Here is a 72,089-nt window from a genome sequence, read left to right on the forward strand (position 1 = left end):
CGTTTAGGATTTGGACTTGCTCCAGGCTATCAGTTGAGTGCCCCTAGAACAAGAGTGAAAATGTCCCTGCAAAGTTTGTACCTCGTGCTGAAGTAACATTGAGTCTTTCTGTTCTCTGCTTAGTCCAGTAGAAATCCAGATTCAATAACACTGAGAACACATTAGCAATATTTCCTCTTCATACTTGTTTTACCTAAATAGTAAGATCAGCAGGTTCTTATGAAAGAGTTTTCACTTTATGGCCTGTCTTGGAGAGAAGGTATATCCTGTAAGTGACACACAAATACCTAAACATATTTCTCTGATATGTTATACTGTAATATAGTATCTTGAACACTATCCACTTCTGAGTCTTTTACTTACATTGTTTTCAAAACTGCAAGTAAATTGTACCTCTACTATGATGAAAAAAATCAACCTGTATTGTCAAAAAAGGAAAAGACTATATACCACTTCAGTGCATCTATATGTCTCCATTAATTCTTTGGCTATTGTTGGCTTTCTAGGGGCACATTTGCATGCTTTCATCAAGCTCGTTGATCCCCTCAAGAAACAGCAACGGTGGGTTACTCCACTGAGGGAAGGGAGCTAGGAGATTGTACTAGTTTGAAAACAAGCCAGTGGGAGGCACCAAGTCAGAATAACAATTTAATAGGGAAATAAAAAAAAAAAAACCAAAAAAAACCAACAACCAACAAAAAAAAACCAAACCACTGGGTTAAACTGACAGAGTCAGGATACAACCTGAAACCCTGTTAGTCAGGGTGGTGGTGGCAGTCCAATAAAATGGTGGCTGCAGTCCTCCTGAAGTGATGGATGTGGTTCTCTTGAAGCAGTGGTCCTGAAGAAGGGTCTGCTCTTCCTCTGAAGGTCCAGAGGTGGCTATGTAGCTCCTGTCCTCTGGGAATCCAGTAGGAAGGTTGTCTCTGGTGCTCAGAATCTGAGATTATATCCAGGATGGAATTCTTGGTTCCTCCCTCCTCCCTCTGGGTGGAGCATCTCACAATGGGATGATGAATCATGAGGCCAGGCGTTGATGGGCTCATTAACAGAAGATAGTCTGGAGGGAGTTATCTCTGAGTCATGCAGCAGGACATTGATGGGCCATTAACAAAAAGATAGTCTGGGGGGAGGAGGCAAGGAAACACTGCCCCACCTGATTTCAACAGCTCATGAGGATAGTAATAGAATACACTGCAACCCAGGACAGAGCTGAGGGTGACAGCAGACTGGCATCTGAACAGAATCCTGCTGTCCCTAAACCAGCAGAGAGCAGAGAATATCCAGTGAGGGTAATCAGAGCTGCTGAGAGCCTAGGCATCCCCAGACAAATTTGTTGTAACCAGCTACGTCTGAGGAGAAGCCAGGAAGAAAAGCCAGTGCAATCAGGTCAGGGCCAGGACTGGATACAGGCACATCTGGATGATGGCTCAGGGAAGCATCCGGGGCAGGGACTGAGCTGGGATGAACTCCTGAGCCAAAGAGTGCCTGGGTGAGCTGCAGAGGAAGCTCCTCACAGCCCATCGTTGCAGGGCTCTTTGCACAGCTCTCCCCTTGGCTGTGCTGTCTGTCTCAGCACTCACCTGCAGCAGCTCCAGATGAACACCCAGGAGCGAGGAGACCACCTATGCAGAGTCTTGCTGCACTGTGGCCTGTGACAGATACATGGTGGTCTGTTGTGGGACTACTGTGGACTGTCCTACATGTGCTCTGCCTTGGTAGCTAGTTATCATTGAAAAAGAGAATGAATTTCCTAGTAATTCCAAGAAAAAAAACCAAAACAACAAAAAACCTCAAAACCCCACAAAGTTACTGAAAGTATTTGGAGGAAAGGTAATTAAATACGTACTTATTCCAAACATTGAGGTAGTGGTGGGTCACTGTAGCAACTGAGGCCATAATTGAGCAGATGACTATCTTGAAAAGTTGATAACACTGTTTTGCCCCATTACTTAACCTTTACCAAACAACAAGCCTCTAGAATAAATTGTTTTCAAGTACAGTGTATCCATTTAATTTTTTGGCTTCTTCTTTCAATTCGTGACTATCCCAGTATCTATCACTATCCTCTCCAGCTTCACAGCTCTGATCCTCTGTACTTGGCTGTGTCAGATGCTTTTAACCATGCTTCTGTCTCTTCTTCAATCATCCCCTAGTCCCATAACAACAATTTAACCCAGTCCATATTGAATGTGATTTCCAGCTCATTCTTCATTTGTTCTTGCTCTCTTACTGCCTCACTAAGTGATCAGAAGGATCAAAGGAAAAATCCTAGTTTTTTACAGTGGTTGGCATATTGACATGTACTTGAGAGACTCAGTTCTGAGCTAGGTGATAAAATTCATGCTCGTCCGATTCCAAATTTTTTATCAGCTGCCTTAGGAAACCTTACTTCACAAGGTAAAATGGAGAGGAGAAAATTATGCAGAGGAAGGGAACAGCTGGTGCACTCCTACACATGTGCAAGAGCCCAGATGCACAAACATTTGGACCTGTAATTATAGAAGCTTGGCAGCTTTAGTTCCTTGCAAGATTTAGCGTGAATGAGGACTGGGTGAACCACATTGTCCTCAGAAACTTGTGTGCATTGCTTGTAGCACCTTTAAAAATACTGAAGATGGGTGGACAAGGGTGTAAATATTTTCACTGAAAATAAGAACATGCATATATAGGTTAGTAAAATGACAGTAGCTCTGAACACTTGGATTTAATGATAAAGTCTTAGTCTGTATTTTGATTAACATAAGAAATAAGGAACAAGAAACATAAGGAAGCAAGAACTGGGAAATCACAGCTGCTATTTTTGATCTTATACTCAGCCACCTCTCAGAAGTATTGCAGCATTTTGGAATTACATCCAATTTCTATTGTTGTCCCTATACTTTCTAAGTTCTTGGACTTTCATAACAAGACTTATTAATGTCTTCACATGAGATGCTGAGAAATATGTATTTGTAATGGTTTAGGTGTTAAGGCTAAATAGGGATTTGCACTGTAGTATTGTGTCCTGGATCTATACTGGTATATTTGAACTGTCTTTTGGTGGTGGGAAATGAATAAATTATTATAGTGTGAATGAAAATATTCTCCTTATTACCCCTCATCTGGACTGGGTTCAGTGACTTTATGTCTTGGGGTGACCTTATGATGTGTATCCCATATCGCTGCCTATGCCCAGAAATTAATTTTTGGGCCTTTCTATGCCTCTAAACTGAGCCTGAGAGGGGGAAGGAAAAAAACCTGAGCAAAACTTTCTCAAAGCAGTTTGCAACTTGTTCAAGGACACAAACAGATAGCAGGTTTTTTTTTTCCCCAGCTGGGGAGGGGAGCAAGGAAGCACCCGGCTTGCGGCTTTCCAGTCAGCTTTTGGCCAGTTTTTTCCCAGTTTCTTGTTCTCCGGAGAGAGGCTGAGAGTTGAACTTTTCCTTCTCTGGAATTTCGGATTTTCTCCCTTTTCTACTGGACTGCTTGATTGCTGTAACATCAGAGCACATCGGGAGGACTTTCCACCGGGCACAGAGGGCCTGGCCCTGGGCCAAGCCCCAGCTCCGAGGTGACCAAAGGGAGGACTCGAACACTTTCCCAGGTTTTTCCTCTACAGCGAAAGATGTTACCATTTAACATTATTTTCCTTTCCTGTGTGTTTGTTAAATAAATAGTTTTATCTTCTTCACCTTCCTTCAAAGAAAATTTATTTTTTCCCGAACCTGGTGGGGGGAGGGGTGGTTGTGCCTTCTCTCAGAGGATATATTTCTAAATTTGGCCAAACCGGAACACTTTACAAATGTGCAGTTAAGCTAAATTACATACTACCCTCAGTTTAAACTCTTTCTTGTTCATTGTGTATGTACAGTTTAAAAGTTCTTACTTTAACCGACCTACAAAATACCATTAGGTATGAATATATCTCAAATCAGAAAGACTCTCTTGTTGCAGTTCTTTGATACCATTTACTTGAAGGATCTGGCACTTTTTAGTTCAGCTGATTTTTTTTTTCTTAATCTCATATTTCCACTTGGTATTACTTATTTTTTATTGTTTATTGTACAGGATGTGGCTTAGATGAGAATTCCAGAAACTTGAAGTTCTTAATTAGATTTATTGATTTTCAAGTTTTAACTCTCTAGAAAATATAGCTCTTTGATGGCATATACAGCATCAATGCATTAGATGCCAAAAATTGTAATTTAAAAAGTAACAATGGAGGCAGCTGCAATTTTTCTGGATACAGTATGAAAATATCAGATAGCTTTTGGATATTTTGCAAGAAATTTCTTCTACTAATTACATCTAAATGTACAACCGTTAAGGAATCTAAGAAGCCTTCTGTAATTAAGTTTCAGAAGAGTTTAAAATATACAAAAATTATATTAAAACAAAAGCATGATATTTCTTAAAACCAGTCACCACATCTGCTTTAATAATTTATTTATATGTGAATATTATATTTTCTTCCAAGGAATCTAAAAGTGTGTGAATGGTAATTTCATATAAAAAATCCTTTTTAAAGTAAGAATATTTAAAATGTAGACACTCAACATATATCCAGATTTTCTCCCTGTTTAAGTGGCCTTAATAAAGCTGGATCTTACTGTGCTAAAGCCCATTTGATTTCTTGCAGCCTTGGCACTTCTGTATATGCTGATATCATCAGCCTGTAACATACAGAAGAAGGAAGGTCCTTTTCCAACTCCAGGAAAGAGTGATCATGAATTCAATATGCCAGCAGAGAAATTCAAACACAGGTCAAGTATTCTGTATCCTATTAGTGTGTTGGATTGCTATAAGTCATCTGGGGCTTTTTTGAGTCATCTCAGTTCAACTTTAGGAGAGCTTTCAGACACATCTGGTTTTTGGTTTAAACTTTAAAAAAGACAATTTCAAAAAAAAAGATATGATTTTGTAAATCACACACAGTAAATCCAGCTTTGAGGGAAACCAGGCTAGCAAAATTCTGTCCATACAGAGATAAGATGCAAATCTCATATCTTCACAGGAGTGAAAGTTTTACCAGATAAATCCAGTACCAAAAGTTAGATTGGAACAGGACAGAACATTCCAACCTGGAAATCACTGAGAAAGTATTAGTTCAAAAATATTGAAATCAGTGGCAAAATGAATTAATCATAGTGGAATCGAGGCATCACCTTGCTCTTTACAATAGTCTTTGTTTTAAAGGAATAAGTTACATCAAATGTGAGAGGAACAGAGAATTGGAAATCATCTATATAGTCATGATATGAAATTCCCAAGGAGTTGAATGGTTTAATCTTAGTTTCTGACATTAACTACCCTATTTCTTTGTACAGCAAGTCCTCTAACGTATTGATGTAATTAACCAAAGAATCAGCATTACTGTTTAGATTCACATTGCAAAACTGTATCAATAATTTCAAATTTAAGCTAATCAGTGTACTTATTTTTTTCTGAATTAGCTGTATAGTCTATAGACTTGCTATAAAGTTGGACTGCATTGTTTAAAATGTGTTGTCTGGAGGATTGTTAAGATGGAACACAAGAGTCTTCTCTTTCTATTTAAAGCAACGATAGCATTCTTTGCGTAACCTAAAACCATCACATTAGATATAGGTTTCCTTCAGTGGATCCCTACTGAAAAAGACATTTTCTAGAAAGATTTCAACACTGAAGGAAACAGTTCACAATTTGCTTCAAATGCAATATACCTTTCTATGTTTTTTAGATACACCTTTCTTTGGAAATTTGAAGGAGAATAAGGTGGAGGCTGAATAAAATTGATTTCTGGTCTTTTCCAAATGTGTGCTGCATTTTGCTTCTAATTACATTGAGATTCCTATAAACTAATCACCCATTGGGCCCTAGATGTGATCTCACCATAACAAAAATATAGGGAAACGGAAGTAGGGGGACAACAAAGGCAAGAAACAGGCGACCTGTCCCCTGATATGTGGATTGGTTGTTGATCTTCTAATTGTGCACCCCAAACACATTTTATGCTTAGATGGAAATAAACATTATTGACAGGCCTTGCTTGATATCTGTGCTCCATATGACTATCCTTCCTGTGCTTGATAAATAGTAGAGAGCATTTTAACCTTGAAAGAGGCTGGGAGAACTTCAGAAAGATAAACCTCCATCAGTGAACAGGTTTTATTAGGTAGTCTGTACTATGGCAATGATTGATTTCCAGATGAATGACCTTGAAATTTACTTTTCAAATCTATTTGCCTGATAGAAATCTTGGTGACCTCAGAAAGGTTTGTTTTTCTTGTATATATTTACATATTATCATTTGCATCCTCTTTACTTACTGCTCAACCTATCACTTCACTTGGAGCATAATTTCAATATTTTAACCTGTAAATGCATGTAGGGCTTATGAAAAATTACTAGCATTTATGTTAAAGAAAGTTGTGTGTGCATGGTTGTAAATATGACTTGACACAATAGCCCTAGGAAAGAAATAAATTTAACTTTCATAAGGACATCAGGATATACTATTCCTCACTTAGCCCTATAGAGACCAAAATGCAGCAGCTTTACTTCAGCAAATACTGAAATAGACAAAATAATATTCTGCATTTTAAATTCTCCTCAAATCACCCCTCTTCACACTGAAATTTTACAATAGAGCTGTTTTATCTGTGAATCAAAATGAGACTATTTTAGAATATGTCATGTCTTCAAAGTAAGTTACCAATATTACTTCCCATGTTAACTGAATGTTTTCTGGGTTTCCATCAATATAGACAATAAACCACAGAAGAGAAAAAAAAGCTACACAGGCAATCCAGCAATATAATGAACTCACTCCTTGACACTGGCATCTTGAATGAATAATCAGGACTTTCCAGATAATTCATGTTTCATGCAAAAGCAGTGGATTTGATAAATTTGTCAAGTATAAAAGATACCCTTGAATCAACTTCTGCTCAAATAATTTTTTTTTCATATAGAGTCAATGAGATTTAAGAATTACAGTCAAATTGTCTCATCGGCACATGAAGTCAGTTCACACAATCTAGTATTTGAATATATTATTCCTATGCAAGGTTTTCTATTTAAATCTGTTTTCCTAGAAGAAAAGTACTACTAGTATGTAATAGAAAGCACCATCTCAAAGGTTGTACACAAGTAGGAGTTAATTATCTAACTGCCACATGAATAACCTGTCCAAATTTCAGATCCTGAAAAGCTTCTTTCAGTTACATCCAAGTCCTGAAGAAAACACTTAAGTTTTTGACACTATCTCCCTCCAGACAGCTCCAGTTCAGTTCAAGGCCTCTCAGGAAAGATAATCTTTACTGCTGTTACTGCACTGAGCAGGCCAGCATTTTGTTGTGCTTCATTGTCTGTGCTCCACACACATTGCCTGGGAAGTTGGAGCTGCTAAACCAATATTTATTAGCTTGTGAGGTCTCAGATGTGTCACTCATTACATGGAGGAGGGTGCTCTGGTGAAAGGCTGTAATGCCATCCCCCAAAATGAAGAGTTAGACATAGTTCTGATTGTGTAAAGAAAACAAATAAAGGTGACCTTGAAAACAAATGCAATGTGACACTCTGAAATTTAGCATTATTTTATTTGCTTTTAATAAAAGTTATTGTGCAAAATGTGTCTGAAATAGTCAGTAGATATCCTGGAGGGAAGGGTCAAAATTTTTCATAGCCTGCAAGTTATTGATAATGATGCTTATCCTCAGTGACAGATTTATCAGAAAGCAAATGTAAGTGCACTCATGAACTACAGTTTTGGCAGTAGACCTTGCCTTTACATAATGGGACAAAGAAAAATAAAAAGCTTAATAAAACTTAATCTTTTAATCTTAATATTATTAGAATGCCTTCATTGCCACAATGTTAACTGACACCTATCATTTAGCGTAAACATAAGCCATAAGCTTTAAAGAAACATAAACCATAGCCTTTCCTTGAAGCCAAACTAGCAGCTCCAGTGGAGTCAATGGCATTGGTGTTTTAATTTCACAAAGGCCACTGTCATGGGTTAGCAAAGCATAGTCCTGGAACTGATTTTCTTGCAAAGAGGTGCTTACAGCTTCCTCTGTGACTTGACAGAACCTATCAGCTGGCCAGTTTGAATATGGACAATTTTTTAAGCCACTTAGAATTTTGACTGCCTCTGTGATCCACACTTAAGAATAGACACACTCCAGGCAGAGCTCTCTCTCGTTTCCAGCACTGGCACAGGTGGCTGCGGGCCCCATACGGGGGCCGGCGGGCCCGGCCCAGGCTCTGCTTGGGCCAGGCCGGGCTGGGCCACGGCCATCCTGGAGCCATGGACCTGTTCCATCCATGGAACCACCCCCACAGCCCAGCTCTGTGCAGACGTGCGGCTCCTCCTCTCCAGTGCAGCCAAGACTCAGCTGAAGCTGCACCGCTGTCCGGCAAAAGATCGTGTGACCAACAGCGATAAGCAAAATTCCAGCTGCAAGGCCTGGGTGAGATTAACCCTTTTAGTGCTGTGAAGAGCTGAAAACCTGAGGGAGAAGAAAGAGGAGATGCTTAAAGCTGAAATTCTGTTGTAAAGCTATGATATATCAGAGTACCCATTGTAATTTCATGAAGGCATGGGGGGTGGAGTGTTCAACTTGTACTTGTGAGCAAAAGCACCTGCGCTGAGATAGGCAGATGCTGAAGCAGCTGTAATTTCATGAGAAGTTTGAACAGGGAGAGATGGCAGCGATGAGGACATTTGCTCCAAATGGAAAAGGAGAAGACCTCAGTTCCTAGAGATACTCCCAGAGATAGTCCTAGAGATGAAGATGAGGAGGACCCTTTGCTCCCAGGGAAGGAGGAGGGCCTCTGTTCTTAGAAATGAAATGCTCCCAGAGATGGGTGAAGAGAACTTTTGTTTCTGAACGGCTCAACCTTAAAATTTTACCCCAGTGGCTCAAGATTGGACCCTTGAAAGCAGTTGTGGGAAAAGCTGCAAGTCATGGGAGGGGGACTCTCACACGATGTGAGCAGAGAACCAACCCAGGCAGTTGTCTTGTGATAATTTCTCCATAGCATGGGCAAGAGAGATTCCTCTTCCTAAATGAACAGAACAAGGCTATTACGGAAGTGGTAAACAGACTGAACATCTGAAGGGTTGTCTTTTTACATTGTCAGTGGGAGAAGGGAGAAAGGTGGGGGGAGGAGAAGAGTTCTGAAGGTGTGGTATGAGTTTATTTTGTCTTTTTCCCCCTTTTAGGTCTGTTAATAAACTTCTTTATATTCTTTCAAGTTTGGTGCCTGCTTTGCGTTTCTCCTAATTCTTATCTCACAGAAGGTAAACAGTAATGAGTATTTTGGACCAAACCACTACATGCACAAATTCAACCCAACACCACAAAAATTTCTGCTAGCATGAAGAAATACTCTGTGGCTCTAAAAGTAACTTTAGTATTGCTATTGCTATCCAGTCTATTCCAGATTAATTGTTTCAGTCTTTTTTCTCTTCTACCTTAAGACACAGAATTTTCTTTTAGTAAATTATAGTCAATTTCAGAGATTGGCTAGAGTCTGATTTTATTGGAGCATGGAATAAAATTTTTCTTCTTTTTTTTTTTTTTAAACAGTCCATTACAGCATTTTAAAAAATCATATTTAATAGTAAATGTCTATTTTTGACATCCATCAAAAATTTGTAGTTGGGGGGCTGAAGTTTTCATCATACTACAATAAAAAATGATGTGATTTCTATGAAATGTTAAATTAAAAGCATGTCAGATCTCTCTGGAGGGCAATCAGTGGATTAAAGAACTAAGAGGGAAACTAGGGATTTTTTATCAACTATACTTCCCTCTTGTTCTTACTATAAATAACTTTCCTTATGTTTTATTTAAAATAAATCTTCACAGTTTTGATTTGTCAATTTAAATCAATATATAAAAACACACACTGATTTAATAAGATAGGGTACAATTCCAGAATACTTAATTCTTCATTAGCTTTCACTGGATGTAGCGTGAACATTTATAACTCTGTCCTAAACTATTTTTAAGTCTGGCTTTCTGCTTCAAGACACTGAGCAGAAAAATCCACACCAAACCCATTTTAAAATAGTTGACAAATACACATTGGGATGCAAGTTGTCACAATTGGGGATGCACAGGTTGTAGACTGAGTTGCACTGAACCACCTAAATGTAATAAAAAATTACTTGATCTCTAGGACAAGAAATTCTAAAATTACCCACCAAAACCTGAGCTTGGATGTCAGTTGTTTAATAATCTATCTGCTATTTGTGAGGAGACTCATTTGTGAGGAGACTCTGCCAGAATTTTTTTTTTTTTTTTTTTTTTTTTACTTTGCAGATATGAAACGCATGCCTTAGACACATGGGGGTGTAGTTTCTTTCCAGGTCTCCAAACTGAATTTCTGTGTTTAGAAGGTCACTTCTGCAAATGGTTTTTGCTCTGGGAAGGAGTTTTGAAAAGGATTTTAACAATTCTGAACTTGCATAATGAGAGGGAGATAGTTCTTCTCCAGAGTTATGCTATATTTTCATAGATTGTGGCCACATGCCAAAGGGCTTGGAAGTCATTATTCTGAGTCTCCAAATGATTTCTGGGGATTAAGTGCAAAATAATTGCTTTGAACAGATCATTTCACCCTGCAGTTAATTTTCCCATGAGACTTGTGAAACAGGACACTGCAGTCTTCCTTCCTCATTCTGGGGAAATGCAATTGCAATACCTCAGTGTACTGTTTGACAGTTTTTTGATACAATAGTGTTTCCCTGAAATCACCATGATAATTCATAGTTTATTTTTATTATTGTTTAGAAACAATATAATCCTTTCCTCTATTTCATTATTTTGCTGCACAAAGAGATTGTTGAAGCTCTCAGTTTGGGGTCAGGGTTTTGGTTGAACTGGATACAGTCCAGCAAGTATTCTGGGGAGGAACTCATCAATCTACCATCACCATGGAACTGAATTTCTCTGGCAATGGGACCATCAACAGTAGATGTGGGCATAACAGTCACCACTCACAGATGAAGGTGGGTGTAGAGACCTTAGGAGACCTTTTTTCCCAAGGTCTGGCATAGATTTTGTGGTTATGTCTGTCCTTACAAAATATACAGGATGAGGACACGGGCTTGATGCTCAGCACCACCTTTACTGTTCAAGTGTTGACATACACCTTTGTTAGCATTTTGGCCCAGACCAACTGGTAGGGTCCATACAAGAAAGGAACTTTGTCTGAGGGACAGAATGTCCTCCAGATTGGTCTGACTATGCCATACTCTTGGGGAAGGAAATGTTTAGCTGTATGAGAAGTGCCAGTTGCCTGAGAGAATGGGTTTGGGGGTAAAATGGTTTTAGACTTCTCATTATCCTACTCTTATTAATTGATAATAAATTATTTTCCCCAAGTCAAGTTTCTTTTATCTGTAACTGTAACTGGGTGATATCTCCCTGTCCTTGACTCATGAGTCCTTGTCATTTTTTCTCTCTCTGTCCTGTTGAGAAGGGGAAACAATAGAGCAGCTTGGTGGGCACCTGACAGCCAACTAGAGTCAACCCACCACAACTATTTACAGGAAGATATTTGAAACATTACTAGAAGACAATATTTATTAACACATATCTAGAAAGTAGTAATAGGAGATAATGATCACAACTTTTTCAATAATCATCAGTCTTCTTTTGAGCTATTATTCTTGAACAATGCAGGGGATTGCCATCTCCCCCTAGCAATTTTCCTAGTCTTTTGGCTTCTTGTTTTTGAAAGCTTGATGGTACCAGCAGCTGTTAAATGATTGCATACCTACTCATGCACAGCTGGACAACAGGTAATAGAGTTGATTTAAACATGCAGTTTTGAATACTAGAAGCTATCTGGAACTCCAGTCTGGCATATTAACTGCTCAGAAATTAAATTTCATAAAATTGTTTATGGACCATCTACTGTAACAAAACAAACAAACAAGTTAACCTTAGCTTCTTTCTTTCTGCAGTATACAGTGGAACTTGTAAAATATGCTTAGTTTTTAACCTTTAGGAAAACCAAACCAAAAAATTTTCTTCTAGAGAAAATTTAAATTTTTTCTGCAAAATATTCTAATTAATTTCCTGAAATACAAAGATAGATTTTAAAAAATTAATTCCTTTCTTAACTGGCAATTTGCCATATTTTCTAAATCCTTTGGTTATCATTATGATAGTAAATGGTGACTTACACAATGATTGCAAAAGATTTTATTAAAAAGAAGATACAAACAAATCATAAACTAACAATCCAAACAGGCGGGCAAACTGGGAAGGCAAATTATAAAAATGAAAATAAAGAATGGACAGGATTAAACTGGTTGTAAATCAATGTATGGGACTGTGGCCACACTCTAAAAAGCAATGCTCTGATTTTTTTGCAGAAAGGCTAAGCGGCCTTTGAATTTAAAAAAACTGAGAAACACTTCTCTAAGAGATGGACTGTTGAGTTTACAAAGACCCTTTCCCAGTGATTAATGACTCTCTTTCAAAGTGTAACTAGCTGATTCAGAAACTGCATTTCACAGAAATCTCAAGTTCTGTTTCCTTTCAGCCTTATTTTGATTCCTTTCAAGCAATTTTTAGGTTTTTTGAGAGTCATTAGCTAATGGCAGATCTCTACATCTTCTGTCAGATATATAAGGAAGAGCGAAAAGAGGAAGATTATTTGAAGAAAGCAATTATGTGGAGTAAGTTTTCTGAAAGACTGATTTGAGTTTCTATTTCTAGACCTTGGTCAGGTTTGAGAGAAGTGGCTTTTTTTCAGCTTGGGAACAAAGTGGTGGGGCAAGCCAAAAACACATAAAAGGCTTTGGCAGCTTGTGGTGAATGACTCCTAAGAGTAGCTAAAGCCCAAAGTCAGTCAGCTGCACAGATTCAGCAGGGAGCTTTTAGAAAGGATTGCCTCCAAAGGGGCATATTCAGCAGCTTATTTGGCTCTGCATTACTAGCTGGAAAAGATTTAACTTCTTCACTTTTCTATCCCCAATTTGTTATATGGTTTAAATTGTTCATTCTAATAGCTATTTGCATTTTTAGGAAGAAGGCAGAATTATACTTATTTCTATGAAAAAATCAGCTGTTGGCAACATTATTAAATCATGATAGTTGAGACATAATTTTTCTCAGTCCTCAGAGTAGGAAATAAGAAACATTGTGATACAGTGTTTGTTGGTAAATGATGAATTAATTTTTTTTTTTTTTTTTAGGTAGTAACCACTACAACCACTAATTAGGAAATAATAGAGTTGCCATACCAACTGTTTTATTTGCTTCAGTGAAAAACTTAATTATATCCTGTCATTTACTCTATATGAATCTATATGAACTACCCTGCTATCACTACCTGATTAGTCTCAAAAATGAGCTGTATTTCCAGTCCTTTTCTTCTGAAGAACTGAAAGCAAATATAGTTGAAACCATTAAGTCTCTTGATGTGGTGGACTCTGAAAAGTTTTTAATTTTAATTATTCATTTCCCAAGAGACAACCTGTTGCATTTTGCAATGTGTGAGTGGGAAAGACCATCTCAACCCTGCATCTTTGTAGTGGCATCTGCCTTTAAAAGTATCTTCCCTGGCTCGTAACTGATTTTTTGTGAGTAATGTTGAACTTGAATAATCATTTTATTCACAAATGTCTGACCCTGAACATACCTGGGAATTGGCAGCACCTTATCAGAGCTACATTAATACAAGATGTCTGCCATTAGTATTACTAATGCTTTTGTAAAACCTTTACCCTTAAAAGCAACACTCTCCAGACATCTTTCTTGTCCTTCCATTAATTCATTCTGGCATAAAATTGCAGTTAAGATGAAGGCCTGTGGTATTTGTTACTGTTTTTGCATAATGTAACTATGCTATTCTCTTCATTATCTGTAATCCAAATCATTCAAAAGAAAATTTGTTTTAAATTGTTATTTGTCTTGAAAAAAGTTGAAAAAGGGGACAGTATTACCCATTTTAGGGGTAACACTAAACTATAGGGGTAACAATTTGCAACGTGATTTTAAGGATATTCAAGAAATAAAATTAAAAAGAGTTTGTAATTTAATTTGCTTTACTCAAAGCAGCTGGCTCACAGAAAATAATCATATATATCAATATTTGTACTCTTCAAAAACTAATTTTGTGTTATAAAGGAAGATTTACATGATGGATTTTTTTTTTTCTGGAAATGATTTTCAATTATTTTTCAATAGTACTGGAAGTGCTGCCATAAGCAAAATCTGACTGTAGGGCAAATGGAGAAAAGGCAGAGTGAGAAGCTCTGTGTCTGAATAATCTTTTTGAAAAACAGCTGTAAGAACAAGATCTGTTCATTGAATACCAGGCTACAGTATAACACCTTTCCTACTATATGTATTTTATAGGTTTGGCTCAAACAAAAAAGACTATATTATAATCAGCTGTACAAACAACTGAAGTGGAATATAAACGCAATCAGTACATCTTGATTTAAACCATTATTGCTCTCACAGTATTGTATTGACTTCATATGTTGGGCCCTATGGACACAGTGGATTTGTGGTCATTTAGTGGAACATTTTTAATGCAATGTAGAGTATAAACTGATGTCTTGGTAGACACTGATGGTTTTTATGCACAGGTCTAATAGCCATGTGATATAGTTGGATAGAAGCAACAAGTCAAGTTGCTATAACTCCCCATGGCATTCAAGTTTCTTAACCTCACCTGAGAATCAGGGGAGTTCTGCTGCATAAGAATTTTTTATCTTCTGTTGGCTACTTTATCCTTTGGCCAGGAAATATAAAAATATAGCATTAAAAAATATTTACTCTTACCTGTTTATTTCCCACAGCAGTGATAATATAACCGCTTTTCCACCTACCTCATCTTGAACAAATTTCATTCTGGCCATCAAGGGACACATATAACGATACTTATTCTTGAAGACTTTTTCTGGTTGGAGCATTTCTACAAGATTTCTCTCTGCCTTTGGCCTTGTCATTGCCCATTTATAGTATATGGCAAGCCAGTTATCTCTCTGCCACCCCTAGAAAACTCTTGGGATATTTGTTCTACTTTTACTGAATTTGAGAGCCCATTTCTCACCATTGTGGTATAATGCCACTATAAAATGATGTTTAGCACGGCCTGCCAAATGAAAATGGCTATGCTATATTTATTGAAATATGGTTTTGACCAAGTATGTTTTGCTACTGACTCAGAAAATGATCTACCAATATTTGTACATAGAAGATATTTTTCTAACAGCAAATTATTAGTATTAATAACATAAATTTAAGAAAGAGGGGGTTTGCTCTAGAACTTAACAAAGTAAAGTTTTGCACTGGTTTGAGAGTGATAGATAAAAAATATCTTTTTCTTCATTTCTCTATTTGTCATGGTATGGCAAGACCAGCAATAATAAAGAGTCACTCTCCATTTCACTCCCACAATTATCTTCCCACATCACTGCCTCAGAATGGAGGTGAAAAAAAAAGGCCTTAACTGATGGCTCTCCAGACAGAAGGAGATTTTTTTAAAGGGCTCAGTTCCATTGAACATGAAGCACCATCAGTTGAGGTTAAATAGCTTCTTGTATGATAATACTTGAGTATATTCTAAGGTGGAAGAGATCAGAATTGTACTCATTAAATTATTCTCCAATGATTTTGCATACTCTTATTGACAAGGCACAGAAACTATAGCTTCTAATCCCCAAGCACGTCTTTCTGCAGCTCAGTCTTAATTTAATGGCCAAAATAGAGGTAACCACCCAATTCCTTGCCTTTTCTGCTAGGTACCATTTCTCCTTTGTTCAATTAATTTAAATTCTTTATTATTGTGTGCTGCTTCTTTTGTTTAAGGCTTCTGTCACAGACTTCCCCACAGGTTTTACCACACTTTTTATTATACTTTTGATTACATCAGCTTGTGGCTTCATGACCTAATTGAGTGATTTTAGGGGAGCCTAGAATGATTTCAGATTAGACAAGAAAAGAGAAATATGAGGTAGCAAGGTGAGTAGAGCAAGGTGCAATAAGAGGAACAGAAAGTACATTTTTCTGAGGACTTAGTTCACATCTGTTAAAAGGAAGACTTTTTAAAATGGGAAGTTCATATTAATTTTTCTTTCTTTTAACACACAGCTCCTTCAAGTAATTATGTTACCATAGATACCCTGGTGACCAATTTATAATCTTAAAGGAGGTTAATTAGAGTAAGGGTTTTTTTTAAATGGTATTTTTTAAAGAAAATACAAAGTTACTTTCCCTGAAAAATCATATTCTCTTTTTTGTTTGAGGGTTTTTTATATATTTTATATACATATATATATATACATATATAAGCAAATCAAATGAGAATTTATTTTTCACACCAAAAGAAAAAAGCCCAACCAACACAAACTAAACCAAAAACATATCTGTTTAAATTTTTTGCTTTAATTGCCAAAAAAAAATACCTATGAAACAATAATAAGCCTCTTGTGACCTGCTGCTGAGCTGATAATGGTATTTGAAGCCTTATTTTCATGAACAGAGCCTTCCTAGGCAATGCAGCATTGGCTCATTGTCATTTCATCATATGTTAAAAATTTAACTCCTGGGGGACCCTCAGGCATAGCATGGTCACAGAACACAAATTAACTTCTTGTAAGCAAAATCTGCTTCATTAGAGCAATTGGTTATCATTATAGTAATTTTAAGATGCCATCCCAAATTCTTACTCTATGTACCTATGCTTTAAAATGGCCTTGGTGTATCATTTACTGTTGCTGAAAGCACAGCAGTATAATGCAAAAATTCTGGGAAAAGCAAAAATCTCCTGTAGTTTTCCCCGGTCCCTAGGTACCACTGTGACTCCTGTTAGTTCAGGGCTCTGTGTCTCTGGGGACAATTGTGGGTAAGGTGAGAAATTTTGGGTTTACTCCTTCTTGTGACATTCTTCAGTTGGATTTTAATACAAGCCACACTGTTTAGGAGTAACAAAGATAGAGAGACGTGAACAGTGACTGTTATCCCTGATGTGTGTTTTTCCTCATATACAGTGGACTAAAAATTCCCATTCCCTCACCACCAGTTTTAAATGGTAAAGCAGCTGCCCTTTCTAAGGAATAGGCACATGCCTTTCCCTCCTGTGCAAAGGAAGATATTCTTCAGTGGGAGTTCATGGAGGTATTTAGTTCCTGTGCAGAGAATATCTGCTTAACTGTAATGTAATAAAAAGTACGTTAGCTCTGTAAGAGCAGACAGTCTGTCTGCAGTAGACATTAAAACAAGTGAGTCTCAGCAATCTAACAGGTCCTTCTGGATATGAAAAAGCCAGATAAAAATTTTTTTCTCCATCTGATTAAGATAGAATCTATAAAGACAGATATTTACAAAGTCTGCAGCTAAATTCAAGGTGCTGCAAGTCCTATAGGCAGAGGGTACTTTGGAGAGGAACAGCAAATATGTCAACAAGACATCTGGACAATTTGATGTCTGGGCTTTGTTTACAGATGGCTCCTTCTGGAAGGGGTGACAGAAGGCAGCCTATGGGAGGCTACATTATCGAGTATCTGCAAACAGAATTATATCTCCAAGAAAGCCTACAGTCTGTATTGTTTAGGGAAAAGTTTTCTATGGATTAAAAAGAGAAAAGGTTGGGATAGCAGGATTTAATCTGAGAAGAAATGCTGATCACAGCAACCTCTATTATAGTCTGCATCTGGGCTACTCATGACAGTGTATTCAACTCCATGTTTCATCTGATTTCATGACCTGCTACTGATAGCTGCTCAGTTTCTAGCATAGGCAAATCTGGGATAACACATGAAGGTGTGTCAGAGCTGGATGTTTGTTTGCCTACATGGGATTTCAATATGAATCACTGCAGACTCACATATTCTTGACTTTCAAATTATATTTTCAAAATTAATTGCAGCAAAAATAAAAATATAACAATATATGCTGACAAGTATAAAATACAGCAGGCTAAATGGATAAAATGGAATAATGTATATGATGTATTTTAGATTAACCAGACTCTGGTTTACATCATACTTTCTGTTTTATAAAAATGCTACATTATTGTTTGAAATCAGAAAATGAAACAAAAGATGCTATAAAGCTGTGTTCTCAGATTATGTCTCTTGGCATACAACAAGCCATTCCTTTTCCATAACACTTTTGTCTTTTGCTGGTTTTATTTTGTAATACACAATTTAAGACACCAATCAAGTGGAATATGCTAAGCTGATGATGAAAGGGTTTGCTCTCTTATGTGCAAGGTAGGACAGATTCAGATATTCAGATATAAAGTCAGAAAAAATTGTTGTTTCAGCTTCTTGCAATGCACGCCATATCACACAATTGAATTCTTACTTGATGCAAGACACACTTTTGTAAATCACTGAGTTTTCACTACTTACTGTATCACTTCAGAAAGCTATTCTGGTGGTAATTATGCTGTTGAGCAAAACAAACAAACAAGCAAAACAAGAGCAGATGCCCTGTGTCTGCATTTATCTTCCTTCACATTTCAGCCACTAGAAGTTAAATTCTTTTCTGAATGATTGTAGAACTAGTTCAAGTATTTCAACACTAAACAGGTATTTTCAGACTCTAAGCCACCCCTTATCTTTCTCTTTGTTAAACTAGCATTTGTTTAACTAAAGATTATGCACAAAATCACAATCCAAGCTGTATTTCTGAACAGACCTGCTGCTAAAAGTAAATGTATGAAATATTCAGAGACACTCACCCCAGCTACATCCAATCTGGCACCTTCCTCACTGCTCTGAGTTGTCTAACAGCAACACCTACCCTGAGATAATTCATATGCTCAAAATACCTGCAGATTATATGACCTCACTATTTCTGAATAGGTTTGGTATCAGATGCACATTATACTGTATAACACTATAATTATAATGAGCTCCCTAATGTTTCTGTCCTTTGCACTTTTTTAACTGAACAAGTAAATTTTAAAGATACACATCAGAAAAATTCTCATATCACCTATACTACACCAGTTGAGTTCTTATTACAATTCCTTTAAAATCCTGTCGAAAGTTTTCTATTTTTCTACCCAATGTAGCATCATTTTGTCCATTTAAGAACTGAGGTTGAAATATTTAGCAAGCCACTGTCAAACAGACATTTACTGCAGTCTTTTTATGTCCCTTTCTTTCTCTTAATTGTTCTCAGTCTTGTGAAACCAATGCTTTTAAACAGAAAATGTGCGTCGGTGTGTGAGCAAGTTCATGTGAAGAATAAATATGCACATTTTCTCTTTCCCTAGATATGAAATGTGAGCAAGTCATGATCATGCAAACTTAATAACCTTTCAGCTCTCTGATCCCTTCCTCTATCTCTGCCAAGAGGCTGCCTAATGTTTTTTATTATTGGAGAAAGTGTGTTCTGCAATGTTTAGGAATTGTACTCTCAGTACCTCCTCTTCAGTGGCCATGAAAGAGTCAGATAAAACCAAAGAAAGTATCTTCATTTCAGCTGTACCTGTTCTCTGCATTTCATCTTATGCAAGCAATATTGTAACAAGATATATGTCAATCAGTGGTCAAGGTAATCACAAAATGGGACAGAAAGGTAAAAGGAAGGACAGTGAGAACTAACGACCAATCAGCCTCACTTCCCATGCCCAGTAGGAAGATGGAGCACATCCTGCTAGAAGACATGTCTAAATGCATGAAGGACAGAGAGCTGATTAGAGACAGTCAACACAGCTTCAACAAGGGCAAATCATAGCTGACTAATTTAGTGGCCTTCTACAATGGAGTGCATCAATGGACAAGTAAAGAGCTCCAGATGTCATCTACCTAGACTTCTGATACAGGTTCCCACAGCATTCTGGCCACTAAATTGGAGAGAAATGTGTTTGACAGATGGATGATTTTCTGGATAAGGAATTGGCTGGATGGATGCATACAAAGAATTATAGTCAATGGCTCAATGTCAAAGTGAACCAATAACCAGTAGTGTTCTTTAAGGGTATGTACTGGGACAATTACTATTTAACACCTTCATCAGTGACAAAAAGTGGGATTGAGTACACCCTCAGCAAGTTTGAAGGCAACATCAAGCTGAATGGTGAAGTTGATTTCCTGGAGGGAAAGGATATCATCCAGAAAGATCTTGACAGGTTTAAAGAGTGATCCCATGTGAACCCCATGAGTTTCCACAAGGCCAGGTGCAAGGTCCTGCACCTGGATCAGGGCAATCTCCATTGTCACTTCAGGCTGAGGGATTAATCACTTGAGAGCAGGCCTGCAGAGAAGGATGGGTGTGTTGGTGGATGAAAGATTAGACGTGACCTGACAATGTGCACTCACAGTCCAGAAAGCCAAACACACCCTGGGCTGTATCAAAAGCAGTGTGGCCAGCAGGGTGAGGAAGCTGATTCTCCCCCTCTACTCCGCACTTGTGAAACCACACCTGGAGTACTGCATTTATATCTGGGGCCCACAGCACAGGAAAGACATGGACCTGTCGGAGTGGGTCCAGTGGCTGACACAAAAATGGTCAGAAGCCTGGAACCCTTCTTCCATGAGGAAAGGCTGAGAGAGACGAGCTTTTTCAGCCTGGAGAAGACAAGGCTCTGTGAGACTCTGCTGCAGCCTTTAAATGCGCAGGGGTTTCAAAGAAAGAGAAAGAAAGATTTTTTAAGCCTTTTACCAAGGCCTGTAGTGACCGGACTAAGGACATTGGGTTTAACACAAAGGACAGTAACTTTAGATTGAACATAAAGAATACCTTTTTTTAGGATGAGGGTGATGTTGCACAGGAACAGGTTGCCCAGAGAAGGTGCTGAAGCCCCATCATTGAAGGTGTTCAATGCCAAACTGGATGGTGCTTTGAACAATCTGGTCTAGTGAAAAATGTCCCTGATTACTGCAGTGCAGCTTGGACTAGATGATTTTCAAATGTCTCTTTCAACCTAAGCCATTTAATGATTTTGTGAAGATACCTTCACAGCATTAAACCCTACCTACTACTGGTGTATCAGCCTTTGTATTCCAGTTTGGCCAAATTTAGAAATATATCCTCTGAGAGAAGGCACAACCACCCCTCCCCCACCAGGTTCGGGAAAAATAAATTTTCCTCGAAGGAAAGTGAAGGAGATAAAAACTATTTATTTATCAAACACATGGGAAAAGGAAAATAATGCTAAATTATAAAATCTCTCTCCGTGGAGAAAAACCTGGGAAAGTATTAGAGTCCTCCCTCTCCTCGGAGCTGGGGCTTGGCCCAGGGCCAGGCCCTCTGTGCTCGGTGGAAAGTCCTCCCATGTGTTTTAATATTGAGCAGTCCAGTGGAAAAGGGAGAAAATCTGAAATTCCAGGGAAGGGAAAAAAATTCAACTCTCAGTCTCTCTCCGGAGAAAAAGAAGCTGAACAACTGGCCAAAAACTGACCCGGGAGCAGCAAGCTGGGAGCTTCCTCACTCCTCTGCCACAGCTGGGAAAAAAAAGTTGCTATCTCTATGTGACCTTGAACAAGCTGCAAACTGCTTTGAAAAAGTTTTGCTCAGTTTTCCTTCCCCCTCTCAGGCTCAGTTTAGAGGCATAGAAAGGCACAAGAATTAATTTCTGGGCATAGGGCAGCGATATGGGATACACGTCACAAAGTCACCCCAAGACACCTTGCCAGTCTCTGTCTGTCTACAGTAAACCATTCATTTTTGTTAGATAAATAGGTGTGCAATCATACAAACTGCCTTTTGAACTTCATTCAGAATAAACCTATTCTTCAAATACATTTTCATGTATTTTCATGTGTTCATGTGTTTTTTCATGTCATTTTTCATGTTTTCATGTGTTAAGACATCGGTGTAGAGCAAAACAAATATTCTATTTCTTCAGGAAGTGAAATATTGGATTTTTCCTTCAGTCATATCTCAGCTTTTGCAAAAAAAGTTGTTTTATAGAAATATGATTCATTGCTACTGTAAAAATGGAGTCAGTTTTAACACAAAAGAACAAAACATCAGCACTAACATCAATACCATATTGTGAAACTATTGCTAACTTCAAGCAAATTCCTAATGTCCAATGATTCTGATCACTAGCAAGCTGCTGTCTGTGTTTCCATTGAATTTTCTTTCTACTTCAAAACTAAGAAACTACAGTGATTTATTTTCCAGTATATTTCAGGACATGGTGAATTGTCAGATTTATCCAGGCAGGATTGTATGCTCTCATTGGACACACTGCTTGAACAAGACCATCAGGGCAAGCCAGTGATGGTGTAAAGTGATTTCCATAGAACTTTATCAGCTCACACCAGCTGAGGTTTAGTCCTTGTACACTGTTATCAGGAGGTCCCAACTCTCCAAGAGCTTTTTTGATAACCTAAGAAGTTAAGGATTCTTTCTGATATAGAATTGACACTTAGATACACTTAGGTCTTTCATGGAACTAGGTTTGGTCCATCTAGATAAGACTGGTTTGTATTCCTTATATATGGGTGAGATGATATGGTCTGACTCACATTTTATTGACTTCTTTGGATTCACAATTTGTCAGACTAGAAGCAAAGAGGCTGGCAGTTGCTCCTCAAATTCCAGAATTTCAAGGAAAGTGTTAGTAGGACAGATAGTTACAGGCATACCATCCTTAGAAGGGATCACTCTGAAAATACTGTCCAGCTCTGAGTTTCTTTTCCCATATCATCTCCAGAGATGTGTGAAGGGAGATTTTCTTTTTTTTACCTAGTTCAAGCCAAATTCATTCTCAACAGCCTTACTCCCACAGTTTTGTTAGGGACTTCCTGGGAAGAGTGAGCACAACTTTGTTGAATTGTGACATGGATAAAACAGATGAAGTTTATTTCCTCTTTGTACAACTTGACATCAAGGAATTTTGGGGACTTTAGATGTAAAATCTACTCCCCAAATATTATAAACTTGTACAACATAGTTTGTGAGTACTATGATTCAAAGCAGTACTCAAAACATAAACTTGAAACAAACTTCAAAGCCTTTTCAAATTCTCTACAATATGCTTAACTGAAAATGGAAATGAAGGCACACACACGCTGGACATGGGAGTCTTGAACTTCAGTTATGGTTGCTTTTGTTCTATTTTTGTTTTAGGGGGTTTGTGTTGTGTGTGGGTTTTGGTTTGTTTTTATCACAGATGAAAATACTGTGTTATTTCTAAAAGGACCAAAATTAAAAATCCTTCTATAATTGTCAGGAAAAAAACCCCAAACAACAAAAAATGTCTTGCATGACTTCTCGACATTTTCATAAAAATTTCAAGTAAGTGCAAAGTCTAGATGGTCAGTCAAATGGAACTAACATTTAGATGATACAATATTTGACTACCACTACTAGGGCAGCATTTTCTTTTAAACTTTAAGAAAAGTTTTAACATAAAATAGATTACTCAAGAGAAGTTAGTACTGAACTTTTTTTCCTTGTTGGAGCATCAATATTGCTAACAGTACATTTACAATAAACACAGCATCACAGAATGTCTTGGGTTGGAAGGGACCTTAAAGTTCATCTAGTTCCAACCTGATTTACATTACATTTGTGCATAACATATATGCATTTGCAATGTTTATTTCCTGATACTTCAGTTTTCTTAAAAATGCCAATGAATATTTTACTGGGAAGCAAAACATATTTTTATATGAAATGCAATGAAAAAAACCTAGTTTTAAAAACAGACCTCTTTTTATATTTTCTTTTTGAAATAATAATTTGAAATGTCTGAGAAAAAAATCAACATCAGGGAATACAAAAAATGAGAATTCTTACTGCATGGAATTTTTGCCACTTGTTTCTATTCTAAATAATGATGAAAACCAGAAGATTCCTGAATTTACTCTCTGAAACACCTCATTGCATTGCTTCCTATAAGGGCTAATTCAGCTATTTAGGAACTGAAATGATAATTTTGGTTGTTTAGTTGTCTGCTGAAACTTCAGCAAAAATTATTTCAGGTTCACTTATCATTTAACTCTTTTCCAATAAATTGTTTCCTCAACAGTTGTTCTCCCATGGAATCTACAGCACATAATTCTTCCCCTGTTCAGCTTCTCAGCTGAACTGATGACCTGTGACACATCACATCAGTCGAGCACAAGGGAAGAGGGAAGCACCGGCAAAGGATGTGGCCAGAACTGCAGTGAAGAGATGACCCACCCAAATCACAAGTGACCAGCAATTCAGCCAAGAAGAAATTGTCTGTGAACTTAGAGGGGATATTGTGATTTGGTTTAAAAAAAGAAAACAGTTTTGTTTGAGTCTAAACATCCTCCAATGCAGTATTTTAGTTTTTCAACATAGAATAATTTGGGCAAAATCACTAATTGCCAGAGGTAATTCTAAACTTTGTGCAAAGTGTACAGTCTCTTTAGGCAATATTGGATAAAAAATTCCCATATCAGTTTTAGCCAATTTAAAATAGGTTAAAAAAAAGAATGGATTAAACCAAGATTTTTCTTTTGCCATGTGATATTTTTCAGTTGGCCCAGAAATCACTCTCTGCATTTACTTACTCACAAGCATAGGCTAGAGACACTACACTTTGTCTTTATGAGGATAGATTTCCAAAACTCATATTTTGGTTTCCTTTACTTTCACACGAAAAGGAGTAATGCTTAAAAGAAACCTATTCTAAACTACAGGTCCTGTGTAAGAATTTTGAACAAGAAACCCAATGGTTTTATAGCTGTAAGGAAGACAGTGATCATAGGGTACTAACTGAAAGGCATCTGTCATTGAAATGCTGAAACAAGATGTTTTTACAAATTTAGCATGGGTCTCTGTGCACATCTGAGAGGGAGAGGACATGGCGTGTATCAGCAAGTGTGTAGATAATTAATGGATGATGATAATACAAGAGGAAAAAAACCACATGTTACTTAATACCCTTAGGCTTACATAGAAACCCAATAGATGCAGATTGCATGGGGTAAACAGAAGAAAAATTAGTGTGCATGAAGTAATAATTGAAAGCTACATTCATGTGAGCATATTGTTTTTAATTATTCATTGCCAGAAAACCTGAAGATAAAACACCCACTAATCTTTAATCTGGCAAACCCTCAGGCCCGTAAGACCTATTAAGGATATAAAGAGATTAATAAAGTGGGGGATGGAATGAAGGAGGATGAATAAATTGTCCTCAGTGTTTGTTAGCAGTATAAATTGTGTAGAGATTCCATAAATTAGCCTAAATAATTCAGTTTAATTTAGCTGGTTCTGCTGCATTTTTTAAAGTGATATGGAACAGTAATAAAAGACATTCCAAATTCCATTAAAAGGCTCAATAATAATTGCTCTACCTTTGTTGTCTTCATCAGTTATCTTTCTGTGGAAGAAATTGGACAGATGCTTAGTCTGAAATTATTCTTAAGAGAGATTCCACATAACAAATCTTCTAATCTTTAACAAAAGTTACAATCTTGATGATTGACATCGTGACATAACTGACCTTCCCAAATGAACGTCCCAAACCCATAGAGAATAATAATAAAGCAAATGAACAAACAAATAAATGAATGAAAAGAGAAAAAAGAAAGAAACAAAAATAAATCTGGAGTTTTTAAAAAGGTTTTTGTATGTGGTTGAAAAATTTGGTTTTTATATTGCTCCCCATTCAGATATTTTTTACAGTTCAGATGAAAAAGCAGATCTAAGTTAGCTTAATATTTCATTCAATTTCATTCAATTTGAAGATGAAGCATGGAGTTACCTATAGCCCTGAATATTATAAGTAGTGTATTTACTATATGTGAAACAAATCCATTGAGAATATTGAAATGAAATGTTGCCTATTTCAATCAAGTGCTGGACAAGGCCCATTCTGATCTGAATTCCTGGTTGCTGCCTGATTCCCCAAACTCTTTCCAGGTTGGTCTGATCAGTATCAAAATTTAAGCAAAGTCCTATGTTCTTGCAAAGTCTTACAGATATACTTCAGCTCTAAGGGCTAATACATCTCCCACCAAATTGTGACCAGCCCCACTTAACAGCCTTTCTGGTGGGCAGTGCTTCCAGAGAACAAAATAATAGGAATGATCTGGCTGCGTATCTAATCCTGCGGGGACCTGAATAAACCTCTTTAGCTTCTTTCAAGTCTTCAGAGGCTGGCAATCATTAGCATACAAATAATTATAGAACCAATACCATCTTAGGATTTAAAAACTCCTTTGATTTTTGTCCGTCATGCAGTACTTCAGGTGTTTCACGTATATTCACTGAAGTCAGCAAAATGTATGACTTACATGGCTTGTATCTGTCATTCTGCAGAATATAGATTAGCAAAACAGATGTGCAAAGCCTGGGAGAAGTCTGTGCTGAATTTTACCATGAGTAGAAAGAAATCTGCATCTTGCCATGATTATACTCAGCAGGAAGAGTCACAATAAATTGTGTTAAATCAAGCATGACCCTACAAAGTCTTAATACAGATCAAACAAATTTAGAAATGATTTTTCATGGTTAGGCTTACAAAATACAGAATGGAAAGAAATGCAGGAAAAAACCCCAAAAAATACATTACAATGACCCATATATTGTGTCATTATTTGTATTACTAAATTTGTATTAACAAAGAAGTATATTAAAGTCATTCTGTTTGTTTGTATATAAAATTCTAGAGATGTTCCCCTGCTGAGTCAATGGCACTGGAAATATTTAAATCTGTTATTTTTTATGCCTGGAGACATGCCTAACTTCTCAGTTAAGCAATAAAACTAGAAACAAAAAGGTAGAGAAGGTGTGAAAGGGCGCAAATATTGCATATCTGACATTGTTTGCTAGCATTGCAATATTCCTGTTGTCTCCTGTGTGTTTATGACAGATTGCTGCTCTAGGTGTGGAAGATAAAGAACATGCATCCTGGCACACTTCACCTTTGATGTAGATACCCAGGTATGCAGTTCTGGAAAGGAAAAAATTGCTGGGCATACCCAGCAGTCATTTTTCAAACTCCTGAAATTTTATTTAAAGCAAAAATATTAGTTTCTGAATCTAAATTGGTACCAAAACCAGTGTAAGACAAGAAAAGGAATTTTAAAATTGTGTCTTGATATTTGTTAGAATAGTAATTATTTGATATGTCTTGGGCAGGTATAACTCTAGATGTCCGTCAATTTAGTGATCATTCTAACAGCGGATTTTAGTTGATGCGTTGCAGAAAAAAAGATTAAAGGTCTGACCATATATATAGCATATTATTAGTTGTGTCTTCTCTTTTGCTGTCCCTACTCAATAAAAAATGCAGAGGAATTCAATTAAATCTCACTTAAAGGAAAAACTGGGCATTAGTGTGCAAAGTATCTCATGTGTTTCATTGATGTGGGGTGCTAAGTGCTTACAAACCTACAGAACATAATCCAGAGGATTAGATTTGGTCTGAACTTCACAAACATTTACCAGCACTTCTCATGTTGGAACTTCTGTTCCCATTGCTGGGCCATATAATTATCATAATTTACACCTATGTTGCTTAATGTTAACCAAACTGTCAAAAGAGATGTGGGTCTTCAGGTGTGGAATTGCATTTATTAAAATCTCTGCCACAGTCATTTTATTTTTGTGTTGGTTATGAGCAGTTATTTTTTCTTGCTTACTTGCTTGATACTTACAATATGTACATGAAATGTTGTCTTGGTTTGGAAAAAGTATTTACTGACTATATTGTATTGCAGTTTTCATTGAAAGTCTTAAGCTATATTTAAATCCTAGGACTTTTCATACTCCCCACTGTGAAAGCTTGTCTTTCTGAGTACTGGCATTAAGCAGACAAACTGAGGGATAGCATACGACCTTACTTCACATCACCCCTGCAAATACGTTAGAATCTTGTGTGTCTGTATTTTTGAAAAGTACCATGGCATTACAGCTCGGCTGGAAATCATGAATGTAAATTACTTTATATATAAAAAAGCAATATATTATTTAGTATATTTTCAAATAGCTTACTTCAAAGTAGAGAACATTAATAAACATCAAGGAATTTAAAGCAGTGGTGGTAGGAGAATGCAGAGAAGACTTATGCCTACAGCTGAAATAAAATTTTATTTCTCCTCAGCTAACTAGTCTTCCAATGAAATGCCAGGGCATTGCTGCCTCCCAATTGATAGCAAATGTGGAAAACTGGTTTGAATTATGGCACAGAAAAAGCAGGGAACATAGTCCTAAAATAAAAATTATGAACAACAAGAAGACCCTTTTCCTAATTCTGGGTTTACCCAGCTGTTCTGTGGAGGTAAACAGTTGCAGTACATGTTCCTCATACTGCACCAAAAAAAAAGAAAAAAAAAAAAAAGGTAATTAAGGACCTTGCCTTCAGTTCCTATTTTAGCAATGCAAACCATACTCTAGCTTCAGATTTGGTGGGAAATTTATTCCTGGTCCCTAATGCTTATCTTTATAAGTGTAATATATCAGGCATCAATATACAAGTGTTAGTCAAGTGGGCAAATCCTCAGCAATCTGCTTATACATTTTTTTCCCCCACTCTGCAGCATCGCATCTCTACACAGCTCTTGACTTCATCAGTTTTGCATTCTGAATCCAAGATTCCACTCTCCTCCATGGCCCCACAACCAAATCCCTAAGCCTTCACATCTGTGTCTTCTCCTTTCTGGTGCTAGGGCTTTGCAAGCCCTCTCCCATCACAAATGTCAGTTTAAATTGATCTTCCTCAATCAGCTTTTCAAAAAGGTCAACTTGTGAGACACACAACCTCTGATAGCATGACCTTCTAGCCCATCAAACTCCAGCTTTGGCTCCTCCTCAAGGTTTAAAGTCCTCTCATTGGGTTGCTTCTTATTTTCAGAAGAAATATGAAAGTACAGCAGGACCCAGCAGAGTCAGAAAATCAACCAAAAAACTGTTTTAGAGGGGTATTGGAGACAACTTCTAATTCACAGCTGTGCAATATAAGCATTTTTTTCTTATAAATGTGAGATATCAAAAGTCAGACCTACATTTTTCCTTTGGCTCTTCCTTTCCAGCCATGTCCTTGTCAGTTTTTATAAACATCTTTCTTATAGTTCTCAATTTTTTGAGTAGCCTTTTTGAACACTCTTAGCAGCCTGCTGCTCTGTAATTACCATTAGCATAAGTGCATCAAGCCTGGCCAGAGCCACGACATGAACCTGCCCCCCTCTACAAGCAAGGCAGTGAGCAGTGCCTGTGCCAATCTGCTCCAGTAGTTCACGTTTTCCTGAGGAAGATCTTTGGTGGCTGCTGGCAGTGCACCATCCAGGATCGCTGTGGTAAGTAAAAGAATACTGCTCATCATCGAGACAAGTCCATTCCCTCTGCCAGCAGAATCACCTGACTTGGGAAAGGAAACTGTGGAGTTGTCAGAAGCAGAGGCATTGCAGGTATCCAGATCTAGCAAAACTGGTAAGTGTATTACATTGGCTAGAAAATTTGTAAAATGTCCTTCATCAAAAAATTACAAAGATGTTACTCTGCCAGCCCACAGCCTGTAGCTGTTCTCAGATCCTGTCTTAAAAGCCATTAAACCACGTTGAAAAAGGAGATGGTTGTGCTGGTTTTTGCATGAAAAGTAAAAGGGCAAGTGTTCTAAGGAAAAATATGTCCTACCCATGCATGTGCTGAGCAGCTTGGTTATAAAATGAGTGGTTTGCTGGCTTCAGACTGATCACTGCCTTGCTATTGCCTTGGCTGGGAGTCAGGTCACACCTTCCAAACCATGCACAAGGGAACGCTGGCTCTGTATAGCATTTAGGGCAAAAGCTGTTTCCCTACGAAGAGGACCCACATGCATCAGGATGCAGGATGAAGTCCTTACATACAGTGCTTTTACAGATATGCAAAGTCTTGAAACAATAATGAAAAAGCTGAAATAACAGTAGCACTGCAAAAGAAGCTTCCTTGGTACTTGCTACCAACATTTGGGACAAAGGTCTTGAGATAAAATTGCTGGTTTTGCTTTAAAGAAGTTCCCATTCTTTTGATACTTCTGAAAACAAGAAGTCTGATTAGGAGACCTTTTCCTTCAATAAATAAGTGCCTCAATGTCTGAATGCTCACTTGGCAACAAAGACAGAGAATTGTTGCTATGTTTATGTAATATATGCTCTAATAATGTACTTATAAATTGGAAATCCACAGAGATTTTTGTTTATTCCATACTTATCACATTTCAGAAATACAAATTACCCTTCAAAGAGGAAACTCAACTGTTCGTAATTCTCTAAGACAACAATTTTTTCTAAATAGTAGTTGAGATATCCAACTATTGACAGATTATTTTTCCCCTTCTTCCTATTTTCACAGCATAAAACACTGACAGAAGGCGGCTTCAGTAATAAGAAGGTAAATATATTTTAGTCCAAAATGCGGTAGCCTTATATGAAAGATAATTTTGGATTGGACAGCTTTATAATGAGTGCTCTAAACCACTACTGGACCTAAAATGATATGCCTCACTTTCTCTTTGGTCTCCTGTGAATTCATTAAGATAGCAAAATGGTATTTAGAGAATGTTCCAATGACTTCTAGAATATCCTGGGCTTTCACATATTCATCTGCTTAGGACAGAAAACCCAAGCAAAGAAAAAGCTTTAAAATGGTATTGCAAACAAAGTGCCATGCAGTGCTTCCTTCTGTTTAGTCTTCAAATGGGTAAAGTGATACTATCATTTCCAAAGTAACTGAGCCTCATTATCGTGTCTTTTAAAATTGTGGACTTTGGTAATATAGAAAATTCTTAGCTATAGCTAATAAATTGATTGGAAATGTGTTAAGAGGTAATTATTAAAAAAAAAAAAAAAAAAAAAAATCAAGAAAATTGTATTTCTTTGGCTCTGATCTCCAAAGCATCACAAAAGAGTTAGACCTTGTAGATGTATTAGAGTAGGTCAGTTTTAACATCAATATTAAAATATTTTTATTTATATTTTTCATTTAAGCCTGATGGCATAAAAGATATGAAATAAAATATACCTTAGTGAAGATGGAAGTCTGTAGAAGGCAGCTTTAGAAAATATAACATTATTTTAAATACTTTTATAAAGTCCTGCCAATCTTTGCAGTAAAACCAACATCAAATCTGTCTGCCTAAATAAGCTAATGCAGTTGTTAAATATTTTCACTGAGTGCAAAAATGGTCAAGCAATCCATAACTTCTTCTTCATTTGGGAAGTATTTTGATTCATAGAATAATGATCTCATAATCCAGCAGGACTTTTCTATGTTGAGAAGAGTAATGACAAACACAGTGCAGAAACATGGTAGATAATCTAGGGGAAATTTCAAGTGTCTGTGACTTGCCCTCAGACTACTACCCCTTCAGAAATGGACAGAGCAGCTCTGGGAGATCTGTTTTCCGAGCTGTGTCACCTTGACCTTCCCTCCTAAATCTGAGGTGCAATCTGGCAGAGCAAAGAACAGTAGTTCAATTTCTTTTTAAAGAACACTTTTTCCAGTCTTCCTGGGAGTAGAAATACTTATTAGGTTTCAGTGAATGAGAATATGCAGGAGCATTCTGAAAAAGACAATAGGGTTTGCTCTCCTTGTAACCAAAGTAATTCCCACAGTATTGGAAGTACAAAATGGCAGTAAAAAAAAGGCTTATATTGTTTTTGGAGACCTCCTGAATATTTTTTATATTTGGGTTTTTTTCCCTTTTGTTTATAAAAATAAATCTTTTTACCTTATATCTGTTCTTCTGCAACCAAATCCCCTATTTATTATCTGATCTCCTAAATGGTACCAATTCTACAAGCTGGTAGTCTTAGTTTCTTTTTTGTTTGCTATAAAATTTCTTTTTCTTTTTATTTGTCCAGAAAAAGCTAAGTCAACAACTCATTTTCACTGTTCATTTCCAATACCTTGTGCAAATCCATGCAAAGACAGGTGGGCTGGTCGCCTCCTATGGACAACCCAAGTAAGATCTTATTTATGCAGAAATTCATTTTCAAAAGGGCTGAAAATCAACCAGTAACTTAGGAGACCAACAAGTAAGAGGAGATATTTTGAAGATACAGTGCCTCCGAAAAGTCTGAAAGAGTTACAATTGTTGGATTAGAGGAAAAAGGGGCAATAGAAGACTGCTGCAAAGTTAATAGTCTTTTCTCTTTATCCATCAGTAACAGGGAAAGAAAGCTAAAACAGGAAACAATTAGAATATATGTCAGGAAAAATAGTTTCACTGTAAGGACAAAGAAGGCCTGGATCAGGTTGTCAAGACAGTTGATGGGGTCATCTTGGAGAACATGGGCAGAAAATCAGAGCTGATATGGAAAAAACTCAGCTAGGGCTGTGGTCTATGTGAGCTCCCTGTCAGTATTATTTTATAGGGAAAAAATACCTGGCTGTACTATTTTCTTAGTCAATTCCATTGAATTGGCTCCATAACTTCCTTGTGTGAAAAGGAAGATCAAAACCTATCCAAGTTCAATAATGTATAGACAAACCAGGACTGGGTTTGCTGCTCCATATACATTCAGTTTCCCTCAAAGTAAATTTCCTAAATTCTACTGAACTTGTGTAGATACCTTCAACCATATTGAAGGTTGAAGGTCACTTAAATGATCAGTTTTCCAATATTACAGTAAATAAATAAAAACTGTAGGACCAATTTTCATACTCATTTAAAATAAATTTATTTTGAGGTTCCTTTCTTCTGTCTTGTACTAGTTTGAAAACAAACCAGTGGGAGACACCAAGTCAAAATAACAATTCAATAGGGAAATAAAAAGAGAAAAAATATATAAAGGCAGATATCACTGGGTTAAACTGACAGAGTCAGGATACAGCCTGACACCCTGTTAATCAGGGTGGTGGTAGCAGTCCAATAGAATGGTGGCTGCAGTCCTCTGAAGCGGTGATCCTGAAGAAAAAAGGGTCTGCTCTTGCTCTGAGGTCCAGAGGTGGCTATGTAGCTCCTGTCCTCTGGGAATCCAGTGGGAAGGTTGTCTCTGGAGTTCAGAGTCTCAGATTATATCCAGGATGGGATGCTTGGTTCCTCCCTCTTGGTGGAGCATCTCCCAATGGGGTAATGAGTCATGAGGCCAGGCGTTGATGGGCTCATTAACAGAAGATGGTCCGGAGGGAGTTATCTCTGAGTCATGGGGCAGGACAATGATGGGCCATTAACAGCAAGATAGTCTGGGGGGAGGAGGCAAGGAAACACTGCCCCACCTGATTTCAACAGCTCCTGAGGATAGTAATAGAATACACTGCAACCCAGGACAGTCTGCAGATGATCAGGTTTGCAGCTCTACAATATTCAATTTGCACAGTTACAAGTGATTCTTCAAAATTTTAGCAGTAGTAGTGTAGATGATGTTGTGTTCTTGGAGTGAAGAAAAACTGAAATACCCAACATTCAAATGCTATTTCTGTCTTTTCCTTTCAAACACTCTTTGACCAGAGGTGATTTTTCTTATGCTCTAGGTACCTCATGCTTCTTTTCTTTTCGGTAAAAATAATAATATGCCTAAATCAGAAAACATTTGAGCAGTTGATTAGTCTATAATCACAGAATGATAGAATTATATCATGATTCCAGTTGGAAGGGCTCATAAAGACCATCTAATTCCCATCCCACTGCAATGGACAGAAACATCTTCCACTAAAACAGATTGCTCAGGGGGCCATCCTTCAACACTTCCAGGGATGAGGCACTCACAATTTCTCTGGGCAACCTAATTTTAGTGCCTCACCACCCTCACATTAAAGAATTCCTTCCTAATATCTAATATTTTAGATTATTATTAGAATTAGAATATTAATTAGAATTAGAATATTAATATTAACTGCCCCCTTTCCATTTAAAGCCATTCCCACTTTTCTTATCACTACATGCTCTTGTCAAAAGTCCCTCTCCAGCTTTCTTGTAGCTATCTTTGAAGGTTGCTGTATGGTCTCTCCAGAGCCTTCTCTTCTCTGGGTTGAACAACCCCAAATCTCTCATCTTCACGGAAAAGGTGTTTCAGGCAAAAAAAATGTAGCTTCAAAATAATGCAGCTTGAGTACTTCTGAAAATACATATTTGTATTTATGTTTGTTATTTTTTTAATTGCTAACCTTTATAATTGATAGCTTCTGTTTCAGGAAGGTGTTTTATCATCCTCAAAATGTGTATTTCATGGATTGAAATTAAATTTTCAGCAATAAAATAGCTAAGATGATGGCTTTTATGGAAACCTGACATCTGAATCATGCTATGAGTTGTTAGGTTTTTGGTTGTGCTTGGGGGTGTTTTTGATTTTTAATACAGTGGAAATTTCTTGGCCTCAGATTCTCTATTTTCAAAATGATTAATTATTTGAGAGATCTGTCTTGAGCAAAAGTGGCCTTGAATTTATTTAAATGTACTACTTATACTCTTTGGAAACCTTTAAAGGCTCTGAAAATGAACCATGTGGAATCTGTGCTTTGCCTAATTCTATCCTCTCCCCAAGAGGTCTATAAAGCATCCACAAGATAGCATTATGTAATACTACTTTTCAGCATTCTTTGATAGATCTTCACACTGTGACTTCCTGGTTTAAGTTAAGTATTATCTCCCTTAGATTACACTGTTATATGTGTTTGATCTAGTGGACAGTCTTCTAATTATCAAATATGCTTTTCATTTAAACAGAACATAAACCATTAAAACCCAATTCTAGAAGTTTTGCCCATGCTAATGGTGCTGTGTTTATTATTTTCCGAATGAGCCTGAATGAATTCCAATTATCATCCGTTGCAATATCTCCATGAGTTTGAAATAGCACTACATACAGCCATAAGGAAATACTAGATAAGAGTGTACCGATTGTAACCTAGGAAGAACTCATTCTTTCAAAAATTCAGCTAATTTTGTTATCTCTTCTTAAAAAATTGTACAGACACATTTGAAGTATGAATATGCTCAAGAGACAACACTTACTTGTTTTACTTTCTTTCCCTTCACTTGCACAGTATTTTGTTACTTAGTTTATGTATTACCTGAACCCACCTTCCTTGAGAGGATAAAAACCAATTATTTTCAGGTAACTGTTAGGCTAAAATAGAAGACCCATTCTTGCACCTTCCTCTCACAGACTGTTGACCATTAAGAATGTTTCTGGATTTGATTAAAGCCAAATGTTGAGGAATGAACTGATCCTGACCTGGTCTCTAATAGGAGATGAGCAAACTTCTGTATCTGCAGTTACTGTTGAGGTAACATAAATACTTACTTTAATAATTAAATTTAACTTCAAAGTTCATGCCAAATAATGTCTTTCCAGATGGTATCAAAAAGTTTATAGACTTGCCAAATAAAAATTATGTTTTAAAATTTGCAGTTACTATGAAGTTTGAGAAAGGTTTTCAATTGAATAATTGATGTTTGGTAAGTTTTCATTTACCTGAGGTTTTTCTGCTAAGTATGTTTTTCTTGTAATTTTCCTCAACAAATGAAACAGAAAAAAATCTATTAAGTATTTTAACACAAAACCAGATTAAAAATTCATTTTTCATCTGTTTTCTTTGGCAGTTCTCAGTGTGGATATATTCCAACACCAAAAATAAAAATAAATGAAAGGCAGTTTTGCATAACTTTATCTTTCCAAGAAGGACACACACATTAGACAAGAAGTTTCTAATACTGTGAAGCAAAAGTGCTAGATATATAACTGGTGGTAGATAAATGCTACAGTGTCCAAATTCCAGTTCTGGTCTGTTAGCAGTAAATAATCTCTGACTCAGTGCTTTTGTTTATGTGAAGACTTTTAACAGGTTTTCAAGATGAAAACCACCCTTCATTTATTTTTGGTTTTGATGTTGGAATATATATCACTGTCAAAATCATACTGAGCAATTTTAAAATTAATTTCTGTTGGTTCGATATCTTGTGATTTTTGATACCTTTTGTTTCTGAGACTTAATTCATTACTTAAATGTTTGGCATCAACACACTAAGAACTGCCAAAGACAAAAGAGGAAGGTAATATACTTTCAAAAGGCCTACTTGAGAGTGCATTAATTTCAACAAATAGGTGAGTATCTGGACCTTGGAGAGAAAAGGGATATCATCATAACATAATCTAATGTAGAGATTCTGTAACTAACTGAGACTTACATGATCCTGGACATAGCCCCTGTCAATCTAACCTAGCTTCCTTAGTCCTCTTCTGAGCAGGGGACTGACTTGCTGAAGTCCTTCCAACCTCACTTATATGATACGTTGTTTTATACTAATGAAGTAATAAAAGCAATTACTTTTTTACCTACAAATAATTTCAAATTATTTATCAAGTAAGTGGTGATGTTTTCACTTCCAGTGTTAATCATAAGTCTCAGATTTTTAGCACAATCCATACATTAATCCTGCCCAACACTAGCACCAAAAGCATTAATATTTAACAGCACTATGTCTCTGGTGAAACTATAAAGTAAATATTACTTTAACAAACAGAATTAAATATAGTAAATGCACTCTGTGCAGAAGCAATGGCTGGAAAAATAGTTTCTCCTCTTTCTAAATATTCCTTTTAACTGTTAAAATAATACCTTTTTATTAGCATTTGTAAACTGTAGTAATTTGGTACCATAGTCTAGAGTATATTTAGTGTATGCAGTTATGTTTGTTGACATTGCATTTACAATTTATCCCTAGTTCTCTTGGTTTTTCCCTTGTTTCATGTAACCAGAGTGAAATCTTTGACTCAAACCCAATAAAGGTTTAGATTTTTAAAGTAACTTTCTCAAGTCCTAGTAATAAAAACTTAGATGTGTTTATGAAGAAAAAAAATTGAAGAAGGGAGAAATATACAGCTTCTGGATATGTAGCCACTGAATATGTGGTGCATGGAGGTGCCCAGTAAAAAGTATTAGATTTTTAAAATCATTTATTCTGAAAGAGAAGAAACACCAAAAGATTGTTCATCAAGAGGATCAGGGAAACTGGTAATGGTATTCTCAGCTGAAATAATCAGTTCAGATTAGACATTAACTACCGTATGAAATGATGTTAGACATGCAACTAAAAGTAAAAAAAGACTAGACAAAGAATGTGAAAGGGAGTATGTGGTTAAAAATAGCCAATGACAAACAAGCTTTGTAGTTCACAGAGAGTTCAAGACAATGAGAAAGTGTAGCAAGTTTTCAATGATTAAGAACAAATTATGTTGGATATGAATGGGTTTCTATTAGAAAAATTAATATTAGACAAGTGTTGAATCTTAATACAAAGATAAAATTATTATTAATATGATTGACCTATATATGAAAGAGGGTTTAGAACAATTCAAGAAAATTAAAAAAAAAAAAAAATTCTTACTCTGTTCAGTAACTATGTATTATGCCAGAAGAATTAAATCATGTGATACCTAGTAATAACTTAAAAGAAAAGAAAATGAAATAACAAAGTTTGCAGAGTTTGGTAATTATGTTTCATTAAGATGTTGTATATGTACCCAAATTCAGAGGTAAAACCACTGAAAAGTATCTCTGCAAAACTGTTGAAATTTGAAGCTCAATATATCTCTATCTTCTGAAGTACTACATGCTTCCATTGTACTTGTCTAACTGAAAAATAAAAGGCAACATAGAGAAAGGGACCTGGAAGTTATGATCTGGAAATAGGCTCTAAAAACTATAAAATACAGCATTATGCTAAGGTTTGCAATGAAAAGACAGGCTAAAATATATTTTAATTCAAGTTATGTGAAAAAATTTATTTCCACAGCTGAAGTCAAATGTGGCTTCAGTAGGTAATTCACCATAAACTCTGTCTTTCAAAGAATCCTTTCCTATAGGCAGATATCATGGATGTAATAAACTATATTACTGACATTGGATTATTATATTTTACTAATGGTTTTGTGATATGTAAGGATGTGATAACCTGAAAGTCATCTATGAGCCCTGAGAATGTACTTTAGTTATGCATCTAGACTGTGAGACAAAAGAAAAGAAGATATTTGGCCACAAGTCATAGGGCACAAGACCATCTCCTGTCCATTCTGACAGGAGCTAACCCCCACATTAACATGATAGTCATTGCCCTCAGCATTGCATTTGTCTCTGGGTGTCATGTCATGTTTTAACCTCAGCTGGCAACTAAATATCACACTGCTGCTCACTTATTTAGCCCCCCCGTGTGTTGGGGAAGACAATCAGGAGAGTAAAAGTGAGAAAACTCATAGGCTGAGATAAAGACAGTTTAATAGGTAAAGGAAAAGCTGCACATGCTAGCAAAGCAGGACAAAGATTTCATTCCCCACTTCCCATGGGCAGGCAGGTGTTCAGCCATCTTCAGGAAAGCAGGGCTCCACCATGTGTAACGGCACTTGGGAAGGCAAAGGCCTTGACTCCAAATCTACCTCCCCTTCCTTATTCTTCCCCCAGCTTTATTCGCTGAGCATGATCCCATATTGCAATACCCCTTTGGTCAGCTGGGGTCAGCTGTTCCAGCTCTGTCACCTCTCGAGTCCTTGTGCAACCCCAGTCCTCTCACAGGCAGGGCCATACGAGAAGCAAGAAAAGGCCTCGTTGATGTGGAAGCACCACTCAAGGGTAATGAAAACATCCCTTTGTAAACAACACTGTTTTCAGGACGAATGCAAAACACAGCCACATACTAACCACTATGGAGAAAATTAATGCTATTTCATCCAAAACCAGCACAGCATCCTCTGCAGGGAATACCCTGTAAGACTAGGAGGTAAGAATTATTTCCTAGGCTTGGTGCAGTTTCATCCATGTGACATGTTTCAGGAATCAATTGCCTTTTCTTGGGACTCATTTTTGAAAGAGCTGGTGAGAGTGGTCCAAAATACATCTAATGAGTGTGCTGAGAACCTCAACAGTGTGGGACATGCAGGTTTCAGCGTTCAGACATGCTTGTTTACTCTCTTTTGTCCAAATGCCAATTAAGAGAGTCAGTTCATCACAAAAGTGGCCATTTGAACAGAGTTTAGAAGACTAAAGAAATGTAAGTATACCGTAGGTCAATGAATACATAAGACAGCATTCTTATGTATCCCATTCAAGGCCTCTTGGTTTTGAACAGTTTAAGAAGTAAACGTCAATTTTCTGGAATAAAAATATGTTAATATCTCTACACACTGAATTGAAAGTTGGGAAATAGCAAGTGATTCTGTATGCATCTGTCACAACAGTGCACCCATTAATGGTTATCTCTGTGTTAAGGGGGGGAAAAAAGAAAAAATAAGATCTCTAACAGTTGCTCTAAAATGTTGCAGGAGGGTAGGCAACAGTACTTTGTGCACATCCTTCAGATCTTTGAGTAACATAACTGTATATTGATTTTACAGTTACAAAAGACTGAATGAAGTAGCAGTGCATGAAACAGGATATTGTGGACCCCTTCGAGGTCAATTGGACAATTAACTGTAAAATAACTGAGTGTTAAAATAAAAGGCTGTAAAAGTTGCTGTTACTGGCTAGTGTATATCATAAAAGAAGATTTATTAGGAATTAGATAACAAAACTTTACTATGTGGAAAAAAACCCCAAACAATCAAACCTACAGATGAGGCTCACTAGGGACAAAGAGAATCTTGAGCTGACAGGGAATTTCAGACTTTGAGAGAGTATTGCAAGCAATTTAGAAGAAAGTTCTTTCATTTATCATTCACAATGTAATGTTTGCAATTAAGAATCCAAGAGCTTTTCTCTGGCTGTATGTTAATTTTTTATGTTGCCTAAAATAACAATAAACCATGAAGTACATTTGTGAAAATTGCTTGGCAATGTCCTTCCAAGGCACATAAAAGCATTCTTCACGGAGTAGTAATGACTTGCTGTGATACCTGTTTTATATGTTCCACATATATTTCATGTCTCTATCTCCTTACTGTTTTTTCAGAAACGCATCTTCCAAACACAAATAGAATAAAGTGGTAATGACATTTTATGTGAGTTCTTTGAGAGGCAGAAATTAACCAGTTTATGACTTGGGTATCTCAAGATCTAGAAGTCCTGAGAAGTATTGCATGAGATGCTGAAGTAAGAGTGACTTTGAGAACTGATTGACTCATAACACCTCAAAAGAAAAGGATGTGAAGTTCCTGGTGGACACAATCTTGGTTTGCTACTGAGCATGAAACAAAAATGCATGTTTGTACTGATTGTGTTTACTGTGTACTGGATTACATTAGCAAAATCATAGCTGTCAGGTCAAGGAAAGCGATTATTACTCTTAGCTCAGTCCTTGCAGGGCCACATCTGGAATAAACCATCCAATTTTGTTCTCTAGTGCAAGAGCTGTATCAATAATTGCAAGAGAATTCAGTGGAGGACTATTTTGATCAGCAGGGAGTTGGACCCTTGGTGAGACCAAGAGAAGGAAGTTTATTTAGCCTACAAAAATGAAAGCAAAGGAAAAATCTAATTAGTCATCTTCTCCTAAGAGAGGGTTTGTAAACCATGGAGCCAGACATTTGTCTGAGGTATACAGAAATATGACAAGAAGCAACAAAGTTGCAACAAAGAGAATTCTAGTTGGCTATAAAGAAAAATCTGTTTACATGAGGGTGATAAAATACAGAAACTGTTTGCCCCAAGAGGCTTTGGAGTCTCCAATCCTGAATGTTTCCAGAAGTCATCTGAATATGACTTTGAACAGACAGGTCTGACAAAAGCTATCCCTGCTTTGAGAGGGAGGTTGGACTAAATAACCTCCAGAGCTCCTTTCAACCTGAATTGTCCTGTGGTTTCATCACTCTATTTCTCTATAATGTTTGATCTGCCAAATAGGCAAACTTCAGGGGCAAGAGATTCCTGTGACACTTTCACTAACACTCTTCATTCTCATTATTAGCACTTTGTATTTTAAATTGTACTTACGTTCTTAAATTTTGAGAGGTAGATTTAATTTCCGTCACATTTTATGTACCGCAGACACAATGGACTCAGTGCTAAAAAAGGCAATCTCAGACTTACTGGAAGTGTCATAGGGTAGTAGCACACCAACAGGCAAACACCACACCATCTCTCTGCAGGACTTGATCTCCCTATCCATTCAGAGAGAAACAAGGAAGCTGATAGTTTATAACAACAAGCAGAGAGAATACTTAAGAAACATGTTTGTCATTAAGTTAAGCTGAAAAATACTTCATTTGACTCTTTATTCACTAACTGTCACTGTGCTTCTCTAAGTTACCACCAAAACAACAAATCAAGTTCCTTATTGTTTTGCAATTTGCAGATTGTTAAGATTATGGTGATTTTTTTTTTTTAAAGCAGACATCTGATATGCCAGGGTAATGTTTTCTATTCAAGAACAATAAAATGCCATAAACTATTTTTTAGATTGATTAAATTAGATAAAAGTCCGTAAATGCTTGCAGGGGAAACTTTCTGACAAGTAGGGAAAAGAAATCATGAAGGAGGAACTGTTCCTCATCACATCACTGACTATTGCTGTGAGTCATGAAAGGGAATTACACCACACAGTATCAAGAATTACCAATCCCAAATCCAAGCAAGTAGTTTCGTATCCCTGAATCTCATCCTCCAAAAATTTCTTTCAGTTTTCATTTGTTTCATTCATCCAGATTGAAATCCATTCAATTTTATCCAGAAGGGCACTGAAACACAATTGCCACAAAGCAGGGATTTAATGTCCACTCACTTTTGGTCACGTTAGTCTTGTATGAAGTCTTGAGTTACTACAAGGAAACTTCATCATAGTGTAGTCTACTAACATGTAGTTTCTACTTTCTATGATACCAAAGTTCTTTTACTATTCTGAATGTTCTTAACATTCATGAACATTTTAATACAATGGAAATAAAGATAACCATTTTATCATTTGAATACTTTAAAATATGCAGCCTTGTGCCTTGGAAGCATCAGAGTAATTCTCACTCGCTTTATGTTGAAATTGTTATATTTAAGATATATGCATAGAAGGAAAAGCAAATAATTACATTAATTTTTGAGTCATGATAATTGCCTGCATAATGTTGTCTGTAACATGGGCAAGTCGACCTCGGAAAGTGCTAAGAACAATTCTGATGTAAAGAATAGCATCAGCATGAAAACATGACAAGAAATCAGAATTCGTCTTGTTATTTTATGTGAAAGTGCTGCACGATAGTGATTTTCAAACATTCTTTTAGAGATAAAAATAGAGAATGTGGCTCTTAATGCTACAGTGACCTATGAACATTTTTTCAGAGAAAAAATAATAAAATCCAAACTAAAAAATCCAAGAAAAAGTTGATCTTTCTTCTTACAGGCTTTAGACAGGTTTTCACTACCTTCTTATAATGTCAGGTTGTATTCCACTATTAAAATCATAAAAGTATGACTGTACTGGAAATTTAGAATGGAATGAGTGTTAAGTTTTTATACAATTAATATATTTACCTCTCCAGCATGTCCACCATCCTAAAAGAGACAGCAGGAGCTCACCATCTATTGCTTTGGGCATGATTCTACTTTAATTATGATGAAAGATTGCTGGTATAAAAACAGTAAAATGAGGTTGTATAAAAATAATATTTCGGCTAGTTTGTGGGATGAACTTTGATGTCAGAGGTCAATTCTTCATTGTACTTCTACATTTATGACATGTCAGATATCTACCATGTTTCTAAGTTTTTCTGTAACAAAAACGTAGATTATAATGATGATTTATTTCCAAAATGCAAAGGAGTCAGGTCAGATTCATTATATAGAGTTTGGTTTGCTTTTATAATTTTTTTTTTAAGATTATTTATTTTGCAAGTGTGAAACTTGTACCCAATCTCACTACCCACCTGGGAGGTATTTTTTATTATGTTGATCTTCCAAATGGACAAACTCTGATGTATAGAGATGTTAATGTTGGCATTTCCACAAGCTCATGCAGATAGAGCAACCTGCTCCGAAAGGGCACCGCATATTCATGGTCCCTATGGGTGTTTTCAAAACAACATTTTCCAAAACACCAACTTCCTGGAGTCCTGGAGTACCTAAGATAAGCACAGCATATTTATGGTTTTTACAAATAATAATTACAGTGACAAATTATGTCAGTGATGAATTAATACAATTAATCCTTCTGATGTTAATTTTTTCCTGGTGAAATAAAGTTACTATGCAAGTTAGCCTAATACTGAGAGTCAGATTTGCTGCTTGCAAAAATGTGCAGAGAAAGACAAAGGCAGAAACTCCCTACCAGATGAACGATGCTCCTGGATCTTTGCACCCAGGCCCTCTGGGTGACCCGATCCTGCACAATGGAAATGAGAGTGAGACTTATGGCTCCTGTGCAGTGAATGAAGCCTAATGGAAGATAGGCAGGCAGCCTTGGAGGCTGAAGAAAGACTGAAGCTTCTTAGAGGCAACTGATACTGGGGAAGGCAAAAAAAAAGAGATAAAGAGCAGGAGCCATGGTGTATTGAAAATGGACAAAGAAACAACACAGATTTGGGTGAAGAAGCATCATTTCCAAGAATACAGGTGGGACATGAGAGGCCAGAGACAGAAAAGAAAGAGCTTTAGGTGAGAAATTGACCAAATGTCCCAGATTTGACAGAATAAATTGCTGCGATTAAAGGAAAAATGTGTATGCTAGGCAAGGGAAAAAGGACTGGTTTTGTTCCAGGTGTTTTGGAGCTAGGTAAGATTCTCCTTCACAGGTTCAAGTTTATCTTCTCCTTGATTTTATTTGCCTTTACTTCTAACCAGGTCTTTCTTTGGCAAATATAAACAGCAAAATTAATATGACTGATACGAACAATCAGTTCTTTAAGGTGCATCTATTACTACTTAATGTCTTAAATATCATTAAAACTTTAGATGGTGAGCTTAGCATATTGATTTCTTCTCTGAGGGTCTTTTGCTAACAAAAATAACTCATCTCACACAATGGAGGCATTTTCAATATGGAAAAAATGTGTTGCTACTAAATATTTGTTTACATTAATATGAAAAGTTTTTTAACATACAGATGGTAGGAGTGCATTTTGGTTCATGTTTGGTTAAATACTGTGAGATTTTCGTTTCCTCATAAGACTTCTATATCCTGCTTCTTAATCTTAATGGAATAAGTAGAGCTTTGGGTATTAATTCCCTCGTTATTTGCCTGGAAAGCCATCCATGCTCTAACAGGTGTGCTGAGCAGCTGTGCATAAGGAAAAGGGTGACCATGATTGCATGCTAGTAAATTTTTGGAAGCTTTGAGATGTATTGCTTCTTAATGGTAGACAAATACTCTATAAATGTTTTGGATAAATGGCTTTACCAATCTGAGGCTTTCTAATTCTGTAAGAGCTTAAGGGGAGCCTACCCCAAGCAGCATGGTGGAATGCCCTTCTTAAAAATGATGAAGGCCAGATGAATAGATACCAGAGAAAAAACAAAGGATGGGAAGTCCGTCGACAGGTTAAAGGATAATCTAAACAATGCATACTCTGGGAGCCATGTCTCACAAAAAGAGATTTATGTTTTTCAGAGCCCCCATGACTTTCGAAAATTAGGCTTTTAAAGTTGAGTGCATAGTTTTAAATGACTATTTTATCCAGTATATAATCACTCAATAAATAATCACTATTTCTGCTTTCAGTACGTTTGCATGCCGGTCAGTATTTTCCTGAAAGTATTCATCATTTTAATTGATTCAATGAATTGTTTTCCATTCTGTTTTTTTTTTTTCTGTGTGGTTGAACACAAAACTCTTCCACAAATACGCAAGATAAAAATCTCAAATTGGAACTACCGAGAGCTTTTGGTTATTCACAAATACTGTGCAGACACATATGTGCACAGATATTTGTCAGTTCCTAATTCTCTTTCTTTTCTAGATGATGGTCAAGATAATTTTTTTCAAAAGCTTTTTGAGGAGCTTGCACTTTGTCACCTAGAGGGCAATAAGGGAACAGTGCTGCAAATTAATCAACAAGCTGTAAGATGTATAGGTTCGAAACAGAGATTTTGTTTAATTTCCCGACCCCAAATTCACACAAACCAAATATAACTGTGTAATTCCACAATATAGTATGTCCTAAGATCCATTTTGGGCTCCAGAGATGTCATTTAATCAAAGCTCTATGAGGATGTAAAAAACTTGCACAGAGAAAGTAAATCATGCACAGGGATGCACCATTAGAGGAGCTAAACTGCAGACCAAAGGATTTGATTATTTCAATTTAATTTACAATTGTTAGGCTACAGTAGAAAGCTATGTCCAGTTTTGATTATACAGTTGAAGAGAGAAACTAATAAGTTGGATAGAGTCCAGCAGAGGGTCACCAAGATGATGAGGGGGTTAGAGGACCCGACACATGAAGAACGGTGGAAGAAATTTGGTCTGTTCACCATAGAGAAGAGATGTCTCAAGGGGAATTTCAGTGCTTTATAGAGAAGCCAAACGTGCTCTCTTCACAAGGACACACATTGGAAGGATAGGTAACCCACAGAAGTTTTTTCAGGGGAAATTCTGTCTTGATATTTTAATAGACCTCCTCGCCATAAGAACAGGTAAACATTAAAATAGGATTTCCAAAGAAGAGATAAAATCTCCCCATTGGATATTTTCAGACCCCATTTTCCAGGGCTCTGGATAATCCCATTTGAAGCCAGGCCTTCAATAGAATGTTTAACCAGATGATCTCTACAGCTTCCTTCCAAATTAGGCTTTTCCATGATTCTGTGATAACATAATGACTTAAATATGTAATATCCTGTCCAAACAAAATTCTGGATCTAATTATATGTTAAGGGGTTAATGAAGGTGCACAAAAGTCTCAGGACACAGACTTAAAAATTCATGCTACTCCCCCTGTCTTGGGGTGACTTTATGATGTGTATCCCATATCGCTGCCCTATGCTCAGAAATTAATTTTGTGCCTTTCTGTGCCTTTAAACTGAGCCTGAGAGGGGGAAGGAAAAACTGAGCAAAATTTTTTCAAAGCAGTTTGCAGCTTGTTCAAGGTCACACACAGATAGCGACTTTTTTTTTCAGCTGCGGCAGGAGAGCGAGAGGGAAGGGAAGCACCCAGCTTGCTCTTCTTTCCAGTCAGCTTTCAGCAGTTTTTTTTCCTCAGCTCCTTTTCCTCCAGAGAGTTGAACTTTTGTTTTTCCTGGGACTTCTTTTTCCTTTTCTCTCTGCTGGACTGTTTCAACATCAGAATACATTGGGAGGACTTTTCCACCGAGGCCTTGGCCCTGGAGGTGGGCCCACCACCTTGTCCCAGCTCCAACGAGGGGGAGAGAGAGATGTACGGAAGGACTCTGAAATTTTCTCAGGTTTCTCTCAGCAGATTGAGAGGTTTTATTATTTAGCATCATTATCCTTTTCCTGTGTGTTTGTTAAATAAATAGTTTTTATCTCTTTCACTTTCCTTCAAGGAAAATTTATTTTTTCCCAAACCTGGTGGGGGAGGGATGGTTGTGACCTGCCTTCTCTCAGAGGATATATTTCTAAATTTGGCCAAACCAGAACACCCCCATACACAGTATATACTGAGAAAAACTGTAGTGAAAACAGTGATATGTTCAAGAATGTAAGTCACAGGTTTTAGACAATTCAGTTGTTCTCTCTGCACTCATCACCTGGCAGAGGAGTAGATCTGGCCCAGAGTAAAATCCCTGATGGGTTTTCTTGACTTTTAATCGTTGTACGGTACATCTGTACAAGATCTGTAATCCTACCTTACCATTTCAATTGATCGTATTACCATGAAACCAGTGCCATTTTTGGGAAAAAGGACATTTTTCTGCCTTAGCTATTATCATCCAGCATTGGAAATTAAGTTAATGAAGAAAATCTGTTCACAGCATCATAAACCAATTTTATGTAACTATATTTTAATGCCTGACATACTTGCATTTCATGCTTCTAAACACCTCATGCCCAGCACCATCAAATAAGAATGCAGAGAAAGTTTATTGCTGACACTTCAAATAATTTTTCCCAAGTTAATACAAAAGTTGTAAAGGGTTGTTACAAAACAGTATACAACCAGTTTTAACAGATAGTTGGTTGCTGTAACATCTAATGTTGTCTTGTGAACATTAAGAAGGTCTCTAAACAGTCTGTGACCATCCATTCATAGATTCATAAACTTTAAGGACAGGTGGCATCAAAAGAGGCTGTTAATCTATCTCTTTCCAAATAACTTGGCCCCCTTGAACACAGCTCTACAGTGATATAATTCTTCTGAACCGTTACATGGATGAAGATAAAAAGATATGACTTTATGAGTAATCCTCTTTCACATTTGATTTCTGCCAATGCATATCTGAAGGAAATTTGTTTAGTTTAGGAGTGGCAGGGCTATAAAATTACACAGGTGAAATCATATCTAGCCTTTCCACAGCTGAACACTAATTGCCAAATCAAATAACTGCTAAAATTCACACTGAAATGTCAATTTTCTCCCTACGTTTGGACCATTAGTATAGGAAAATACTGAAGCCTGAAACTTGTGACACAGGCAGAGTGTAATGTTCTCCTTCCACACAACTGGAAAGAGGGACAGAAGAAAGGATTTGCCTGTCCTGGAAGTGTTGCAGTGCACTGAAAGAAATTTCCCTTATGATAAAATGACAGTTTTGGAATCCTAGCTGTAGCAGCAATATCATCCTAATCCCCTACATAGTGTCAGAGTATAAAGTAAATCCTGTCATCATATGCAGGATTCTCCTGCATATGATTTCAGTAGATTTGCTTCTTGCAAACTATATTCTGGGAAAAGTTTCTCCAGATTGTGTGAAAATAAATAAGAATCCTGATATGAATTCATCACTAAACATATTCCATCTAGTTCAGCACTGTCCGATCATAACAGAAATGCTAGGAAACTTGAATGACCTCTGGTAGTCTCTTTGGAAATACATAAATATTACATGAATATTCCTTTTCCTCCCCAATACACACAGCTTATTTTTGTAATGCTTTTCAAAACAGATATGGGACTCCAAAATGTATTTTGCCAACTATGGAGAGAAAATTCACTGTACAAGTAGAAGGTACTGGAGAAAATCTGCTCGAGATATCATCAGACCTCCTGGTTTTCCTCAGAGCCACAAAGGTCTGCTGGAAAATGGGTATCTGGACTCTGATCAAAATCCCACAGTGCAAAAATTCCATCTGCTTTATTATAGGCAGGTTACAAGTCCAGCTATCAAATCCAAGCCTTTGGAGGTCTGCCTGACAATGTAGTCATGCTTCGGACACACCTGCCTCTTGCAACTGAAATGATATGCTTCAAGAAACAGAATCCTTCAGACAAACTTCAGAAAAAAACTTCAGACAAAAATGAAGAATTTCAATTGCTGTTCAGAATCAGAGAATATACTGAGTTGGAAGGGATCCACAACAATCATCTAATCCAACTCCTATCCCTGCCCAGGACCATCCCCAAGAGTTACACCATGTGCCTGAGAGCACTGTCCAAATGCTTCTTGAATTCTGTCAGGCCTGGTGCTGTGACCACTTACTTCCTTGGGGAGCCTGTTGCAGAGCCCAACCACCCTCTGGGTGAAGAACCTTTCCCTGATACCCAACCTAAACCTTCCCTGACACGGCTTCAGGCTATTCCCTCATGTCCTGTCCCTGGACACCAGGGAGAAGAGATCCGTGCTTGCCCCTTCTCTTCCCCTCATGAGGAACTTGCAGACTGCAATGAGGTCTCCCCTCAGTCTCCTCTTCTCCAGGCTGAACAAACCAAGTGACTTCAGCTGCTCCTCGTTTGGCTTCCCCTCAAGGCCCTTCATCATCCTCATCGCCCTCCCCTAAAAGCTTAGTATCTTTCTTATACTGCAGTGACCAAAACCGCACACAATATTCAAGGAAGAAGACCAAAGGCCAGATACTGCATTTCACTCGGGAATTAACATACAAAGGGTTTCTTACTTTTCAGACTATTCTTTCAAGTTTCTGCAAGAACTTCTATAAGAGAAACAGGGAACAGGAAAAAGCTAAATGTTGGCAATTTCAGAGGTGATAATTCTAATTTTAAAAGTCTTTAGTTAGCAGCCAATTTACAAAGCTGTTGCAGTGGTACTGCACAAGCACTCTGTGTTAGAAGCTGCCCTCTGTTACTCCTTCAAGTCCTTCATTCCTGACAGTATGTAAGTCTCCCTCCAATTTCTCCATAGTTTACTTAAAAGACCTGTAGTTATTAGGGTGCTATCAGGGATTTATCAGTTTCACATCAATTCTCATCCACCTCCAAATCCCACATTTGCCAGCCATGGCGTTGCCAGGAGCCTGCATTAGAACTGCAGACAGGTGGCAATGGCAGCATTTGTCTATACCCACATCAGACACATGATGGTATGGCCATAAATGTCAAGGTCCTATTTAGGTGTTGCCAAAAATCAGGTGCCACACTTTGGAAAAAAGAAAACTAGATTTTAAAAATCCAAGTTAAAAATATACAGCTAGACATACATCTTAATGGATCTACCTTTTTGTTATCAGAGCATGCAGGCCAGCAGCTTCCTTTTTTGTTTCAGATGAAGATTGTTAGACAATCCAAACCAAAAACTTTTGTGGCTTTAGAAATGCACCAGACACAAAGACCTGAGACTAGGCAACAAAGACTGACAACAGTGTGGTTAGAGCAGTTACTTTGTCCAAGTGCTTAAAACAGAGTCATTTCTAAGGAGCTGCTTGAACTTGAGTTTACAGGTGCAAGAGTCACCTGTTCTCTGCTCTGATCTAGTACAACTCCTCGCATTTCATACAACGGCATAAAATTTAAAATCCATTATCCCAGTTCTCATCTCCCTATCTTGGAGAACCAAATGTATTTTTATTTAAAATAAAGCCTCTTTTATTATAATTTGACTACCTGGTTTCTGGAGATATTTATAATTGAATTACAAATCATCTGATTTGGTATGCTTAGCTTCTTTTTGCTCTCATCTACCTGTCAGCTGTAATGCTCATGAGGTATCTTATACTTCAATATTTTGCATTTCATAGACACATACAGTTATTGTTTAAGGAAAGTCTAAATAGCACAATAAAGAAACATTTATCTGAAAAATATTTTATTAACAATGTGGTATCATAAAGTATGTATGGTATGGTAGGGTAAGGTTCATTACAAGTTTTCTTTTATGCTTTATCATAGAATTATAAAAAACTTGCCTCTCATTCATGTTTTGATTATCTGCGTAGCATATACCTCCTAAACATATCCTTTAAAATTTATCCTTACTGTAAAGCTATTGAGGTCAGTGGAGTTTAACCCAGGATTCATTTGTTCCATTCAAATTTGTTATTTAGAGTGTAATTCAAGGTTGCCATGGTTATATGAAATGGTAGTGTTTTGAATAGAATTACTTATTTTATATGAAAGGCTTTTCCATGTGTTCAAACCAAATGAAAATAATCAGTCTGTTCTCTTTATTAATAGATCATGTTCCAGGACTTCTTTCAGTTTAAGAAGACATTTTAGTTTAACATATACATCTTATATTTAGTATATTTTTGCATGCAAATAAACCTTGAGGAAGATTGTTTAAAAAGGTTTCCATGATGCTGCCTTAGATAAAATTCTTTGCAACTTTTATGGCTAAAAATTCAGAATTGACTGCCTGTATCTTTCTGTTTCTTTTGGACATATTATCATATTTTAATTCTGCTGGCTCCTGCAGAGCTGAACTGTCTTTTATTGTTTCTCACATAGATAAATGAAACAATAATGAATAGTAAATGGTAACACATTTGCTGCCTGATTTAGTAAAGTCTCATTTTTTTGTCCCCAGTGACATAAGGTGCTTTTGCACAGAAAGACATGTAACTTGGCCTGGTTAGTTATGGGGTAAGACATGAACTCATTTGTTGCTTAACTGAATCTCAGGAGCCAGTTCAGAAAGCTATGGTAACACAATTATTGCATCACGAATAACATCAAATTCCTTCACAGTACATTAAAACCAGTATCACTTAATGTTTTCTCAGAGCAGGGACTGTTCTGAGGAGATAGATTTCAGATGCTTAAGAAAGGATGAAAGAGCCAAATTCTACAGGAGGGTAAGTAAGCAAAATTATGCATGTTGACCACCTTCATTTGAGGAATCACAGAGTCAGAGAATGTCTTGGGTTGAAAGGGAACTTTGAGATCATCTAGTTCCAACCCCCTTGCCATGGGCAGGGACACCTTCCACTAGACCAGTTTACTCAGAATCCCATCCAACTTGGTGCTAAACACTTCCAGGGACAGGACATCTGACACTGTTGGGGCAGCCCAAGGCAGCACAGCATCCAGCTGCCGATGTCCTTGACTTCTGCTGCTGCAGGCAGGGACTGGCTGCAGCAAGCAGGGAAAGCTGTCAGCTGCAACAGGCAGGGACTGGCTGCAGCAAGCAGGGAAAGCTGTCAGCTGCAGCTTGCAGGGAAAGCTGGCTCCTTCGCAAGGAGTAAGCCCCAAACAAAGGTTATGTAAAAGCATAGGCAGAGGCAAAGGATGAGAGACGGGTCTTTGTGTAGGTTCCACCCAGCTCATCACTGACAGAGGATCCAGGGACAAAGACCAGGAAAAAGTGGCAAACACACAATTTTATAGACGGGTGGAACAAAGGGCAACAACCAATGGGGATCAACTGAGGAGGAGGAGATAACAGAGGAATATCCAATAGGGATAACTTAAGGGAGAGAATTACATAAGTAGACCAATGGGGCATCGAAGAAGGGAGAACTTCCCAGAACTAATACCTAAGCAACTAGGGGAAATACATAAACATGAACTTATACATAAAACTGGGTGGGGAACTCCTGAACCAATAAACTTAAAACATGTAAAACTAAGAACCACTAGGAACATGGGAACTCGACGTAACCAGGGGTGAGAATCAGACCTCTGTGTTCTGCAGGCCTGTGCACCGTGTCTCTGAATGATCTGCTGCAGTGGTCATTGCCACATGCACTGCAACAGACATCCGCAACTTCTTTGGGGTAACCAGTTCCAATGCCTCGCTATCCTCACAGTTAAGAATTTCTTCCTAATAGCTATATCTAAGTCTACCTTCTTTCAATTTGAAATAATTGTTCTTTGTTCTGTCACTGCATTTCCTTATCAAAAGTTGGATTTCTTATAAGCCCTGTTTAGGTACTGGAAGATGCTACAAGGTTACCCCAAAGCCTGCTCTTTTCCAGGCTGAACAGCCCTAACTCTCTCAGCCTTTCCTCATAGAAGAGGTGCTCCAGCCCTCTTATAATCTTCGTGGCCTTCCTTTGGACTCGCTGCAGCAGGCCCACCTCCTTTCTGTGCTGAAGACTCCAGAGCCAGACACAGTATTCAGGTGGGGTAGATCCTGCCTTGACCTGCTGCCAGACTTCTCTTGATGCAGCCCAAGACACAGTTCACTTTCTGCATTGCAAGCACACCTTGCCAGCTCATGTCCAGCCTTTCATCCACCAGCTACCCTAATTTCATGTCCTCAGACCTCATATCTGGGATTGCCTCTACCCAGGTGCAGCATCCGACACCTAGCTTTGTTGAAACTATTGATGTTCCCAAGGGCCACTTCTCGCGCTTGTTCAGGTCCCTCTGGATGGCATTCCAATTGCATCATGGTGTCTCAATTGCATCATTTAGCTTGGTGTCATGTGCAAATTTACTTAGGGTGCACTCAATCCCTTCATCTATGTAATTAATAAAGATATTAAATAGCACTTGTTCCAATATGAGTGCCTGAAGGACATGACTTATCACTGATGTCCATTGGAACCCTGAGCCATTGACCACTACCCTCTGGATGTGACCATCCCACCAATTCCTTATCCACCAAACAGCCCATCCATCAAATCCATCTCTTTCCAGTTTAGAGGGAAAAATGTGAGGGACCATGTTAAAGGCCTTACAGAAGCCCAGACAGATGACACCTGTAGCCATTCCCTTGTCCACTGATGTAGTCACTCCATCATAGAAGGGCACTGGTTTGGTCAGGCAAGACTTTCCCCTGGTGAAGCTGTGCTGGCTGTCCCAAATCTTCTCCTTGTCCTCCATGTGCCTCAGCACAGCTTCTAGGAGGATCTGCCCCACTATCTTTCCAGGCACAGAGATGCAGCCAACATATTGATAGTTTCAAGGGCCCTCCTTTCTGCTCTTTTTAGAAATGGGTGCAATATTTTTCCTTTTTCCAAACTTCATGCACTCCACCCGATTGCTATGGCTTTTGAAATATCATGGAGAATGGCTTGGCAAATACACCAGACAATTCTCTCAGGATTCTGGGATGTATCCCACCAGGTTCCATAGATTTTTGTATATTCAGGTTCCTAAGGTGGTAAGGAAACATTACAGATTTTAGTCTTGAAGAAGAATCCAGATGTGAGTTACTGGTCTTGCAAGAAAAGATGCAAACATATGTATAAAGATGTAAAAGATGTATCTGTAAAAAGATGGCATACTTGTGAAACTTCATAAAAATGCATCCTCTGGGGTACTTGAATGGAAGCAGTAAAACCTTGAGTCTCTATCGAAAGGACTCCAAAAATTGCTGTAAATGATACTGTTCATACACATATACTACCATATACAGGGAAAATAGACAAGACACTAGCTCCTCTTCCACAGTAGAAAGATAATTAATTATGAGACAATATATAACAATATATTATAATAATATAATAATTATAATAATATAAGAGAGTATATTTTTAAATATACCTCAAAACCAGTGCCATTTTCATAGACATTCCTTCTATTTCATTTCTCCCTCTGTGCCAGTGAAGTGCTTTCTACAAACCGCCATTCTTTCTTCTTTCCCTAAAACTTTAATGTCTTCAATGGAGCCCACCCAACACTATGTGAGTTATCTGCTTAGCTCTCTTTGAACTTGCTCTAGAGCTGTCTCAGCAGGCCATCATTTAAGGAGACCTGTTCTTTGAAGACCTGGTAGCAACCCATTGTATCTTGTGAGCATGCAATGATGTTCAGGAGGTGTAGTGATGGGTAGTTTGTTCCTTTCCTTCTCTCTCCTGACTGGCAGTCAGGCAGCAACTCAGGATGAAAAAGTGACTTTTAGGGCAGAATAAATTTCCCTACCCCACATACCTTGAGTGGAGGTGGAGAAAGACTAAGAAATACACTAGACTTGCTGTCACATTTTAGCTAGCGCAGGCAGTGTGGTCTCGTTGGCACCTGGGGATGCAGGCTGAGTAATGCATAGCTGTGGCAAAGGGTTGCATCAGAGGAAAAGCAGGAAAAAATTGCAGTTCTTGGAAGAGAAAATTTCTTTCCAGCTTATGCCAAGGCAGTTCAGCTATGTGCCACCCAAAGGCTAGTGACAAAGCCACTTTCTACCTGTGCAATTAGCTGTGCTTACAGCAAGCTCAGCTGAAAGCCTTGGCTCATGCCTGATAGGGTTAGCTTAAGTACAGACACAACAAAAATGAAAAAGCTGCTTTGGCTGCGGCCACTGATATCCTGAGACTTTTGCAGAAAGCAAGGAGTTTCCATTACAGGTAGCCTAAGACAGTCTCTCTTCTCTTATACTACATTGTAATCTGGTGGCTGTGTGATTCCTTTACATTGAATCACTTTCAGTTGTATTTAGAGCCCTTGTTGTACTATTTTTTCCCCTTTAAATATTTGTCTGCTCACAAATTTGATAAAAACTGCGTTCTTTAAAATAGAATTGAGTGAATATTAAATGCTTATTCCTGGAAAATATAGTTGCTCATTAAATTTGACAGTCATTGCTTATGTGGTAAATGCTGTCAGTGCCAAGAATCCTTTGGCAGTTTCTGCCAGCTACAGGTCCATTATTTTAATTGCCTCTAACCTATAATCAATATTTTCTGCTTTCAATACAACTAGATGCATAGCTAAGCGATATTGAGGAGAAATATATAGTCTATTGCACCTTATATTCTGCTTTAATGTGTATGAGATGCAGCAAAATGCATCATCACAATAATCTTTCCATCATCAAAACTATTCCAGCTTCTTAGGCAATATGTCAAAGAGGAATCCAAAGCATCTCTCTCTTACTCCAAAAAACTTGGTGTGCATTTTTAGGTCAAATTCTGTTGCATCAGTGTAAACTTATAATGATTAGTTAGTAGCTAGTGGAATTTAACTTATTTGCAAATAAAAATGAGATAATGCACACAGGACTGGATTTCTTTCATTAATCATTGAAAAGCTATGCATGTCCGTAGCGGAGGTTCCAGAGGAGTTACTGAAACCTGAAACGTGTATAAAGGCCATCTTTTCTCTGTTCTGGGGATCAACTGTTAGATGCTGTGTCTGAACACTGGAAAACATGAAAGACTGAAGAATACCATGCATTTAGAGAATGACACACCTTGTGGGAGTCATCCTCAGGGCATCAAAGAAACCACACCTTCAATTACATAATTTAGCATTTCTGATGGTTATTTTTTTCTCTTTTTCTTTTCTAAAAAAGTTTTTTTCTTTTAAAAAAATAAAGGGACTAAAAATTAATGTGGAAAATAAGTAAGCAGTTTTGATCTAAAATGTATGATAATCTTTGTACCAGTGATATTTGAAAGGTATGACTTGAAAATTTGAATTATCAACCCATCCTTAGCCAAGCATAACTTCCATTACTTCCATAGAGATTATGCCCAAATATGAAATTTTGATCAGGCCCATTCATCTCCTGAATCATGATCCATGAACACCTTTCCAACAGCCCTTATCTCAGTTGGTCAGAGCATGGTGGTAATGGTGCTAATAACGCCAAGGTTGTGGGTTCAATCCCTGCATGGGCCATTTACATAGGAGTTGGACTCCATGATCCCTGTGGGCCCCCTCCACCTCCAGATATCCTGTGAATCTGTGAATCTGTAAGCTCTTGGTACTGAAAGGAAATAGTTCTTGGTAAAGTCTCAGCTTCATTACAATTAGAACAAGTAATCCAATTGACTTCATTTGGGTGAGAATTTCATCCTTAAATTCCAGACTGTTTCTTCAGAGAAATTGCTTAAGCAGTGCTCTATTTAGGCTAGTTTCATTATTAGAATGCTGTAGAAGCACAGGACATTTCTCAGTGCTTAATTGCATCAAGGAAAAGAGGATAGTTAGGTAAGTAAATACATAAAACTCTTTACATGGCAGAAAAGGGAAAGAAAAGACAAAGACACAGAGGCACAGACACAGAAAAGATTGGTTTGTGTTCATTTCATTTCCATTTATAAGGAATTGCTATTACGAGGTTGTCTTCTTTCAATTTCTCAAGAGCAAGCATAACCTTTTTTTCATGTTTTGCTCCCCATGTACACTGTGCATTTGCACACACACAGAGTCCTGCTTGATCTCCAGCCTGGCACAGGTATCTCTGCTCTCAGCTGACATAATATTGCTGTTTGGCCAGCTGGCAGAGCACATTTCTACGTGGGACCACAGCCCCTCATGGGACCATGAGCCCATCTTTAAACTGTAGCTCCACTAGCGAGCCAACTCAATAATTTATGCTTATTAATAATGCATCTCAATGAATCATTACTCCTTTAAATTTTAAAACAATTGGTTTAGAATTTTTAATGTTTATGTGCCATCGATGAATGACTCTCTTATTCATTCCAGCTACAGACATTCTGGATTATAATAACAAAGATTCTGGCTCTTAGCGGAGAAGAACAAGATTATGAGGCGAGGTCAGACTGGTAAGTAGCTAGAAGAAAAGAGGGTGGAATAGAGCTGCACATAATCATTGTAAAAGCTGGAATTTGCAAAATGAAAGGAGATACTTCCTCCTGTTTATACCAACCCCACATGCCAATATGAATGCATATTGGTGTGAAGAGCTAAGGTATTTGTAAGACAAAGAAATTAGATCTGTTATAACATTATGCCAAAGGTAATGACAATAATACATCTGGTCAGCAGCTGACTGAAGCACAACACTTCTGAACTCTCCTTACAAGCACCGCATGAATTACAAAGCCGTTGTATCTACGGGTGCACACCATAAGACACTATGAGTCATGTATTTTAAACAGTACAACTCATAAATTAGCCATATGACCATCCAAAGCTCTTAGCTGCTATACCATAGCTAATACAAACAGCTGCTTCCTCTGAGGTAACAGTGTTTTTAAATTCTGCCCCTTGGTGACACTTTTGAGGTTGAGTAAAACAATCTTTTGCACAAGCCCAGTATGAAAACAAAGGAGCAAGTTGTTTGTAGAGCAGACACATAAGCTGAAAATGTCACATATAGGAAACTCATAGTAGGTTAATTGTCCAGCCAACTACCCTGTAATTAAAGCTTCTGGAAAGCAGTATATATGTCCCAAAAATATGTCTCAGCAGTTCTGGACAAAGACAGACAAACCTCAAAGTGCACCCTTTTTGCAATACATCTGTTTTACCTATTAGGAAAATAAATTCCGATTTTCCAGAAGCATAACTGATTATTAAAGATATGAAGAACCATAGACGAATATTGGACTATATGCCCAGGACAGCATGTGCAAATACTTCAAGCAAAATTTAGACCTAGTATAAGTGCTTTTAGCAATCAAGAGGATTACAGCTTGCAAGTTTCTACATCAGCCCCAAAGCCTATATATAATGATTTCTAATAATTTTTGCAAGTCCAACATTTTATAGTCTGCCTATCACAATCCTTCAATTCAAGCTTGTTCCCTAGTCCCTGTATCTGTAGCATTCAACCCAGTATCCAAACAATCTCTAAATCATAGAAAACATCCTTCCCAAAATGCCGTAAGACCTAGCCCTGAAAGAACATGACAGCACACTAATCTTTGTGCTCTTAAACCCCAAATGTGACAGAGCAGCTCTCCCACCAAGCTATTTTTCTCCTGCCTTACTCTATTGAGGCACATGTCTGAAGGAACAGTCATGACTCCTACATTCTCAGATTTGTTCTCCTTCTTTGGGTCAAGCTTTTAGTTTGACGTTTATCCATTTCCTTAGATTCTGTAAGGAAAGAAAAAAAAGTTTTGTTTACCTAGGCAGAGCTCAGTATTTTGTAGTTACCATATTGTTGCATTTTTCTCTTCAGCTTAAACTTCATTTTTTAATTAAAAACTCAAACAAATAAATAAATAAATAAATAAAACCCACAAAGCACTAGAAAAACCCACACCAAACCAACAAACCTGTAAAAAAGTGTTGCTTAGAATGTTCCAGTTAGCTGGCAAAACCTAAGATCTTACAGTAACCTTGTAATGTTTGTCTTCCAAAAAAGTCTGCTCAAATGCTCTTTTACCTATCAATATTCTTTTCAAAGACAGATTGTTTTAGCCCAGTCAAAGCAATCTGTGTTATAATTATCTGAGTAGGTCGTTCTGAATGTGTGAGCCTACTCCTCTGGCCTGTTGCTTTTATAGGACTTTAAGAGCACAATCACTGATGGTGGAATACGTCTGGGGAGAAAAAGAAAGGCACTTGGCCAGACAGCATGACTTCCAGCTGAGACCCACAACATCCCTCTGGGAGCCTTATCATAGCAGCTTTCGGAGCCACAGAATACATTTGATTGTAGACTTTTATTTGGATGCAAATGCTGAAGTTATTTGAAACAATAGTTTAATATATTTGAATATCTGACCAGGGAGCTTCTTTGTTATTCTGCAGGAATAATGACAACTGTTTTACTCAATGCATGGATCTCAGTGGAGCAAGGGGTTGTAAGTCAGTTTAGAGGCTGAATAGATATCATAAACCACAGAATTCCAGTTTAGCTAATTACAAAATCACATCAGATCTTGAACTTTGAATTAAATTAAGGTTGTGCTATCTAATAAGTATCCAGATTATTATATATTTATAATCTGGAAATACATCACCAGTTATATCTCACTGAGTACTGGGTGAACAAAGCAGGAGTGCTTGGTAAGCACCAATAAAAGCTGAAAATTTAATAGAGTATTATTTTCTCCATAAAGAAGAGAGAAGTAGACAAACAGGGTTTAGTCTGAATCACAACAGAGACAATATATAAGATGTTTTAGGAACTAAATAGAAAGAAAATTTCCATTAGGTCAGAAAGCTTGTGTCTTTTGTGTTATTTAATAATCCAGCACCATTTCAGAAAGCTAAATGGTGAGCCTCACACTGGCTGGAGACCAGTTATGTATTCTAGATTGACTGAGAATGAGTTTCTGATGTCAGGTTCAGGTCTCTGCTAGACATACATCTGTGCCTCTGACAGTCATTTGCAGACAGAGATCTCTCAGTGGCAGCAAGGGAAGGCACAAACTCTGCCCAGGTGTATTATAATTATATGCATTTGTAAACACTGAACTTGTAAAACAACAGCATGTATTTAGTGAAAGGTAAAAAAAGGAAATGGAAAAATAGTACAGCATGAGGCTTTAAATGATTTTACACAAATCCTGGTATGTGGGAAAAGCAAATTCCTACTGGCTACATGAAAATTGTGCCTCAGGTTCTGTCACTGGGTGCACAGCATGTCAGGCTGCTCCATGTAAGGAATGAGTACCCTACAGCATTTCAGCTCCTCCAATTACCCTGTAACTTAATCTTATTTATATGCTATCTCAGTCTCCTAAAAACAAGCTTAACAGTTCCCAGCAGCTATCCAAAGCCAGGTGGACACTTGCATAATACAGAATAAAAAAAAAAAAAATAAAAAAAGCAGTCTGGTGCAATGATTAGATTAGTCACATTATTTCTTAGGAAGCTCTGAATGCCTCAGACACGTACTGTCCTGCCCAATGTGCTGGAGTGGAACATGGTAATGTGTAACACCTCAGACATTTTTCTTCCTTTGAAAACCAAACATTCTTCATTTCAGTTCAAAAATGAACTCAGTAAGATTTTTCAAAAGACTAAAGACCCTTCCATAATCCTCCTGGGATCTTTTCCATTTCCTCTTATTGTCTGTCCTGATACGTGTACATCAGTCCTGAATCCAGTGGGTTTTGTGTTCCTTAGGTAAAACTCATCTGAGTCAAGCAAGCAGTGTATTTGTATTCTTCAGCTGTATTCTGGATGTTATGGTAGTTAAATCATCTGTTATTCATATTCATGCACTCAGGTTTTTTATGGCCCCAGAAGAATTTATTTACATTACAACGACTCCTGTAATAAGTATCCAGCTCAAAAGACCAAATGTCACATGGCTGTTTCTTGCATATAGAATATCATTGCTGTATGGATTTTCTATAACATGTCCATTAATTAACAGTAAATTACAGTGCAGCACCTTGTCTTGGGGTGACCTTATGATGTGTATCCCATATCACTGCCTATGCCCAGAAATTAATTATTGGCCTTTCTATGCCTCTGAACTGAGCCTGAGAGGGGGAAGAAAAAACTGAGCAAAACTTTCTCAAAGCAGTTTGAAACTTGTTCAAGGTCACATAAAGATAGCAGGTTTTTTTTTCCAGCTGGGGCAGTGGGGGGGGAAGCGAGGAAGCACCCAGCTTGCAGCTTTTCCAGTCAGCTTTTGGCCAGTTTTTTTCGGGTTCTTGTTCTCCAGAGAGAGACTGAGAGTCGAACTTTTCCTTCTCTGGAATTTCGGATTTTCTCCCTTTTCTACTGGACTGCTTGATTGCTGTAACATCAGAGCACATCGGGAGGACTTTCCACCGGGCACAGAGGGCCTGGCCCTGGGCCAAGCCCCAGCTCCGAGGTGACCAAAGGGAGGACTCGAACACTTTCCCAGGTTTTTCCTCTACAGCAAAAGATTTTACCATTTAACATTATTTTCCTTTCCCGTGTGTTTGTTAAATAAATAGTTTTATCTTCTTCACTTTCCTTCGAGGAAAATTTATTTTTTTTTCCCGAACCTGGTGGGGGGAGGGGTGGTTGTGCCTTCTCTCAGAGTATATATATTTCTAAATTTGGCCAAACCGGAACACACCTACATAAAAGATGTTGAATATCCCACAAATTCATTTTTATTACTGTTATTACACTGAATGTTAAATGAATTTAGAAATATAGGACCTTTTAAGTGTCGACAGATGTCTTTGATCAGTGTTTATCCTTTTTGGTACAATTTAATCAGAGATCATATGTTAATATGCAGCTGGAGAAAACTACCCTTCAGACACAACAAGCCTGAGAAGAGTTTCCAGCTGCCATTGCATATACCAGACCTGTAATTACCAATCACCACAGAATAAATTTTAAAAAGCAAACCACTTAGACTAGAATACATGCAAAGCAACTGTAGGCTTAAATTTAACACAATGAGATGGAACGGTTCTTATTTAATTGCAACTGATGTGCACTTGTTAGTCTGCTACTAACCAAAGTTAATCCCCTCAGGTTGTGCTGAGTCTTTTCAACAATACATTTCAAAAGCACCCCTCTGAGTCCCAAACATATAATTCCTAAAACTCCCTCCTAATCCTCCACATGGACGATAAAATTTTACTCTCCAAGAAAGTTTGCAACAACTTTTCAAAATCTATCAATCCTACATTATCTCAATTAAGTAAGGACTCTGATGAGTTTCTCCGAAGGACTGTTTTTGCAATTCTGATTTCTTTGCATGACATTTTGATTCATTCTGAGTGGTTGCAGGTAATTTTTTGTGTTGTCAGTTTGAATCACTGGAGACTAGTGCCATATTGTACTTGGGAGAAGACCTATGGTACTATATTTGGACTGTACCTATACCAACCAAACTCTATAAATAACATACTGGGTTTTTTAAGTTGTAGTAACCCATTATCAGTGGATAACAGTATGAACATATTCAGGTAGACTGTAAAAATTAAATTCTTGCCAATAATTAAAAAAAAAAGTTCTCTCTAAAGAACATCTGAGTCAATTCAGAGAACAAAACATTTTACATACTTAGTCTCTTCTGAAATTGAGATCCATGCAATACATGAAACCCGCTTGTGAGCCACTGTATTTCACTCAAGCTCTTCTTTTTCCCCATTTATAGCATGTACTTTTATCTTCGAAGTGAAGGTCTGTGTCTGTGTTAGTCATGAAGGTCTGTGTTGCATTTGAATTTTTCTTAGGCACAGTTTCCTGTGAATTGACATAACCTTTATTCTTTGATGTCTTGAGTCACTTGATAAATAGCATACTTAGGAAATGTTACCACCCAAGAACACTACCTATTTTGTCAAATTTCCTGCTGCATTTCTGAATTTCAGTTGATTGTTTCCAAGGATCAGCATGTAATGCATAGCTATTTCTTTTATCTGTTTTGGCCAGTGTTAAAGCAATTCACACAGTAATGAGCTACCCTTTGTAGCATTTTTTGAGGCAAGTATCCTCTATCAAAATGGCTCTTTTGCTGCTTTATCGAGGTTGATGGCAAAGAACTTTGACAGAAGGATTTCTTTAAGACTAACCTGAGTAAAAAAGATTTCTTTCACTCCTGGGAGTACAATTTGTATGATTTGTCGCCTCCATTTTCTACCTTTGAAGTATTTTACTGCCAAGTGGGCTGGTTTTATGCAGAAGGAAGGGGTTTTGGATAGCTCATAATCTTCTCCAGATATTCTCAGACCCTCATTAGAAGCAAAATCAGAACATGAGACTTGAGTCTATGAGAAAAAATCTACTAGACAGGTGGTTGAATCCCATATGAGACATTAATTATTTTCTGCAAAGATTTGTTCTGAGTAAAGAACAGACCTTACCAGTGAAGGGAAACATGCATCTGAATATTAAACTTACATAAAACAAACAAATTTTCTTTTATGAAATATCTCTGGAAAATGATTCAATATTTTAAGGAAGGAAGGAAAGGAAGGAAAGGAAGGGAAGGAAAGGAAAGGAAGGAAAGGAAGGAAAGGAAGGAAAGGAAGGAAAGGAAGGAAAGGAAGGAAGGGAGTGTGTGTGTGTCTGTGTGTGAGTGCTACTCAGGAGCTCTGATACCAACTTATAGCCAGTAGTAGCTTTTTGAAAGGTGTAGTACAAGAATTCATTATGACATGTTCCAAAGGCAGAGATGAAAATGCTGAAACCCTTTTCCAGTGAAGAAAAATGTGCAGCCTGAGTGCTACAAGTTTAATCCATTCCTATACTAGCTTGAACTACACTATAATGCACTTGGATAGTGAACACCAAACAGGATTTTTCCTGGTATTGGAAGTGACAACAGAAAGAGATAGCTATATATATTCAAGTGTCACTGGAACTGATAGTCAAAGGAACTGGGAGTGTATATACACAATCATTTTAGATGACTGATTTTCAACCCTGAGGTAGATGGACTGCTTCTAGACAGCCAATGAAAGTTCACTCTATCTTTCTGAGACAATTTTTCTATACTAGGATTCATTGTTTTTACTGGAAAATATTTAAAGGTCTATGAATAATATTTTTTTAAAAGCCCTAGAAATAGGTGCTTTACATTTTTGCTCTCTCCAGGAACACAAAAGTTCAATCTCTGGGGGCAGCTCAAGAAAAAAGAATTAAAGATCAAATTAAAGAAGAAAAAAGTGGGAGTGCAAAATCATCAACCTAAGTTTTAGAAATAATTCTGAAGAGTATGAAAAAGGGACTTAGAGCATCATTGCCAGGAAGAAAAAGGAAAACAAATGTCACAGGTTAGGCTGAAGATGAGTTTCTTTTCTTCGATCTTCACTGGAAAGGTTAACTGTGAGCAGAATTTTAAAAATTAGTTTTAATGAAGAGGTAGCATTCCAGCCAGAAGGAGAGAAGGACAAGTTAAATAACATTCAAATAAAAACAATGTGTTCAAGTTAGCAAACTTGACAAAATCCATCTGAGAACTAGTCAAAGCAATTTCTGAGCCATAGTCAATTATATCTGAAAATTCATGGAAGACCAGTAAGGTCCCAGATGAGCAGAATAAATGTAGAATCTATCCTTTAAAAGGGAAAATGAGAACTCAGAGAATTATAGATCAGTCAACATAACTTTTGTCCACTGAAATATTTTGAAAAAATATTTACAATCAGACATCCAGAAGATAGCATGGCAATATAAAAAGCTAACATAGTTTTGCCACAACAGACTAATCTAAATTCCTTCCCTGACAGGGAAAATGAACTAGCATATAGGGAGAAACATGATTTAGCACAGTTAATGATTTAGCACAGCTTTTGGTACACAATATTTTCCTGTAATATTTTCTAATAGCGATGAGAACTTTTGGTTTAGGTGTTATTGCCATTAATGGGAACACAAATGGTTGGAAGATTACTCTTTAAAGTGGTATTGGTATTTCACAATCATATTTGGGGCACATCAAAGAAGAATTCTCCAGGAATCCATCCAGAACTTAACTATTGCCAGGATCCAAGGCCACTATTTTCGGTAATGGAGGAGGAACTGGGCAATACGCTTGCAAAATATGCAAATGTCATAGAAATGTGGAAGACTGCAAAGATATTCTAAGAATACCAGAGAATCTTAACACTCTTGAGTCGGATAGTGACAAAATTTTCACTGAGGTAAATGCAGTTATGGAAGGGGAACAGAATGGACAGTGCATTCACCTATTCAAGCAGTAGTGCTGCAGGATATGATCTGAAGTGTGTATTGGATAAGAATTATCAACTCATGGTTCTGTCAGGAAAAAAAAGACAGCACTCTTCGAAGGATGCAGTAAAGTACAATAATTACTTATTCTGTACTAGTGAGATTTCAGATAGAATTTTGCGCTTAGTTTTCATTACCTCAGTCTATAAAAAAATAAGGGAATAAAGGAGAATCTGAAAAAGAGAGAGGATGCTAAAACACCTTGTAAATGTGGCACATTGGAAAGCTGTTGAGAGGATTGAGTGTATTTCACCTAGAAAAAATGATTCATCAGTCCTACATAAATTATGAAATTTGTTACTAACAGTATAGTAATCAGTCTCTGTCCATAAAAGATGAACAATAAGAAAACTGCTCAATAAAGTAACAGCAACCAAGAATGAATTTGCACTTTGTAAAAGTCTTTCAAAAAGTAACTCTGGAAGTGGCTGTCGAAGTATATTGGGCAACATCTACATGAACTCTTACTCTTTGTGATTTAAAATCAGTAAACATCTGGAAGAACTGAATTCCCGGTTCTCCAGGATTAGTACAAGCAGAACTGAGTGTGATCTCATTCATTCAGTCAGAGAAAAAGGAGTCTGGGCCTAGATGGTCCTTTGTGAATTGCCCTGTAAAAGGCATTTGAAAAGCACACAAATAGTTTTTGGATCTTCTTTGATGTAAATATTCTCCACTGAGGTTCTTAGAAAGTGAAATAGTGTTGACTCAATTAAACAATCTCCTGTTTCAAGAGACCTAAGTGGTTTCCAAATTGAGTATGATCTTGCTTTGCTGTTATAAATAGACAAAAATCCATTACAGCTGGTTTTCCTTCAGTTTATTTTCACTCATTAGATGAGTTTCACTCTAAATGCTTCTTAATTCATCAAAGGTGAATTTTTGTCTGCTGCAAGCAAATTATAGTTCATGTGTCTACTCCCAATCAATATAAGCGGGATAACCTTCCAAAGAAGGAAAATTGTGACAATTCTAGTCTGAGAAACAATTTTCCTCAAACTCTTTACAATACCAAATGCCAGTTTCTGATGGGCAGTTAGTTATTTCTGCCAGGACTTAATTTTTCCTGGGAATTCTTCGGGGTGTCTTGCATCAGATGCTGAAAGCACACAATTTTGAATATAGCAATGTACATGCTAAATAGGTTCTTTAACCTACATTGCACTTTGAACTTGCCATGACAGCTGCTGAACCTTTCCAGTGGAGTCATAACATGAGAGCTGTGAAGAAATTCTAAGCATGTAGTAGAGTGGAAGGAAAGAAGTGACTGACTGAGAGTGGTGCTGATATAGAAGCCATGATGGATATTATATATGTGTGCAAGTGTATATTTATGTCTCTTTTAAATTCCACAAGAAACACTAGCTTGGAACAATTGCAGTTATGAAGATTTTCTTAGTCTAAACAATAGCTGGTCAAGGCATGCAGCTGAAAAATTGTACAACGGAGAGAAGAAAAAGTTTTGGAAATAAATTTTGTACCTTTAGAGGAATTCGAAATCAAGGGATAAAAAACCCCAGAAATTATCTAGGGAACAGAGTTAAGAGTTGTTTCACTCAGTTTATACTGGCACAAACTTTAAAGCTATCAAATAATAATTACTTCCATTTATTAATTCTGAGTTAGATATGATATTATACCAAGTGCTGTAGGAAGCACAGTTCCTAAAAGCCTGCATAGCATCTGCCAATTTTCCTTCCTTCCTCCCTCCTAAAAAAGGCCAGTGGAATCTCACTGCTTGAAGTCTTTCCCAAGACCCCAGGAAATCACTGAGACAGTTACCCGATACTTCTGTCCATCTCCAGTTACAATGGGTTACCTCAGAGGAGGCAGTGCATTTCTGAATGGAGTTTGCAGTAGTTACCCTTCCTCCAGCAGAATAAGTGTTAGGAAGCCTGCTTAGCTGGAGAGGAGTTATTTCCTGCTAATGATTATTGCACATACTCCTGTTTTGACAGGGCAAGATGACCCATTTCTGACAAGTAAACTTAAGTGTCAGTGTGCAATTTCCTAAGCTAAGCTCTTGCCTGAGCACAGTTCTTAATACCCCAAACCTAATGAAGAAACAAGGAGGATCTGTGCAAACGGCCAGCAGAGCCCTGCAGCTGCTCTTGTCTGATTATTATACTTTGGCATCAGCCCATTGCTACAAATTTCTAACTGCCTGTGATGGGCAGTCCACTGTGCAGAACAGGCTGTTCTCGAGTGGCCAGTCTGAGCAGAACATGACCAACTTACAGCTCACATGGTTCTCAAAATCTATGGAAGTCAGGCAGTCCCTGCTGTATTCTGGATGCCACTGTATTTCAAGACATGCTATAATAGCTTTTCCAGCAGAAATACAGTACATCCTTAATAAATCCCACAGTGCTTATCTCACAATCACTGGGCACACCGCTCAATTATCTGATCAGCAAACCCCCAGTACAGCAGTTAATTCTGAAGAAAAGAGATCCAAAAGAAAGAGAAGTACCTTCCATCTTAACTCCATGGAAAGATAGCACATTTGAATGATAGTTTTAATTAAATTACATGAGTTTAACAAGACTGGGCAGTTTCAGGGAAGAAAAAGCATTCTTTGAGGCTTTTAAAATGCTTTCATTCCTTTTTATTTTTCCTGCAGAATGTCTTTAGCTGTACAACATCCTAAAGTAACCTAAAGCTATCAATCTAATAAGGGTTTTTTTGCCATTGATAAAAATAATAATATGACATTTGATGGAAGAAGGTTTATTAAATCATTCATGTAAATGAAACACAATTTTGTTTTTTAACTTTAAAATCAGGCAGCAGTTATGTAGCATGTGTCTCTGGACACTGTTTTACCTGTACTACTGTTAACATTCTTTCCTGCAAATAGTTGTCTTTTACAAGGGTTTTATTACAAATTTAAAATAAAAAAATAAGGAAACAACTATAGGGGGAAAAAAATTGTTAAAGTCTTGATTCCAAAATGCAAACAAGTAGGATTGTTTGGTTTTTTTTTCAGGTGGGTTATAACAGTTGAGAAGAAAATCAACAAATTGATAAAAAGCCATGAAGATGATTAAGTGCCTTGAACATTTTTCATAGGAGGAGAGGCTGGGAGATCTGGCACTGTTCAGGATGAAGAAGAGAAGGGGTTGGGAGATCTTATCAATGTGTATACATACCTGATTGCAAGGAATGAAGAGTGAGCCAATGGTGAACAGGGGCAGGACTAAGGGCAGTAGCAACAAATTAGAAAACATGAAATTTCATCTGAACACAAGAAAAAAAGTCATTGTGAGAGTGTAAAACATTCACTGTAAAAATTGCTGGAACTGGTTGCCCAGAGAGGTTATGGAGTCTCCATTCATGGGGGTATTCAAATCCAACTGGATATGGCCCTGGATAGCCTGCTTTAGGTGGCCCTGCTTGAGCAGTGGTGAGTTGTACTACAAGATCTCAAGATATTTCTTCCAGTCTAAACAGTTCTGTGATTCTGCGATTCAAGTACAAGTCATAAAAACTGCAGAAAAAGGGATTCTGGATAGAATTCTGGAAGGCTGGATAACTGCTGCAGAAGACATCCTACTGACATACTACAGAGGGGCAAGGACATGATTAAACAGAAATACCAGAGTCAAGAAAGAGAAGTAATTGCTCCGAAGTTCTTGAGGAATCTGATAGTTCTGGCAGTATGGGAATTTCCAAAGATAGGAGGAAAATCTTTTCCTGATACAGATAAACACTGTTTCAGCCAAGTCAAAAAATGTGCTTTAAAATCATAGAATTATTAATGTTAGAAAAGACCTCCAAGATCATCAAGTACAACTGTTGATGGAATACCACCATGCTTAATAAACTACATGACAAAGTGCCACATCTACTCATTTTTTGAACACCTCCACAGATGGTGACTCCATCACTTCCCTGGGAAGACTGTTCCAATGCTTAATCACTCTTTCAGTGGAAAGAAATTTTTCCCTGATAAACAACCTGAACCTCCCCACTTCAATTTGAGGCCATTTTCCCTTGTTCTATTGCTAGTTGCCTGGAAAAAGATAGCCTTTATAGATTACATCACTTGTAGATCTGACCTGTAAGAGTTCATCTAATAGCAGGAAATGAAAAATTATTACTATGTAATTAACTCAAATTTTGAAGTGTTTTCATCCGAGTGCAGAAACCTTCCTACTTTAAAGTCAATGGGCAGTGAAGTATTTCAGGTCTACTTGCAAGCAGAAACAGTAGAACTGATACATATGATATTCACTAATACTTAATATTGTGATATCTTCTGCATAAAATTGATATATTTGCCATTTTCATGCTATTGGTTAGCTTTACAGGTCATCCAATTAAGAGAGTGAGAAAATACTGCATTATGAAAACATGCAATAGCTGTCACTAACAATCTCAACAGGAAGAATTATATTAATGAGAAAGACTGCAGTTGTTTTAAAACAAAAATTGATTTAAGTTTAGAAAATTTTTCTAGATTGGCCAAAAGGATGGACTCTGACCTTATTTGTAACACAGAGATAAATATAAAATCAGAAGAATGAAGGTAATAATGTAGAAGAAATTTATGCTGAAGCACAAATGACCATATTTAAAGAACAAGAGATTGGTAAATTCTTTTGATAAATTAAAGGTTTTATGGATTTCAAACTTAAAATGTTCCACTCCACTGAAAATCTTCCATGAAAATTTACTTTTTTTCTAATGGGGCTAGTAATGTTCATCACACTGAAGTCATGAAAAGAGTATGGAAAAGGAATGAAGAAATTTGACAAAGAAAATGATTCTGCTGGCAGGGACAAAAGGAAGACAATTAAATTTGCAATATCAAACCAACCAGGATGCTCATCAGAAAACACAGAGAACTTAAATAATGAAATAGAGAGGGGGTATGTTGGGAACATATGCTGGCTCTACAGATAAGATTTTTTTTCCCCTGGTAGTTTGCATGGCCTGTTTGCCCTTCCTCTCACTGTAATAGAATTATATATCTGGAAATAGCTTTAAAGTCAAGGGCAATAATGGGGCTTCAGAGGCATGGAGAAACTGTCTGTTAAAGAGCTTAGTATGTGCTACAATGATTCTCTCCATTAGACTTTTATTTAAGCATGAGCACTAATGTTATCTCCATCAAGGTAAGCAAATTCAGTCTTACAGCAGAAATATGAATCAGAAAACAATGTCCATTTTAATTACTCAGGTTTCTTCCCCATGCTTCTTCCTGTCTGTTTCCCTATGTGGAAAAGTAATATTTTGTAAAATGTCTACGTATTATATTTTAACTTACAAGTGCCCAATTTTATGGACTTTTGGTATGGGACTGTATGGCTTTGTCATTTTGGATGTGTTGTAGCAAAGCAGGTTGATGTTTGCCAAGAGTAGAAACATGACACTTGCCAAAGGACCTAATTGTAAGCAGGATAAATGGAAGCTGGCCTAATACCAGTAAAGAATGTGTAGGATATATACTGAGAAAAATTTCTCACTGTGTGAACCAAAAAACATTTGGACAGGTTGACTGGGGTATTCATAGAGCAGCACTTGGTGTTCCTTATCTGTTGAAATTCAGAACAGATTATCAAAATTTGCATTGAAGAAATTGAGTAGATAATAGTTTTCTGTTATTTTATGAGAACATGTTAATATACATTATGTCAAAGTGCTATGTGGGATAGGGTCTCCCTGGGGACTAAGAGTTGCAGGGCCTGCCCAGGGCAGCAGGGCAAGGGCCAAGTAGCCCATTCCATTCCACTGCTCAGCCAAGGTGCAGGACAGCCAGGGAGCAGCCCCAGCCTCAGGGATCAGGCACCTCCCTGGGGACAGCAGTGGGACAGCACTGGCCTGGGATGTTAGTCCATGTGGAGAGCTGGAGGCCTGAGATCACCTGAAGCTGCAATTGTCTGAATTACAATTGCCTGTAATTACAGAAATAGTTTTATCAATTAATTGATAAAGAATTATAATCATGCTATTTATTGAGTTTTTATGAAAATTATTGTATGAGGTAAATTGAAACTGGGTGGGACAAACAGAAGAGAAAATTACTTCTTGCAAAACTTCCTTTCTGCCAACAACCCATCTACTGTTGTGGTAAAAATTCATTAGTGGACATTGGTTTAATAAAATGCATAATACACAGGTAGCAGAAATAATTCCTTGGTATACAAACTGAGGTAAAGAACACAATTCTAGTGAATAAGAAATTTTCCCATCTATATTTATATATAATGTACACTGTCTGATCAATGCTCCTGGATGTAATTTCATCAATGAAAAGAAAAGGACAGATAACTCATAAATGGGATTGCTAAATAGAAAGAGAGTAGATTTAGACTAGTTTTTAGGAAGAAAGTCTGTACTCTGAGGGTGGTGAGACACTAGAACAGGTTTCCCAGAAAGGCTGTGGATGCTCCATCCATGGGAGTGTTCAAGGCCAGGTTGGATGGGGCTTGGAACAACCTGTTCAAGTGGAAGGTATCTGTGCCCAAGGCTTTGGGTCTTGGCAGAAATAATCAAAAACGTCCCTTTCCAACTCAAGCCATTACATGATTTTATGGTAAATGACAGCTGCTCTTTCAGCTGTAGAAGAGGGAAAAGCAGCAAACCTATGTTTTATACATGCATACATACATACATACATATATATAAAATCACAATGAAAAATAAAAAAAATAGAAAGCAGATGCTTTTCTAAGCTAAAACTTGATGGTTCTGGAGTATCTATTATGTTTGTTTAACTTTCATCCTCATTTTGTTTGTTCTCCCTGTTCAAATGTGTGTTATGATATCTCTCAGTAACTCTAGTCAAATATCAGTACTGTATTATTTTAGCTTATATAAATACTATTAGTAAACAGCACATACCTTGTTCTAGAGATGTAAGTGCTTAGAAACTTCAGTCTAGGACCTTGTTTACATAAGAATGTTAGTTTCACTACGAATCAATATGTATCAGCTTTATCGGAATAATCCATTTTATATTCACATTTAGATAGTATTTTCCAACATTATCTTGAATTTTAATTTCTGCTTTAAAAAAAAATACCCATACCCTACCCATACTTCAAAATCAGTAATTAACTGTAAGATTTGGGTTGGTGCATCTCTACAGAGAGTGGAAACAAGGACAGCTAGCCTGGGAGGAATACAGAGAAGTTGTCTGAGCAGCCGGGGATCAGGTGAGGAAAGCGGAAGCCCTGATACAATTAAACCTGACCAGGGATGTCAAGGGCAACAAGAAAAGCTAGTATAGGTATGTGTGTAATAAAAGAAAGACTTGGGAAAGTGTGGGATCTCTCCAGAAGGAAACAGGAGACCATGTTACCTGGGATATGAAGAAGGCTGAGGTACTTGAAGACTTCTTTGACCTGGTCTTCACCAGCAAGTGGATGGCGCTTTGAGTAGCCTGGTCTAGTGGAAAGTGTCCCTGTCCATGGCAGGGGGTTGGAACTAGATGATCTTTAAGGTTACATCCAACCCAAATCATTCTGTGATTCAATTTTGAATAAATACCTCAAACTGTTTTCACCATACTCCCAATTCAAATTGCTAATTCCTTGTTCTCTCATGTTTCATTTCTATCCTGATAGTGCAACTCTGTCCTGCATGTGCACACAGTACGCTCAAAGATATTAAAGGTCTTTTCCAACCTAAATGATTCTATGGTTCTATGATCCACTTGTGACCCTGTCACGGGCTGGGTTTGTAACTGGGCAGAAACATCAATTTAGTGTAGTGGTTTCGTCCAAAATACTCATTACTGTTTATCTTCTGTGAGATAAGAATTAGGAGAAATGCAAAGCAGGCACCAAACTTGAAAGAA

Source organism: Coloeus monedula (assembly GCF_965178545.1).
Source record: "Coloeus monedula genome assembly, chromosome: 1".
NCBI classification, from domain to species: Eukaryota; Metazoa; Chordata; class Aves; order Passeriformes; family Corvidae; genus Coloeus; species Coloeus monedula.